Source organism: Hippocampus bargibanti, linkage group LG07 (genome assembly GCF_051943395.1).
Source record: "Hippocampus bargibanti isolate YZ-2025 linkage group LG07, ASM5194339v1, whole genome shotgun sequence".
Lineage (NCBI taxonomy): Eukaryota > Metazoa > Chordata > Actinopteri > Syngnathiformes > Syngnathidae > Hippocampus > Hippocampus bargibanti.
In genome coordinates this window covers 21,728,431-21,789,378 of record NC_142740.1, presented here as the reverse complement: position 1 = coordinate 21,789,378, position 60,948 = coordinate 21,728,431, and the positions used below count along the sequence as shown (strand labels likewise).

General features: G+C 42.5%; 2 protein-coding genes and 1 long non-coding RNA gene across 4 annotated transcripts; 1 reads left to right on the top strand and 2 right to left on the bottom strand.

The window, feature by feature from the left end:
* Positions 1 to 9,040: 9,040 nt before the first annotated feature.
* Positions 9,041 to 11,601, bottom strand: LOC148895800 (TSC22 domain family protein 3-like). Its single transcript, XM_089000810.1, has 2 exons — positions 10,592 to 11,601; positions 9,041 to 10,122 (listed from the first exon to the last, which is right to left on the bottom strand). The coding sequence occupies exons 1-2, from the start codon at positions 10,664 to 10,666 to the stop codon at positions 9,844 to 9,846; spliced, it is 354 nt and encodes a 117-aa protein (XP_088856936.1). The 5' UTR covers positions 10,667 to 11,601; the 3' UTR covers positions 9,041 to 9,843.
* Positions 11,602 to 13,331: 1,730 nt separating this feature from the next.
* On the top strand, positions 13,332 to 17,818 carry LOC148895799 (uncharacterized). Of its 2 annotated transcripts, XR_016115545.1 has the most exons (3): positions 13,342 to 13,549; positions 14,529 to 14,616; positions 17,602 to 17,818. It is a non-coding gene; the product is annotated as an uncharacterized LOC148895799 (long non-coding RNA). The 2 variants fall into 2 exon arrangements; XR_016115544.1 differs by having other exon boundaries at positions 13,332 to 14,616.
* On the bottom strand, positions 17,204 to 58,335 carry tsc22d2 (TSC22 domain family 2). Its single transcript, XM_089000806.1, has 3 exons — positions 56,027 to 58,335; positions 18,755 to 18,806; positions 17,204 to 18,285 (listed from the first exon to the last, which is right to left on the bottom strand). Exons 1-3 carry the CDS (start codon positions 57,472 to 57,474, stop codon positions 18,007 to 18,009), a joined length of 1,779 nt encoding a protein of 592 aa, XP_088856932.1. The 5' UTR covers positions 57,475 to 58,335; the 3' UTR covers positions 17,204 to 18,006.
* Positions 58,336 to 60,948: the final 2,613 nt, after the last annotated feature.

Sequence of the window (60,948 nt, the reverse complement as noted above, 5' to 3'; positions counted from 1 at the left end):
TCTAAGCGCCTTTCAAAATACATACATACTGGTTTATATAGGGCTTTAACAACAGCTGAAGCTGGAACAAAGCGCTTACATGGAAAAAAGGGAAATGCTGCTCCCTTGTGGAAATGAAAAAACATCGCCAGAAAACAAAACCCAAACAAATTCGAGAATGGCACTCTTCGTCATATTTTGAACTCCCGAATAAATTCGTGAATGGCAGTGAATGAGTTCAGGAAATTAACTTAGTTTTATTGTTTGGATAAAAATATTTGAGTGCCTAGATGTGGCTGTCGATCCAGTTTGTGTGGAACATAAGTAATTACGTCTTTTGTTACCTGCCAATTTCGGAAAATGTGTCTCTGACTGAGCCTTTCTGAACTTTCCCCACATTGTTATGCAATAGTGTGGCTAATTTACAGTGAAAATGCCTCCCACGCTAGGTTTCCATGCCTGACCCCAGCCCCGGCTGCTCAAAAAACGGAATCCTGTATGAAAAACTGTAAAGTAAAAATGTCTTCCATATTGACAAGTGTCAGCAAGCAGTCGGCCGAAGTAAGATTGACTATGAAGTCTCGCAAGTTGCAAAGCACGGGTTCCATCCCAGGTTGTCAAGGAACCCAAAATCAGACTCACGATTGGATCAAAATGATTGGCCCAACAGTATTTTGGTCGGGATTGTTGGCCTGCTCTACTTCTTCATCCTTCTAGTAGTTCACACAAGTAACCAATATCAGTGTTTGAAATAGCGTCTGCCCGGTGGTCCCAACTTTCAAAACGTCTCGGCCCGGATGGCCGACAACAAAGCGATTTTTTTTCAAATCAAACGTTTGTTTTATTAAATAAAGCAAAAGCTACAAACAAAACACTACGAGAAAGTGGAGTCCACGTAGCGTTGAACAGACAACACAACGCATATGCGGCATTGTACACCATGATGACAAATGGCAACTGGAGCAAAATCTTCAGCATGGTATATTTATCATAAATTAGGCAAGGGAGCATTTGTGGTTGGTACTTCCTTAATTAAAAAAAAAACCTTTAAACTTTGCAACAATGTTTTTTTTGGGCGATTAGACGCTTTTATGTGTTTTAAGTTGTGAAAAATCGGGCAGGCAACTTTATGGCCGGGCTGGCAACATTTCTGAGTTGTCGGCCCGGGTGTCCACTAACTTTTTGTCTTGAGTTTCAGACACTGCCAATATGTATCAAAACATCTGAGAAGTGTTTTTAAATTTAAAGACAATTCATGTCTTCTTCCGAGCAGCAGCTGACTGTCTGGGTTTGTTTATACTGTATTATGCAAGACTATTTGTTATATTCGGTGGCGGAAAAACAAAACTTATATGGCAAGTTGGCCACATGAATTCAATTAATTAGGAATAAACAGTCATCCAAATCCCATTAGAGGTTCCTTTGGGACAAACTGATCATGGATCAGATTACAGTAACTTGATTCACAAAGTGGATTGTATGTGCTTTTGATTTAGTTTTTACAAATGGTGAGTATAGTTTTTGCTTTTTTTGAATGTTGCTGTGCCGATTACCATTTTGTGTTTGGGAGCCTTTTACTGAGCGAATTGCTTGTTCTGTAGCCACAAAGGGACATATGTCTTCTTGTGCCGGTCCCAAGCCCAGATAATTACAGAGGGTTGTGTCAGGAAGGCCATCCGACGTAAAAGAATCAGAATCAGAATCAGAATCAGAATACCTTTATTCGTCCCGCAATGGGGAAATTTGCAGTCCACAGCAGCAATTGAAGAGGGATGGGGTTGGGGTGGGAGTGAAAGGATAGAAAACAAGATATTCTAAGCATAACAAAATAAAAATGTCAACTGTATACTGTGCAAATGTAGATGTGCAAAAACCGTTCTATAAACAAGACTGTACATAGTGCAGAATCAAGAAATGCATTTAGATACAGTAAAGTCTCGTTATATCGATATCGGATATATCGATAGTCCCAGTTATATCGATACTATTTCTATGCACGCACGGAGAAAATTACATGCAAACAGGGTCGGATATATCGATAGTCCCGGTTATATCGATATTTTTTCCGACTCCCTCGAATATCGATATAACGAGACTTTACTGTATATTGCAACAACCCATATTTACAAGTGTCCAGTTTTTTTTTTGTTTTTTTTTCACATGTGATCATTGGGAATTGTGAAGCCTGACAGCAGTCGGTAGGAACGAGCGGCGGTACCTCTCCTTCTTGCAGCGCGGGTGTAATAGTCTCTGGCTAAAGGAGCTACCCAGAGCTGTCAGGATGGGCAGGAGGGGGTGGGAGGGGCTGTCCGTCATAGCTTTTAGTTTAGCTAGCGTCCGTCTGTTGCCCACCTCCTCTAGAGAGTCCAGCGAGCAGCCCACGACAGAACTGGCCCGCTTGACAAAGCGCTCCAGTCTTTTTCTGTCCCGGGTGGTGATGCTGCCTGACCAGCAGACAATGCCATAGTGGATGGCTGATGCCACCACAGAGTCATAGAAGGTCTTTAGGAGTGACCCCTGAACTCCAAAAGACCTGTTTCCTGAGGAGGAAGAGGCGACTCTGTCCCTTTTTGATTAGGGCATCCGTGTTTGTTGTCCAGTCCACTTTATTGTTGAGAGTAACACCCAGGTACTTGTAGGAGGTCACCCTCTCAATGTCCGAACCCTGGATGTTCAATGGTGCAGGTGACGATTGTTTCCTGCAGAAGTCCACCACCAGCTCCTTGGTTTTGCCGGTGTTGATCTGGAGGTGATTCTGCTGGCACCAGTCCACAAAGTCCTTTGTCAGTCCCCTGTACTCCCTATCGTCTCCCTCTGTAATGAGGCCGACAATAGCTGAATCGTCAGAGAACTTCTGAAGGTGGCAGGTTGGGGTGTTGTAATTGAAGTCCGAGGTGTAGAGGGTGAAGAGGAATGGAGCCAGGACTGTTCCCTGCGGCGCTCCGGTGCTGCAGAGAAGCCTGCCCGACTCACAGTTCTTTACTCTCACGTACTGTGACCTGTTTGTGAGGTAATCTGTAATCCAGGATGTGAGGGGATGGTCGACTCCGGCATGCCGCAGCTTGTCCCCCAGTAGACTTGGCTGGATGGTGTTGAAGGCACTGGAGAAATCGAAGAATGTGATCCTCACCGTGCTCCCAGCATTCTCCAGGTGCAGCAACGCCGTATGGAGGAGGTAGATGATGGCATCCTCCACACCGATGCTGGGCTGGTAGGCAAACTGTAGCGGGTCCAGCGATGAGCTTGCCAGCGGTCGCAGGTGGGCGAGGACGAGTCTCTCCAGCGTCTTCATCAGGTGAGACGTCAGCGCCGCCGGTCTGTAGCTGTTGAGCTCTTTGGGGTTGGCAATCTTGGGCACTGGGACCAGGCATGACGTTTTCCACAGCTGTGGAACTCTGCCCAGCTTCAGGCTCAGGTTGAACAAGTGCTGGACAATGACACACAGCTGGTCGGAACAGGTCTTGAGGAGTCGGGAACTGATATCATCCGGACCTGCTGCCTTCCTCACCTGCATCCTCCTCAGTTGGTTCCTAACCTGCGCAGTTGTGACAGACAGGCAGGAACCAGGAGGCAGAGTGGCGGCTGAGGGTGTGGCAACGGTTGGGAGGGCAGATGTTGGTTGTGGAAAGCTGGTCGTGAGAGGGGGCAGGGAGGGTAAGGCCACAGTGAGAGTTGGTGCAGGTGCAGCTACAGGTGAAGTTGACGGTGGCCGGGGGCGGCTGGCGTCTTGTCAAACCGATTGAAAAAGCGGTTGAGTTCATCTGCCCAGTCCTTGTCTTTTTCGTTCAATGTCACTGGGCTTTTATGGCCTGAGATGTTTTTCAGGCCCTTCCAGACACCAGCGACATTGCTGGCTTGCAGCTGCTCCTCCATTTTCATCCTGTAGGCCTTCTTCCCCTCTCTGATCTTCCTCCTCAGTTGGATCTGCACGGCCTTCAGTTCCTCTCTGTTGCCCGACACAAAAGCCCTTTTCTTCTCCTTCAGGAGGACTTTTATGTCGGGATTAATCCATGGTTTGTTGTTGGCAAAAACCGCACAGTCCTGGTGGGTACGGTGTTTTGTTCACAAAAGTTAATGTAGTCTGTGATGGTGTTGGTGAGTGAGTCAATGTCCTCCCCATGAATCTCAGTAAAGAGCTCCCACCTGGTTGAATCAAAACAGTCCCGCAGAGCTTCTTCAGCTTCTGTGGACCATCTTTTGATCGTGCGGGTCACAGCAGATTGCCTCTGCACAAGGGGTTTGTACACAGGCTGGAGATAAACCATATTGTGGTCTGCTCTTCCGAGAGGGGTGAGGGGGGAGGGTTTGTATGCATCCTTGGCGTTTGAATAAAATAGGTCCAATATGTTATTGTCTCTGGTGGCACAAGTTACATACTGTGTGAATGTTGGGAGGGAGAATTTCAGGGAAATGTGATTGAAGTCCCCTGAGATGATAAACAATGCGTTGGGGGACTGGGTTTGCAGCTTGTTTACAACAGATATGGGGGCATCGGAGGCAGCGCCGCCATTTGCCGTAGGGGGAATGTACGTCGTCACGGCTATGACGTGTGAGAATTCCTGTGGCAGGTAATGAGGCCGGAGGCTAACGGCTAGCAGCAGCTCGATGTCCCGAGTGCAAATTTTTTCCTTCACCGTGATGTGCCCAGGATTGCACCATTTGTCATTCACAAATACATCAACCCCCCCCTCCTTTCTGCTTACCGCTGCCTTCATTTCTGTCCGCTCGTACGAGTTGGAAGCCCTCCAACTCTGCGTGGGCGTCCGGAGTGATTGCCGAAAGCCATGTCTCCGTGACGAGTAGCAAGCTGGCTTCCCGGTACTCCCTCTGGTGCCGCGTTAGCGCCGCCAGCTCGTCCATTTTATTCGGGAGCGATCTCACGTTCCCCATGATGACGGACGGGAGAACGTGTCGGTATTTCCTCGTTCTTTTGCGGCGATCTTTCCCGGCCCGACATCCTCGTTTCCTCCTCTTCAGTTCATCGGGGATGTCTGGTGCGGCGGCCGCTCGTCCGCTATTAGCCCGCCACGCTAGTAGCTGGTCTCGACTGTAAACAATGGGATTCCGCGTGCGCGTGGATTCCCCGTTCACAGGAGCGATGAAAAAGTAAAAAATAACGGCCAAAGCTTGGCCAAAACAAACATGCGGATCAAACCTCTAAAGATGGAGGACACTGATTTGCCGTGGCGACCCCTTGAAGGGAAAAGAAGACCAAGTGGATTCACATGAAAGTTCTTATCAATCCAGATTCATGGAAGCTGCTGTTTTTTGGGACACACTTTGACGTTCCCTTTTGAGAGTTGACATCAGGTGTAATGCTCCAAAACAATCTGAGGGGGAAGCTCGCTTTTCAACAGGTAACTTGGCTTTTGTCTCACTGAATGGAATTTTGGAGAAGGTTTTGAGTTTTACCGCAGACTCCCCACCCATAGGAAATGCGTCAGTCATTACCAGCAGTCAGCCACACCGTAGAGTGATGAAGATACTTTGTCACAATTTTTTTCTAAATAAAGATCTTCGAGATTATGTTATACTGTAGATTTTTTTATCTCTCCATTAATGTTTACATTTTTATAGACGTTTGTTTGGCAAATTGCATACTCGGCACGGCAGCCGATCAGCAGCCTGTTTCGTGCTTCCGACTATACCGTGACCGTAAAGTGTACTTGAGAGTATTGAAAGAGGAGTCCACATGGCTTGTAGCGGTTTGCGTGTAGCTTTTGCTTTATTGAATAAAACAAATGTTTGATTTGATTGTTTTTTTTTCTTGAAGAAGTTGTCGGCCACCCGGGCCGAGACATTTTGAAAGTTGTACGCCCAATGTAAAAGTTGTATGCCCCGGGCCTCTGGGCAGATGTTATTTCAAACACTGGGGTCCATTTTGAACACTTTTCTTGACATAAGTCAACACCATAAGTCACCCGATGGCTGTCACATTGAGTCAACAGGTAGCAATTGGGGATTGTTATTGACAGCAATCTGGCAGGCAGGTAAAAAAAAGATTAATTCCTTCGAGATTTTACACATACTTCTGTCACAGCTGTCTTTCCTTTGGATGGAAACATTCTGTGTACTCCTCCCCTGAAAATTCAGAGATGACAGATGAATGAGGTTAGTTATAAATAATAGTCTTTGTCTGTTTGAAATCCACCATTGTTAAGCACACACAGTGCTCACTAGAAAACCTTGCTAAGTAAACTTTTCACTTCTCAGTGATAAAAAAAACTCCCAGATCATGATCCATGATTGCATTTTTTGCATTTTCAAAATACCACGTCTGCCTATGATCAGCTCATCAGGAAGCAAGCTGGGTGATGAATCTAATCATTTGATCAGGTGTGTGGGGGCAAGGAGTCTTACAAAACATCCAGGAAACCGGCCCTTGAGAAACGGATCTTCTCATCACTGGTTTGAAGACCTTCTGGTGAGTGTTGAAAAATCATTCCACTTCCAGCACATTCTATCAAATTTCTTGGAATTGGAGGCCTACCACTACAGGGGGAATCATGATTTAATCAGATGTGTCCCAGTATTAGTAAGACTATTTGCAGTGTCGCGTTGTCAGTTGATGTTACTTTTTAATGAGAAAATCATCAACAGCTCTACAAGTGCTGACAGAACTTTTTTTTCTATGAAAAAAAAGTTATTTATTTTCTTTTCGACCTCCCCACTCTCACCCCTTTCAATCTTGCTGCTGTACATTGCAAATTTCCCTACTGTGCGACAATTTTGATTTCTGATTCCGAAAAGGTTCCTCGGTCAAATGAATACACTCAGTTCAAGATGAGGCCGAATTTGAGCATTTTACTGTTATTGTGTTCGAAGTCAGTCAAATATTTGTATATACTGCACATGCAGTAAGTAGCAGTAGATAAGCAATAATGCCTTTTTACAGTCAATTACACTATCCAACACTGGTTTTTGATAACTTGGTTCAATGAAATTAAAATGTCCTGAATAACTTATGGCTCATTATGACTGGTACGACTATGTAGCCTATCACTTACTGTGTTAAGATATGGCACAATATACAACTAGCCCTCTTTCTAAGATAGAGGAGCTATAAAGCAATATAAACCTAGCCAAGTATATACAGCTAATGCTCAGAAAATTGGAATATCGTAAAAAAGTTCATGAATTTAAGTAATTCAATTTAAAGTCTCAGAGGGCGGTACGGTAGTCGAGTGGTTAGCACGCCGGCTTCATGGTGCATGCATGGCAGGCAGATTGAACGCTCCAAATTTTCCCTTGGTCAGAGTGACTGTTGTTTGTCTTTGTGTGCCTTGCGATTGACTGGCAACCAATTCAGGGTGTCCCCCGTCCAGTGCCCAAAGACATCTGGGTTAGGCTCCAGCACCCCCTGCGACCCTAATGGGGAATAAGCGGTACGGAAAATGGATGCATTGCAAGATATTTCAAGCTTTTATTTGTTAGAAATATGATAATTATGGCTTAGAGCTTATTTTCTTTTCCTTTCGGCTTTTTCCTTCAGGGGTCACCACAGCGAATCAATGTCCTCCATCTAACCCGCTTTTGTGCATCCTCTTCTCTCACACCATCTACCTACATGTCCTCTTTGACAACATCCATAAACCTCCTCTTCGGTCTTCCTCTCGGTCTCCTGCCTGGCAGTTCAAGGCTCAGCATCCTTCTCCCGATATAGTCACTCTCTCTCCACTGGACATGTCCAAACCCCCTTAGTCTGGCCTCTCTGACTTTCTCTCCAAAGCCTCTAATATGAGTTGGCCCTCTGATACACTCATTCCTGATTCTATCCAACCTGGTCAAACCTCAACATCTTCAGCTCTGCTACCTCCAGCTCTGCTTCCCGTCTTTGGTGTAGGATGCCTCAATAGCGGCCTTCAACTCTTTTGCATTGCTCGATCTCATGTTTCTCATCTTCCTCTTGACGATAGCCCATACATTTTCGTTGGGGTTGAAGTCAGGTGAGTTTGCTGGCCAATCAAGCACATGATCATTGAACCAGGCTTTGGTACTTTTAGCCTCAGTTCCTTCCATACGTTTAATTTTTGTGTCATGTGCTGTTTTAGTCCTCGCAGGTACATCACAAAAAAGTAGCAGCACATACTTGCTGCTGTTTTTGCTCGTCATGTATGGCGTCTCACAAGCTGAAAAATGTGTTAGATGCTGATCTAATAATAACAATAAATAAATACATGCACACATTCTTAATAAAACAGTCATTTATTATTGTCTGAAAACTAAAATTGTCTGAACAGCACATTGCGAGGGTATCTGTAAGATATTTTTCAAAGGCTCAGTGATCACTTCCATACAGTACACTTGGCATGTACACGGCATCTCCTTCAAATGAAACTCAAGAAAAACAAATAGAGGAATAAACCCATTTGTACAAAAACAAACAAAAAAGTCAAAAGTCCATCCTGTAGCAAGATAACTCGTTGTACAATCACCAAGTATTTCGGTTTGATTCTAAGCCACGTAGACCACATTGGAATCACCTGACGGCAGCAGGTGACGCACAGGAGGCACAACTGACAAGACTCAACACAAACATCCCAATACGTAGACGGACTGGGTTCCAGCTTCAAGTTGAAAAATGCTTGCGGTCTGTATTTTGGAAACCATCGTGTACTTTTAAGGGTGCGTTGGAAAACTACAATCAAAATTTAAATGCTGACTTTGCTGAATACATTCTAATCTGTTATGTAACAAAAATGGCTCCTTTACTCACTTCTCCGTCACCTTCGCTGAATTTGTTCCCTTTCATCACAACTATAGCCACGGACAGATACAACGACGGAACACAAACCGAGTGTTGGATTAAAAGCATGACTTTAAGAAAGTGGTTTGAGTATAGGGCATGCAGGTCATGCAAAGAGCCAAAACAAATCATAAAAAATAAGGGACAATGTGTGTATTAAAAAAAATAAAGGAGTGAGAACAGAAAAAAGACTTACACAGCTTTGCGTCTTTGGTTATAAAGTAGGTCCAACAATTTCACAGCTTTTCATCCCCCAAAGACCCCCAATCTCTTTTTCTTTTGTTTACCCATTTAAACAAAGAACCACAAAAGAAATAATAGTTTGGCTTTATTAAAACCCCCAGCACATATTTCATAGCAGGTTCTTTCTTGTACTGTACATACCTTGTTCACTCTGAATACTATACAAAATATACATTCAACCGGGATTTCAATGCATGTAATTCTGCTTTAGTGTTTCCTTCCTACCGTCTGCTCTACTTATTGACACTTGCTTGATTGCGAGAGACTAGCGTAAAGACCTGACAGATTCTAAAAAGACAATACACTTTCTTTGTCTTTTGTGACATTGTGAAAATAGCAGCCCTGAAATAAATAAATGCAAATACTACACGTGAACGAAGAATGGAAATGTTACATGTCAAAAGGATGGAGGCTCTGAGCAAACGACAACCACTAACGTAAGCTTTTTGTTGCGGCCTATCACAAACGAGGCACTCGACTTGCTCCGCTGGACGCCTCTGCTGATGACGACACATCCCATGGTTGCTTTCGGCCCCTGTGAACGATGCGGCGTGTGGGTGCTGACGTTGCGGGATCTTCATTCGTCACTGTGGCTTTCCCACGTCTTGTACAGCCCTTTTGGCCCACTTGCTGCCACTCCGTGCCTGTGCTCCTGCTGCCGTGTCCCGCCATCTGCTTCAGCTCCAATAAGACGTTCCAAGGGATGGCGACGGCTCTCTTTTTGTGATAATGTCACAGCTTTCCTTAAGTGGAGCACTTTTAATGCAGTGCTGCGGGGACGATATGCGCATGTCTCTGCTCGCGAGCATTGTGGAATTGAGCGTGTGGACCGGTGGATGCGCTCGAGTGCAGGCTGAATCGGCCTCGGCGTGGTATCACGCCGAGGTGATGTTGGGCTGATGGGGAACGCTCTGAGTCCCTTCGTAGTGTGCCAAGGGAGCGCTGTTGTTTGTAATGGCTGGGTGTTGCTGCTGCTGGGGCGACGTGCTGCCGTGGCTGGAAAGGTGATTGAGTTGATCTGAGTTGGCCAACGACTTGAGAACAGCATTCTCTCGCTCTAGCATGGAGTTGCGCTCGTACAGCTCCTTAATCTGCTCCTTCAGCACCTCAACCTCCTCGCGGACGGCATACATCAGGTGACTCTTGACCAAATCCTGAAGAAACAAATTGTGGTGATCATCATCCACCACACTTTGGACAGGTAGAGGTGAAGAATATCAGGTAGTTTTGCCCCAATGTTGCTCCTTCCTCAGAAAACCACCACGGCTTTCAATCAGAAATGTTAAACCTGTTCAGTATTTAAAATCCTCTCCTAAGTCACCTGATAAACTAAATATGGCAGAGAGAGGCATGTGCAGTTATAATGTAGACAAGTCAGCAAAGCTTCTACTATTTAATTTTCTCTAATTAATGTATTCTTCATTTTCTTTGACAATGTGGATGCCTTGCGGCACCGTATTGCCTCTCACAGGTCACATTTGGTATTACAATTGACATCTGGTTTGGTGGAAGAGCGTTGCTACTGTCAGTGAATATATTCTTGTACTATCTAGACTAGCAAGGACACACGTGATGTGTTGAAAATCAAAATATATGTGACCCGTTTACACCGGGAAAACTCACCATGGCCTGTTCAATCTTGTTGTCAATGGCAACTACGCTGGCACCGGATACACTGTGGAGAGAAAAAATAAACATGAGAATTATACGTCTTAGCACATCATTTGATACTGCACACAATATTAATTCACAACAATTGTATGTTGCACCCTACGCTAACTAAAGAGTAATGAAGTCATGAATAAGGACAGTTCGTTATGTCGTACACAATTACTACTGCTTCTTAACAAATGAAGATATAAAAAAAGATCTGTCTTACAATAAAATTAGGAATTACATTTTGAAAAGAAATACAAAGATGCATGTTGATGGATTTTAATAGATGTTTTACCAAGATCAATGTGTGATTTTGAAGAACAATGAAGCAGCTGAATAATTAAATAATCAAGAAGAATTAAAGTCCTACTCCATGGCAGAAGGTAAAATTAAACTGCATATAAAATGTTGTTCATTCAAAGAACAGAACAAGTCAGAGCTTCTTGTCAATCTCTTCAACTAAAGACACACGCACTGGAATCATTTGTAAGTAAATTCAGATGAGCTTGTCAACATGCACACTCACACAAAACACTTTCTTAAAAACATTTTTGTTTGGTGTTGTGTCATAACATAATTATTTTGTCAAACATCAGTCTATGTTTTGACAGAAACATAGCTTGGCACACACTGGTTCTGAGTACCGATCCCCAAACAATGTGTGTGCAAATTTCACAGACTATGTATTTACTATGAATCTTAATTTAACCATATATGCCAGTGACATACTTTCAGGTAGAACAGTTAAAATACTCTTCTATTACAGTGGCATAAGATCCATAATTTACGTGTGCGCCCACATTTTGTGGCACTTGTATGAAGTGTATAGGACCATGTGGCTACAAAGGTTTGTTTAAGAAGATTGTGTGTGTTTAATTAAAACAGCAATGCAGCACATTAAAAGGAAAACAAATAACATTTCAACGCACGATTGTGAGCTATGTTCAACATCAACAACAAACGAGATGCTGCTGGAGGTCACGTACCACACACTCCACCTCCACCGCACATGACACACAGCTGGTCGGAACAGGTCTTGAGGAGTCGGGAACTGATATCATCCGGACCTGCTGCCTTCCTCACCTGCATCCTCCTCAGTTGGTTCCTAACCTGCGCAGTTGTGACAGACAGGCAGGAACCAGGAGGCAGAGTGGCGGCTGAGGGTGTGGCAACGGTTGGGAGGGCAGATGTTGGTTGTGGAAAGCTGGTCGTGAGAGGGGGCAGGGAGGGTAAGGCCACAGTGAGAGTTGGTGCAGGTGCAGCTACAGGTGAAGTTGACGGTGGCCGGGGGCGGCTGGCGTCTTGTCAAACCGATTGAAAAAGCGGTTGAGTTCATCTGCCCAGTCCTTGTCTTTTTCGTTCAATGTCACTGGGCTTTTATGGCCTGAGATGTTTTTCAGGCCCTTCCAGACACCAGCGACATTGCTGGCTTGCAGCTGCTCCTCCATTTTCATCCTGTAGGCCTTCTTCCCCTCTCTGATCTTCCTCCTCAGTTGGATCTGCACGGCCTTCAGTTCCTCTCTGTTGCCCGACACAAAAGCCCTTTTCTTCTCCTTCAGGAGGACTTTTATGTCGGGATTAATCCATGGTTTGTTGTTGGCAAAAACCGCACAGTCCTGGTGGGTACGGTGTTTTGTTCACAAAAGTTAATGTAGTCTGTGATGGTGTTGGTGAGTGAGTCAATGTCCTCCCCATGAATCTCAGGAAAGAGCTCCCACCTGGTTGAATCAAAACAGTCCCGCAGAGCTTCTTCAGCTTCTGTGGACCATCTTTTGATCGTGCGGGTCACAGCAGATTGCCTCTGCACAAGGGGTTTGTACACAGGCTGGAGATAAACCATATTGTGGTCTGCTCTTCCGAGAGGGGGGGGGGAGGGTTTGTATGCATCCTTGGCGTTTGAATAAAATAGGTCCAATATGTTATTGTCTCTGGTGGCACAAGTTACATACTGTGTGAATGTTGGGAGGGAGAATTTCAGGGAAATGTGATTGAAGTCCCCTGAGATGATAAACAATGCGTTGGGGGACTGGGTTTGCAGCTTGTTTACAACAGATATGAGGGCATCGGAGGCAGCGCCGCCATTTGCCGCAGGGGGAATGTACGTCGTCACGGCTATGACGTGTGAGAATTCCTGTGGCAGGTAATGCGGCCGGAGGCTAACGGCTAGCAGCTCGATGTCCCGAGTGCAAATTTTTTCCTTCACCGTGATGTGCCCAGGATTGCACCATTTGTCATTCACAAATACATCAATCCCCCCTCCTTTCTGCTTACCGCTGCCTTCATTTCTGTCCGCTCGTACGAGTTGGAAGCCCTCCAACTCTGCGTGGGCGTCCGGAGTGATTGCCGAAAGCCATGTCTCCGTGACGAGTAGCAAGCTGGCTTCCCGGTACTCCCTCTGGTGCCGCGTTAGCGCCGCCAGCTCGTCCATTTTATTCGGGAGCAATCTCACGTTCCCCATGATGACGGACGGGAGAACGTGTCGGTATTTCCTCGTTCTTTTGCGGCGATCTTTCCCGGCCCGACATCCTCGTTTCCTCCTCTTCAGTTCATCGGGGATGTCTGGTGCGGCGGCCGCTCGTCCGCTATTAGCCCGCCACGCTAGTAGCTGGTCTCGACTGTAAACAATGGGATTCCGCGTGCGCGTGGATTCCCCGTTCACAGGAGCGATGAAAAAGTAAAAAATAACGGCCAAAGCTTGGCCAAAACAAACATGCGGATCAAACCTCTAAAGATGGAGGACACTGATTTGCCGTGGCGACCCCTTGAAGGGAAAAGAAGACCAAGTGGATTCACATGAAAGTTCTTATCAATCCAGATTCATGGAAGCTGCTGTTTTTTGGGACACACTTTGACGTTCCCTTTTGAGAGTTGACATCAGGTGTAATGCTCCAAAACAATCTGAGGGGGAAGCTCGCTTTTCAACAGGTAACTTGGCTTTTGTCTCACTGAATGGAATTTTGGAGAAGGTTTTGAGTTTTACCGCAGACTCCCCACCCATAGGAAATGCGTCAGTCATTACCAGCAGTCAGCCACACCGTAGAGTGATGAAGATACTGTGTCACAATTTTTTTCTAAATAAAGATCTTCGAGATTATGTTATACTGTAGATTTTTTTATCTCTCCATTAATGTTTACATTTTTATAGACGTTTGTTTGGCAAATTGCATACTCGGCACGGCAGCCGATCAGCAGCCTGTTTCGTGCTTCCGACTATACCGTGACCGTAAAGTGTACTTGAGAGTATTGAAAGAGGAGTCCACATGGCTTGTAGCGGTTTGCGTGTAGCTTTTGCTTTATTGAATAAAACAAATGTTTGATTTGATTGTTTTTTTTTCTTGAAGAAGTTGTCGGCCACCCGGGCCGAGACATTTTGAAAGTTGTACGCCCAATGTAAAAGTTGTATGCCCCGGGCCTCTGGGCAGATGTTATTTCAAACACTGGGGTCCATTTTGAACACTTTTCTTGACATAAGTCAACACCATAAGTCACCCGATGGCTGTCACATTGAGTCAACAGGTAGCAATTGGGGATTGTTATTGACAGCAATCTGGCAGGCAGGTAAAAAAAAGATTAATTCCTTCGAGATTTTACACATACTTCTGTCACAGCTGTCTTTCCTTTGGATGGAAACATTCTGTGTACTCCTCCCCTGAAAATTCAGAGATGACAGATGAATGAGGTTAGTTATAAATAATAGTCTTTGTCTGTTTGAAATCCACCGTTGTTAAGCACACACAGTGCTCACTAGAAAACCTTGCTAAGTAAACTTTTCACTTCTCAGTGATAAAAAAAACTCCCAGATCATGATCCATGATTGCATTTTTTGCATTTTCAAAATACCACGTCTGCCTATGATCAGCTCATCAGGAAGCAAGCTGGGTGATGAATCTAATCATTTGATCAGGTGTGTGGGGGCAAGGAGTCTTACAAAACATCCAGGAAACCGGCCCTTGAGAAACGGATCTTCTCATCACTGGTTTGAAGACCTTCTGGTGAGTGTTGAAAAATCATTCCACTTCCAGCACATTCTATCAAATTTCTTGGAATTGGAGGCCTACCACTACAGGGGGAATCATGATTTAATCAGATGTGTCCCAGTATTAGTAAGACTATTTGCAGTGTCGCGTTGTCAGTTGATGTTACTTTTTAATGAGAAAATCATCAACAGCTCTACAAGTGCTGACAGAACTTTTTTTTCTATGAAAAAAAAGTTATTTATTTTCTTTTCGACCTCCCCACTCTCACCCCTTTCAATCTTGCTGCTGTACATTGCAAATTTCCCTACTGTGCGACAATTTTGATTTCTGATTCCGAAAAGGTTCCTCGGTCAAATGAATACACTCAGTTCAAGATGAGGCCGAATTTGAGCATTTTACTGTTATTGTGTTCGAAGTCAGTCAAATATTTGTATATACTGCACATGCAGTAAGTAGCAGTAGATAAGCAATAATGCCTTTTTACAGTCAATTACACTATCCAACACTGGTTTTTGATAACTTGGTTCAATGAAATTAAAATGTCCTGAATAACTTATGGCTCGTTATGACTGGTACGACTATGTAGCCTATCATTACTGTGTTAAGATATGGCACAATATACAACTAGCCCTCTTTCTAAGATAGAGGAGCTATAAAGCAATATAAACCTAGCCAAGTATATACAGCTAATGCTCAGAAAATTGGAATATCGTAAAAAAGTTCATGAATTTATTTAATTCAATTTAAAGTCTCAGAGGGCGGTACGGTAGTCGAGTGGTTAGCACGCCGGCTTCATGGTGCATGCATGGCAGGCAGATTGAACGCTCCAAATTTTCCCTTGGTCAGAATGACTGTTGTTTGTCTTTGTGTGCCTTGCGATTGACTGCCAACCAATTCAGGGTGTCCCCCGTCTAGTGCCCAAAGACATCTGGGTTAGGCTCCAGCACCCCCTGCGACCCTAATGGGGAATAAGCGGTACGGAAAATGGATGCATTGCAAGATATTTCAAGCTTTTATTTGTTAGAAATATGATAATTATGGCTTAGAGCTTATTTTCTTTTCCTTTCGGCTTTTTCCTTCAGGGGTCACCACAGCGAATCAATGTCCTCCATCTAACCCGCTTTTGTACATCCTCTTCTCTCACACCATCTACCTACATGTCCTCTTTGACAACATCCATAAACCTCCTCTTCGGTCTTCCTCTCGGTCTCCTGCCTGGCAGTTCAAGGCTCAGCATCCTTCTCCCGATATAGTCACTCTCTCTCCACTGGACATGTCCAAACCCCCTTAGTCTGGCCTCTCTGACTTTCTCTCCAAAGCCTCTAATATGAGTTGGCCCTCTGATATACTCATTCCTGATTCTATCCAACCTGGTCAAACCTCAACATCTTCAGCTCTGCTACCTCCAGCTCTGCTTCCCGTCTTTGGTGTAGGATGCCTCAATAGCGGCCTTCAACTCTTTTGCATTGCTCGATCTCATGTTTCTCATCTTCCTCTTGACGATAGCCCATACATTTTCGTTGGGGTTGAAGTCAGGTGAGTTTGCTGGCCAATCAAGCACATGATCATTGAACCAGGCTTTGGTACTTTTAGCCTCAGTTCCTTCCATACGTTTAATTTTTGTGCACATACTTGCTGCTGTTTTTGCTCGTCATGTATGGCGTCTCACAAGCTGAAAAATGTGTTAGATGCTGATCTAATAATAACAATAAATAAATACATGCACACATTCTTAATAAAACAGTCATTTATTATTGTCTGAAAACTAAAATTGTCTGAACAGCACATTGCGAGGGTATCTGTAAGATATTTTTCAAAGGCTCAGTGATCACTTCCATACAGTACACTTGGCATGTACACGGCATCTCCTTCAAATGAAACTCAAGAAAAACAAATAGAGGAATAAACCCATTTGTAAAAAAACAAACAAAAAAGTCAAAAGTCCATCCTGTAGCAAGATAACTCGTACAATCACCAAGTATTTCGGTGTGATTCTAAGCCACGTAGACCACATTGGAATCACCTGACGGCAGCAGGTGACGCACAGGAGGCACAACTGACAAGACTCAACACAAACATCCCAATACGTAGACGGACTGGGTTCCAGCTTCAAGTTGAAAAATGCTTGCGGTCTGTATTTTGGAAACCATTGTGTACTTTTTAAGGGTGCGTTGGAAAACTACAATCAAAATTTAAATGCTGACTTTGCTGAATACATTCTAATCTGTTATGTAACAAAAATGGCTCCTTTACTCACTTCTCCGTCACCTTCGCTGAATTTGTTCCCTTTCATCACAACTATAGCCACGGACAGATACAACGACGGAACACAAACCGAGTGTTGGATTAAAAGCATGACTTTAAGAAAGTGGTTTGAGTATAGGGCATGCAGGTCATGCAAAGAGCCAAAACAAATCATAAAAAATAAGGGACAATGTGTGTATTAAAAAAAATAAAGGAGTGAGAACAGAAAAAAGACTTACACAGCTTTGCGTCTTTGGTTATAAAGTAGGTCCAACAATTTCACAGCTTTTCATCCCCCAAAGACCCCCAATCTCTTTTTCTTTTGTTTACCCATTTAAACAAAGAACCACAAAAGAAATAATAGTTTGGCTTTATTAAAACCCCCAGCACATATTTCATAGCAGGTTCTTTCTTGTACTGTACATACCTTGTTCACTCTGAATACTATACAAAATATACATTCAACCGGGATTTCAATGCATGTAATTCTGCTTTAGTGTTTCCTTCCTACCGTCTGCTCTACTTATTGACACTTGCTTGATTGCGAGAGACTAGCGTAAAGACCTGACAGATTCTAAAAAGACAATACACTTTCTTTGTCTTTTGTGACATTGTGAAAATAGCAGCCCTGAAATAAATAAATGCAAATACTACACGTGAACGAAGAATGGAAATGTTACATGTCAAAAGGATGGAGGCTCTGAGCAAACGACAACCACTAACGTAAGCTTTTTGTTGCGGCCTATCACAAACGAGGCACTCGACTTGCTCCGCTGGACGCCTCTGCTGATGACGACACATCCCATGGTTGCTTTCGGCCCCTGTGAACGATGCGGCGTGTGGGTGCTGACGTTGCGGGATCTTCATTCGTCACTGTGGCTTTCCCACGTCTTGTACAGCCCTTTTGGCCCACTTGCTGCCACCCCATGCCTGTGCTCCTGCTGCCATGTCCCGCCATCTGCTTCAGCTCCAATAAGACGTTCCAAGGGATGGCGACGGCTCTCTTTTTGTGATAATGTCACAGCTTTCCTTAAGTGGAGCACTTTTAATGCAGTGCTGCGGGGACGATATGCGCATGTCTCTGCTCGCGAGCATTGTGGAATTGAGCGTGTGGACCGGTGGATGCGCTCGAGTGCAGGCTGAATCGGCCTCGGCGTGGTATCACGCCGAGGTGATGTTGGGCTGATGGGGAACGCTCTGAGTCCCTTCGTAGTGTGCCAAGGGAGCGCTGCTGTTTGTAATGGCTGGGTGTTGCTGCTGCTGGGGCGACGTGCTGCCGTGGCTGGAAAGGTGATTGAGTTGATCTGAGTTGGCCAACGACTTGAGAACAGCATTCTCTCGCTCTAGCATGGAGTTGCGCTCGTACAGCTCCTTAATCTGCTCCTTCAGCACCTCAACCTCCTCGCGGACGGCATACATCAGGTGACTCTTGACCAAATCCTGAAGAAACAAATTGTGGTGATCATCATCCACCACACTTTGGACAGGTAGAGGTGAAGAATATCAGGTAGTTTTGCCCCAATGTTGCTCCTTCCTCAGAAAACCACCACGGCTTTCAATCAGAAATGTTAAACCTGTTCAGTATTTAAAATCCTCTCCTAAGTCACCTGATAAACTAAATATGGCAGAGAGAGGCATGTGCAGTTATAATGTAGACAAGTCAGCAAAGCTTCTACTATTTAATTTTCTCTAATTAATGTATTCTTCATTTTCTTTGACAATGTGGATGCCTTGCGGCACCGTATTGCCTCTCACAGGTCACATTTGGTATTACAATTGACATCTGGTTTGGTGGAAGAGCGTTGCTACTGTCAGTGAATATATTCTTGTACTATCTAGACTAGCAAGGACACACGTGATGTGTTGAAAATCAAAATATATGTGACCCGTTTACACCGGGAAAACTCACCATGGCCTGTTCAATCTTGTTGTCAATGGCAACTACGCTGGCACCGGATACACTGTGGAGAGAAAAAATAAACATGAGAATTATACGTCTTAGCACATCATTTGATACTGCACACAATATTAATTCACAACAATTGTATGTTGCACCCTACGCTAACTAAAGAGTAATGAAGTCATGAATAAGGACAGTTCGTTATGTCGTACACAATTACTACTGCTTCTTAACAAATGAAGATATAAAAAAAGATCTGTCTTACAATAAAATTAGGAATTACATTTTGAAAAGAAATACAAAGATGCATGTTGATGGATTTTAATAGATGTTTTACCAAGATCAATGTGTGATTTTGAAGAACAATGAAGCAGCTGAATAATTAAATAATCAAGAAGAATTAAAGTCCTACTCCATGGCAGAAGGTAAAATTAAACTGCATATAAAATGTTGTTCATTCAAAGAACAGAACAAGTCAGAGCTTCTTGTCAATCTCTTCAACTAAAGACACACGCACTGGAATCATTTGTAAGTAAATTCAGATGAGCTTGTCAACATGCACACTCACACAAAACACTTTCTTAAAAACATTTTTGTTTGGTGTTGTGTCATAACATAATTATTTTGTCAAACATCAGTCTATGTTTTGACAGAAACATAGCTTGGCACACACTGGTTCTGAGTACCGATCCCCAAACAATGTGTGTGCAAATTTCACAGACTATGTATTTACTATGAATCTTAATTTAACCATATATGCCAGTGACATACTTTCAGGTAGAACAGTTAAAATACTCTTCTATTACAGTGGCATAAGATCCATAATTTACGTGTGCGCCCACATTTTGTGGCACTTGTATGAAGTGTATAGGACCATGTGGCTACAAAGGTTTGTTTAAGAAGATTGTGTGTGTTTAATTAAAACAGCAATGCAGCACATTAAAAGGAAAACAAATAACATTTCAACGCACGATTGTGAGCTATGTTCAACATCAACAACAAACGAGATGCTGCTGGAGGTCACGTACCACACACTCCACCTCCACCGCACGTAACGCGCGTCGATTCTCTTTCAAACACACGTGCACGAAGAATTTCGGTGACATGCGCGCGGCACACACTCGGAATAAGAAAGTTAAACGTCTCAAAAGTATTTCAATTTACCTGCCGCATCTCGGTCGATAAGGAATCAAACGTCCCGAATAAGTGGGAGAAGACCTCGGCGAACACGACAGACTGTAGCTCATTGTGCAGCGCATCGTAGCAGCTCCCTCAACCAGTAAAAAAAACCTGTCAAGTTCCCAAAACGTTTTTAGCTATGACTCGAAACAACTTAGCAGTCCGGTCGCTGCGTAACCAACAGCAGTACACACGACGAGCGCAGTGTTAAAAAGCAGCTCGCGCGGTCACATAGCAAGTCAACACCAGGGAGGAGCTCACCAAGCAACACGCCTACTTGTCCTCGGAAATAGAGTTCCCTGAAACATGAAATATTTTTATTCAGCAGACTGACGAAAATAGTTCACTGTGACTCAAGATGGTGAATTATCACTCTTTGATGTAATGCCCTACGTTCTTTCCATGCAAAACGACGGCTTTATTTTGGACAAAGTTATTTGACGGGCATTTACGAAATACGGTGAGGTGTATTCATTTTCCCCATCAAAACGTACACTCATGTTATAAATCAAACACATTTGTAATGGACAATTCGATGTCATATTGAAAAGATGTAATATAAATAATGTGATAAAGCCCACAGGAGCATTTCTTTAGATTGGAATTTGCAGATGTACTGAATTCAAAATACAACATGAATGAAAACATTACACGTGCAGTATGTACTTTTTCCCCCTAAAGTCAATTCCACCAAAGCCGTAACGAGATCAATTACAAGACGCAGATTAAGCTCCTCCACCACCTTTAGCTTGTACATTTCATAATTCATCTGATACATTCATCACAATTACTGCCAAAAATTAAGTCCACGGGCCCTATAAAGACAACTAAAACATTGCAAAAAAAAAAAAAAAAAACAACCCGAAAATATCTTCCCAAAGAGCAATAGCTGCCAAACAAAGTACCTGGCATAAAGTACACAAAGCAAAAACAAAACAAGAATGACTCTCGCTATCTGCAGTTTACTGGCTGGGATATTTTGTCTGTCATATTAATCACAAACTCAGACAGGCTTCGATGTACAAAGAAAATAATTGTCACCAGGTAAGCACATCGGCTCCATCTCTGAAGAGTAGGCGCTGCCCAAAATAATAATAATAAAAATAACATTCAGCACTGAAAAACGCAGTCACCAAACACAGTAATGACAGAGATACAGACCAATTAAACGTTCCGAGAAAAAAAAAAGTTTTTGGACAGTATGAGTCTATATATATAGCCTGTTGTGTTTTTTTTTTTTTTTTTTCGGTAAATGTACACTACATGAAAAAAAAATGGAAAGATGACAGCGGGTTCACTTTTGATTAACTGTACTAGTAATAGTAAGTGCACCCTAATAATTGTAATTGATGAGCTCCTTTTACACTGCCTGTAAAACGTGCCATTAGTCAGAGTTGCTGTTTTGTATAAACAACACCAACAGAGAACAGTTGGGACATTGTCGACAAGAAATTTGAACACTTAACACCTGCATGTCCTCTGAGAAGATTTTCTCTCTTCAAATGAGAACCAAAACACACCCTTTTGGACCACTCAACGTTTATGAAGCATTTGTCTGTCTACCAAACGTCACTGACATACAAACAACTCATTGAAAATAACAAATGTTCGACTGAATTCTTATATTTTCATGAAGGAAATCGAGATCAAATAATAAAATGGAAAACCAGAGGCATGTTTCCTCTCACCTGAGGGTTCTTTGTTTGTTTAAACAGGCCATGAATATCAATAAACCATTTCAATGAATGGCATTCCACGGTCGCTGTGTGATTGGGGGAGGGGTGTGCTGATAATGAAGATGAACACATTCCACACTAAGAAGAGCATTTTCACAATGGTGTCAATGGGAGATAACACACACGTCCAAAAAACATTTTGCACCCAATTTTGAAACAACACAGAGACAATGTTGGTTGGATTCAAAATTATTGGAGTGACTGAGATTTGTCTTGCCTGGAGGCAGAAAAGTCCCCCACCCCACCCTTTAATTTGTTGCCATTTCGTGTCCAACAAAAACAAAGCACCCAGTACATTTTATTCAAGGGGGAAGACATGTGGTGGTTTATATAAGGACCTCTTGCAGTGCTAAACTCCACATACACACACCCGCTAACGGGACCTTCAGCACATTCTAACCGTGGACACCTGCGGCCTCTAGGCCAGTTCCTCCAAAGCCAGACATCTGTGTCAGAGCCAACATCTTGCAGTGACATGATTAGAGGGTGAGAACCAGAGTGTCCAGGCAATTTGTTTCTTCAAGCTTTAGTATCTGTACAAACTTATCTGGGGAATGTCTTATCACGGGCTTGACCTGCAGGCACACTACAAGTTCATCAATGTTAATGGACGTCACTCAAAGATGGCAGGAGAGAATAGGCACATGTCACAAAATCACGTGACTACCAATGGCATCACATAAATCAATGAGCTCTCCACTAGGACACAGATGTACAGGCACACGTCCCTGTCCAAAAGCATACAAGTACTCTCAGTGGGGGGCAGACAGCTGGACAAACGAGAACTTTTTAAGCGATAACAACCCCCACAATGAATTGATTTCAAAACAATTGTGGAAGACGGGGACTAAAACAACAGTGGAAGCACAGCACTGATGACTCACTGTTGCTGTTCAAGGTGCACTTTGGAAACACCACCAGATGATGTCAGCAAAGTGTCTCTCCGAAGTGTTAAAAAAATGTCTGAACATGCTTGATTTTTCGCTGAAGTTGGGATGCTGGGTTAAACAAAGAGAATACAATTTGCAAATCATGTTCAACCTAGGGCGACCCAGTAAACGAGGGTGGGTTTTCTCCAGGTCCTCCCACATTCCAAAACCAACCATGGCAGGCTGATTGAACACTCCTGTGTTCCAAGTGGTGAGTGTGAAAGAGGGTAGTTGTTTGTCTCTGTGTTCCCTGCCATTGGCTGGCAAACAATTCAGAGTGACCCCCGCCGACTGCCCGAAGATGGCTGGGATAGGCTCCAGCATCCCCCGTGAAGATAAAACGGTTCAGAATATTAATGTTCAACCTATACTGTATTTTATTTTATTTAACAAACTCAAAATACAAGATATTTAGGGTTCAAACTAAGAATCTTTGTTGGTAGCAAGTAATAATTACCCTGAGTGACAGATCTTGGTGGGAATAATAAATAAATAGCTATTATGATTCTTCGTCTTTTCCTTTCGGCTTTTCCCTTCAAGGGGTCGCCACAGCGAATCAGTAACCTCCATCTTCAGAGGTATGATACGCATGTTTGTTTTGGCCCAGCTTTTACGTCGGATGCCCTTCCTGACACAACCCTCTGTATTTATCCGGGCTTGGGACCGGCACAAGAAGACTTATGTCCCTTTGTGGCTACAGAACAAGCAACTCTATTACAGAGAAGTTTTCACTACTTTCTTGTTATCGCAAACATCATATCTATAATAATAATAATAATAATAATGAAAATGAAAAAGTGCTGACAACCTGACAAATGGCAAAATATTTTATAATTAGCTTTTTACTATCAGACTTGTTATCTATCTATCTATCTATACACACATGTATATAAACACATATACAGTAAAGTCTCGTTATATCGATATCGGATATATCGATAGTCCCGGTTATATCGATACTATTTCTATGCACGCACGGAGAAAATTACATGCAAACAGGGTCGGATATATCGATAGTCCCGGTTATATCGATATTTTTTCGGACTCCCTTGAATATCGATATAACGAGACTTTACTGTATATACACACACATATACATAAACACACATATATACACACACACACACATATACACACACACACACACACACACACACACATATATATATACACACACACACACACACACACACACACACACACACACACACACACACACATATATATATATATATATACATATATATATATATACATATATAGATATATATATATATATATATATATATACACACACATTATGATTATGATTATGATAATTTTTTATTATTATGTGAGGAGGTGTTGCATCCTGGAACATACAGGTAACATCCGATTTACGACCGGCGCGAGTTTACGTCCATCCGTACTTACGACCACCAGACTTTTTTTTCTACGGCTGCCACCGCGACAGCTAGCAACGCGACAAAGACAGAGGTCCGTGCAGGATGATTTAAGCTACAACACAAAGCGCTGGTCCCCAAAAGAGGACCAGGGGAATATTCAAAAATAAAGAATACCAAACACAACGAGTGGGTGGGGGGGCAATGGGAAACCCGACAATGGCGAGAAGCAACTCGCACACTGTGGTGCAGAAACGGGATAATAATAAATAATAATAATAATAATAATACATTTAATTTATAAGCACCTTTCAAAATTGGGGGGAGGCTCGGACGAAGATATAGAAAGTCTAGGGTAATACAAAGTACAAATACAAGTTGACAGCGTCCCGTTTTCGTAAACGCTGTCCTGAAGAAGGAAGTGGTGGAAGCAGGGAGGCGTCCCCAGCTGTCAATCCGAACGTGACAATCTGGGGGTGTCCACCGACGCGGCGTAGGTGGGATCGCTGGGACGCAAACGCCGCGTCGGGCTCACGGTCGGCGCCGCCGTCTCTTTGAGACAGGTGACCTCTTCTGGCTTCTCCGTTAGCAGAGATTTTTGGAAAGCTCTCATGCGTGGGAAGCCGTGCGGGGTAGCAGAAAGCGTGTACGCCGACACAGTAATAAAGATCGATAATACAAAATATGAAATGATTAAAATGACACTAAAAGTTATAAGATTTATAAATGAACTGTCAACATTTTGGTATATAATAGTATTCAAAAGAAAACGTTGCTTAAAAACAACAGATTGACATCGTATACTATCCTGTCATATAGGAGATGTCAGCGTGTCATTTGTTATGATCACGTGATCCTTGCGCCAGCCATTTTGAATACTTTTCGATTTACGACCGTTTGATTGACGACCGTTTTGTCGAAACGGTACCCGGTCGTAACTCAGATGTTACCTGTACTTAACTCATTCACTGCCAGACGATGTGAAAAATGTGTCCAATCCAGTGCCATGGTTTTTGTTATTTTCACTCAAATTGCAAGACCCACAGAATATTGAGTTTTAGGACTTCAAAAACATTTAATGCAGCATAAGAAACCTTAGACTATTTTCTTTCATCAGAAAAAATAGTTAATTCCCAAATTATACGGTCTGGACTTAGATGACCTTGAAATGGGGGTGGCTGTCTAAAAGGCAAATGCTGCCACCTCGTTGGAGGGAAGACATTGCCAGCGGTCTGAGCAGCTCTTTATCGGGACCTCTCCGCAAGAAAATAAACACAATTTGAATAAATTCGGGAATGGCGCTCCACGCCAGGCTTTTCAATTCCAAAATAAATTAGGGAATAGCAGTGAATGAGTTAAATCCCAGTGACAAAATATAAAATTAACAACTGAGACGAGATATCCTTTAACTCACATTGGAGAAATTCCTAATTCACAGCAGACCAGTGACGTGCGGTGAGGTTCATGGCTGGTGAGGCACTGACGTCATCACAGTCAGATTTACAAACATATAAACTCTACAGAGTAGCTTATTCACCATTTGATTGGCAACAGTTAACGTGTTTTGTTTAAAATGTCATGTCAGCATTCTTTATATAAACTGTAGCATAGAAACAAAGAATAAAAAAAAAAACGTGATCGTGTTACCTTTACTTATAAATGAAGTCCATGCGCCGCTCCATCTGAAGAAAGGCAACGATAACTTCTTTGTAGAAACCTTCCTTATCTTTCTTCAGTTTTAAAAGTCTCTCTATTTCTTTCAATTTAGATATGTAATCCTCCATTCTGAAAATAAGGCCAAGCAACACGAAAAAATGACTGGATGGTTGCACTTAACTTGCTAACTGTTTACTGTAGCTTGCTCTCACTAATTCTATTATTCTGCAACTGAGGAGCGCCCCCTGTCATGAGGCAGGAGGACTGTATGCTTCCCCTATGCACAAAGTTTTGAAAAAAATAAAATAAAAAACACTATAGTACAGTGTTTATAATGTAAAGTGACTCTACATTTATACACCAGCTAAACTGTAGAAATTTAGTTCATATACTAAGTGTTTGAACACTTTAACAGCGATATGCAAAGGGACAGCAATGCAGTCTCACTGCAGAGCAAGCCAGCACAGTTAGCATAGTCATTGCGCAATCCATGGTGAGGCTCAGCCGGCTGCTGCCTCACCGCTCGTCTCTACTTAGTATTTGAACGGTAAATATGAAAATTCAGCGATTTTGAAAAAAAAATCAAAAAATGGTGAAGTTAAATGGAAAAGAACTTTAAAGTACAAATCGCTTAATAAATATAACTGTTTAATTTATTTTCTCATTTGATATTTTTATGATGACAGGTGAGGCATGGCCTCACCTGCCTCCCCTGACTGCACGTCACTGCAGCAGACAGATGTAACTCTAACCAGACTGATCCAAATTGTTCATGTGACATGTTCGCAAGGCCAATTCCAGCAAGTTTTGATTTTCTTCCGATAGAAGATGGTTAATTGTGGATCGTTTTTTACATCAACTATGGTTTAGAAAACTATTAGAATCAAAATCAGAAAACCTTTATTTGTCCCACAATGGGGAAATTTGCAAATGAACTGTGACGAGAAAACTAATGTAAACAATATATTAAGTTTGTTTTTAATCAATCATAAAATGGCTTCTTATGGGTTTACAAACATGTAAATTAAAAGACCATCGGCAGAAAATAGCTAATTAAATCAGTGAGACAAGTTTCATTTAATTTTATTTGGCATCCGCTATAAAATATCCCACGCTGATCATATATCTGAGACTTAAATTAAAAAAAAGTTTAAATTGATTTCAAACATTTGTTAAATAAATAACATCGATAAACGGCTCATGTCCTCGTTGTAACATGAAGTTGGTTAGCAATGACAATTACCGGATGCTGGAATTATGATTCATTGGTGCCAATGCACAGAAGGATTGTTGGACGTGTCGTCCATCAAAGGGGTGGGGGAGTATAGACAATGGAGACTAAACTAAGTCTGACTTGGATGAGGGACGCCTTGTCTGTTGATGGAAATTTTATTTTCATAGCACAAAACAGGAGGCATTGTACAGCCCCCAAAGCTTCCTCAAAAACATGGAGAATGCACGTTCCCGCAAGCTCCCATGCTCCTTACATAATCCCCAGACGAGTACATAAACAACAACTCAGTGTTGCATCTGTCTCATAGGCCAGTGAACCTCCCAAAGGATACGAGGAACGAATTACGGGGGGCATGAGAAGGAATCCAAGCCCTGTAGTAGTCAATGAGATTGATTAAAAAAAGTTTTTAATGCAACATATTTTTTTAACATGAATGATCTTGAGCCACCATGTTGGTTGACTTATGAAAGGTCTTGTTGTTTCAAACGCCTTGCATTGGCACAGGAATGTTTGCAGTTCGCACTCCACCACTTGACTCCTGACAACATGTGTGAGGTGTTGTGTGACCAAGCTCAATTTGCAAACACAGCAGGGGTCCATATTTATGGTTGCTCCGTCTAACACAGCCGGGGACCATGTTTACTGTTGCTCAGTCTAAAGTCCTCAGTGTCCACATGGCATACAACTAAAATCAGCTCTTCATGTGATTCCTTGCATCACTTTCCCCAAATTGAGGTGATTTGGATATGTCCAAATTATTTCTGTAATTTGATTAATACTAGACTGGAATGCACTGGATGATTCACCAAATGGTATATTGCCGAATTTCAGGGTTTTACGCAAAAGGAGCATTCAGATATAAAAGCATCACAAGATTGAGGAGGTATCTTTGGGTATCCTCACTGAAGAAGCTATGTGTCAATCATTAGACAGAGCTCCTGAAAAAATATATACTACTAAGCTGTTAGCTGGAATAATGCTCAATAGGTCACGTTTTGAAATGGAAATTGTTTTGCGGCCAAATGTTTGCTGAAAAATCTACAGATTTGGAAAAATCGTTGTAAATATCCAGATGCCCAGACTGTAAGTTTGCTTAAAAAAACTGTCCTTGTAATACGGATTTCCCAACAAAAGCAAGCTTTTGAACTAATCACGTGTGAGGCAATAGGACTGTTCTGGAGACGTGTGTGCTCAGTAAACGCCCATTGTATAAATACAGGTCAAGTGTCATCCACGTTTCCAAAGATAAAGTTGACAAGATGCAAATGTTACTTGCAAAACAGTAGCAACCTTAAGGCCCATGGTCAGTTAAAAAAGATCATTGCGGGCAGATGGTTAAGATATTAGCCAACCATTTCCTCACTGCAAACTTGTTAGATTTAAAATCAAAGTTGGGCACAATATACAAAGGGGTGTAACTGAAGCCCAAGAATTCTTTCAAAATTATGTACTCAAAGTATTTGGAGAACGATTCAATTGAATTGGGTTGGGTACTTAAGTATGCCCCGCAGCCTGCGAGCAAATGTGTTTTTAATTTTTAGACAAGAATGACATTCTAATTAAGTCGAACCAAAAAATGCTCAATAGTGTTTTATGTAAATTGTGGATAACTCCCTTCATCAGCCAACATTTAAAAATCACAAATTCAATTTGAGAGATGTTAAGTTAATTTCTGAAATAAACCACTCTTTTTAAATTGTTTCCAAAACGTAAAAAGTGGTGGCTGGGAACAATATAGATTTTCAGGAATGCTCTTTTTTGCCTTCAAATTATTCAATTGCATCCCTCGCATGTCTAACCTTGCAAGTCCAACCTTGCAGATGACTTATCTCTAGACAAAAGGAGATTCGTGGAAGCAACACCCTTTACCCGCAATTAGATGAAAGCCTTGAATAAGGTTCAACTTAGTCAGGAAGCCCACAGGCAACAAGGAGCTGTATAGGGGAAATAAATGCTAAAATGTCACTCAATAATCATGCTGAGTCCCACAACTAGACATCAGATTGGACTTGACCAAGCAGAAACATGAACATGAGACCAAAGATCAGTAGTCCAACTTTAATTTCAAAGTGTCGACATACGGGTAGAATGTGTGAACCAACTCAGCAGAGAGCATCTTTTGTTGGAAGCCACCCACTTTTCAAGCAAGTAAAAGTATTGGAATTGAGACTATTTTCGGTAAATTAATTTGATAGACCTGCCAAATTTAAAACCTTCCACTTTTTCCCATTGGGTTTTGGATTATTGTTTGGTTGCATGCTGAAGCATTTCGTGATTAGTTTGGAGGAGGTAGACATGCAATGGTTGTGTTTATTATTTTCCTTTTTTTAAAAGACGATTTTGTTTTATTTTACTGTAAAAGTCAAGTAAAAAATAGAGACAACGAGAAGCTAAATAGGTCAGTCTGATAATTGTAAAGAGGACAGACTTGGTGACCAAAGTTTGGCTTTGTCATTGAAAATTAAGACATACTTGATGAACATTTCGTACATCAGTTGATAGGTCTGTGTAAACTCTCGGTCGTACAGGAGTAGTCCATCGATGAAAAGGCTTCTTCAGCCGTCATCTGTACTTTTTTGAAGGTGTCGGACGTTTCACTTCTTATCCAAGACACTTCGTCAGCAAACTAAAGTCTTACTGGTAGTTCAGGCCCTATATACATATCCCTACTGTCCAGACATGGCGGTGCTGGACGCTATGATAGGTCCCTGCTCTCAGGTTGGGGGAGCAGAGGACTACTCCCTGCAGCTGCTCCACTGATAGTTCCTGTCGTTCTGACTAACGACTGGCCTGATTGCCCCACTTCGACCGGTATCACCTCATCAGTATTACTAATCCTATGTTGCCTAAGCAGGCTAACATAGGATATGTTGCCTAAGCAGGCTACCAGTAACTAACAGTAAGTTTCTTGGATAAGAAGCGAAACGTCTGACACCTTCAAAGAAATACAGATGACGGCTGAAGAAACCTTTTCATCAGTTGATAGGGTCGTGTTTCTGAAGTGCCAAAGTGAACATTAGTCAATACTTACAATTTCACTGGGGATGTCACAATGTGTTTCAAGCTTCCAGGAAGCATCTCTCCATTCTTGTCCTTGTTCAACATGTACCATGTTTATTTGTGAAGGCGGAAATGCCCAAACAGAAAGTCAATCACAGCAATGGCATGGATATGTAAACATCAATGAATGGCAGCAGTTCAGAAGTCAACTGGTCTGTCTTTTCTTATCAACACAGCACAAGCATTTGACGTATCTCTCATTCGTAACACAACCTGAGAGCATACAACGCCAAATACAAAGCACACTGCCCCTCCAACGCCTCATAGTGAGGAACAGGCTATTTGTATGACGTGAGAACCACAATTATATGTACAAAGTTGGCTGACTCAACAGGTCAAGAATGCAGCACGAGTTCTAATCAGCTTCTCATCTGAGAATATAAATGAAGGACTTCAGGGGGAAATACATCATCCTCCATATCCTTTTACGTGTCTATTGCAGCGCTAAAACATTGTAAATCTCCACAAGCCCAGTCACCAGTGCCCTGTGAGTGACAGACATTTTTTTATCATTGATGGCATACAAGCTGCCAGCAGTGTCCCCATAAGAATTGACATTTACAGGAGTGGCGTCCTATTAATCTCTATATCTTAGACCCATTCAGTGACTGAAATGCCCGCGAAGACAAGTCATTTGATGTCACAATCACACCCTCAATATCAGGGAAAGTCTATTAATGTAGTGAATAATTGTCTATGAATCCTATTTACAACTATTACTATTATTAATTTACAACTATTGACACAATGCTGCATATTTGACAATGGCCAATCATCAATAAATATATTATATAGTCAAGCTAAGATCAGAAAACCTTTTCAGTCTCACAATGGAGAAATTCCTAATTCACAGCAGCAAAGTTATAAAGAAGTAGAACAAAATATAGGAGCTGCTGTAAAGGCAGCCACTCACGCGGCACCAACTTGAAGTCAAAATTACAAATTAATGCAACACAATTAATAAAATATAGATCTTAGATCTGTGCCATATTATTATCTGTTCTCACATCATCAAATAAACTGAAACACATGTTAGTAAATTACACCTTAGGATCACATAAATGTCAAAGTAATAAAACAGTACAGCCAAACTTATTTTAGCAAGTTGCTTAAGTGCACTGATTGGGTACAGAGGGTCATTGCAGGCCACACAAACAAACATGTAAACACACCCAAGCTCTTACTCATTATTGACAGGCTTTGAGCCTTGTAACGTACCAGGTCGAATAACCTGATAGAAGGTAGTCGATGGGTTCCCTGCATTTTTTAAGGAACTGAAAAAATAGGAGAAAAGGGAGTGAAGGAAAATATTATTTGATTGGGAAGGCACGAAATCCAATGAGAGAGGGTGCCAGGAGATGACAATGCGCAACAGAACAGAGGAAACTGATGGAGTGGAGGCAGAGTTTGAAAGGGGAAATATTAACATTTTTGAAGTGCAGGGTAATTTCTATTTAACTTTCCAGTTTACAACTAATGCAAGCGCTACCAATTTAATTGTACCTTGGCAAGCTTTAGAAGTTTTTCTTGATGCAGTGGTGAGTTATGTCAATGCTGCAAATTTTAAGACCGTACTAACCGCATACTTCAACACAACAGCTGTGAGCTGAGCCCATTTAACGAGCCAAATACCTGGTTTTATAGGTACAGTGAGGAAAGTGTGTAGCGCATTGAGCACATTGACTTCAGATGGCAATGAGATGGGTCCATAAATCATAGGTGCCGAATGAAAAGGTTTAATATTCAGTCAAGGGTAGAAGTGAGGTTGTGTCTTCTCACGAAAAGCAAAAGATTATATAATTCAGTTTGAAATGAAGCCTTGATCCAACTATTCATTTGGAAACTTGACAGCCCATCCATGACATAATGAGAGCCAAGCATTTGAAATACTTGTCGTGTAGTAGCTCGTTAATCATGACAACCTGTAAATGTCTGGCTAGGTTTGACAGCCTTTGTGTAGGATTATGCTACCAAGGCATTAGTTTTGGATATATACAGTATACATTTATGTTATAGTTACAATATCAATAGAAGACAATAAGGTGATCTTGAATTGAATTAATGACAAGCATCTTATTACATTACATCTAAAGAATGCATGATCCATTTCCCAAGACTACTTATAAAAGAAAAACACAGTCTTAAAGAACAACTGACACCATTTTTTGTTTCCTAACTGACATCAGAAAAACGTTTTTTAGCATCAAAAATACCCAAAACACGCAGGCTGATATTTTTAGTCAAATGCGTAACACCAAGTGTCCCAAAACTGCCACAAAATGAGCTCGGAACTGGGCAGATTCAGCAAGTCCCGCCCCCTTGTTCGTGACGTGACTATTGGTCACACACTGCTTTTCTCCAGAATCAAAACAATGGCTTCAGAGAGTTCAGATTCAGAGAAGATGCTTTCTTGTTACTCATCAAGTTATGAATATGATTCAAATAGTTCTGAAGAGGAAAGCATAAATGTTTGCAATCGATTAAAGAAGTCCTTACGTATCAATTCTAGCCGTCTGGACTCCAATGTAGCGCCCAGAAAATACACCAGATGGCGCACAAGCTCCGTTGGAAATGGGCTGATTTGTCCGCTGGGAATTTGTGTAAACTTATACCTTTATGCGTGTTACCGCAATTGGCTGCGACACACGATTCATTCCTGTTATTTATGTAGTTTTCCTTCTAATTTCGCCTTCAACACGGATCAACACAATGTCTTAAGACCAAACAAAGTATCCAAAGTGCATTGTGTGTCGCTTTCCCGGTCACGGGCGTTCCCTCCGTGATGTCACTTAGGTGATCGTCATCAACTCGAAAACAAGACTTTCTGAATATTCAGCGAGAGTCTTAAAACGTAAAATATAGCTATAAGCGTGGGGATCTTTGTAAAATGCGCTCAGTAGAAGTCATTTGAAGTGAATTTACAAATTATGTCTTTTAAATATAAACTACAGTGATACCACGGTTTGCCGGCTGCAGAATTTGCCCTCTATTGCGATTTGGGATGTAATGGGTGTTGCGCTCTCCACTATAGTAAGGGAGATACGGTGTTGTGGGATCCAGAAAAAAACCACAAGACAAGCAATGTGATACGTCTTGACTCAACAGTGGTTTACTTGGAATGCCCCGATCTAATGCAAACGTATGTGCACAACAATTTCCGGTCCAACGATCTAAATCGGTCCGACACGAAACACTAACCGAAGCAGGCGTTCCATGTTTAAATAAACATTTTCGATATATATCATTTGTAAACCAATAGAACTACGCGAATGTAACCAAAATAGGAAATACGATAATTTACAACCTGTCACATACTCCCCCTCAAAATAGATGTTGTCCCCAACATATGTACTAGTAAATACCTAAATGCGCTGGACGACGTGCCCAAAACAATGACGCACGGTATTATGAACTGCATCCAAATATGAACTATAATAATGAACAGTTTACAGACTGGAACTCTTTTCATACATTCTGTTTACACTATAACAATCAACAATTCACAGACTGGAACTCTTTTCATACATTCCGTTTTACTTATACAGGGCTCATCGGGGTCTTCTTGTTTCCATCTCACTGTTCTATTAAACCGAAGTGTCGATTAACCATTTCTGTAGTATTTCGTGGCATAATAGGGGTGTGCGCCATACATCCAAGGCATTGTCTGTTCACCATGATATGGTACTGTCCCTACATTGTAACAAGATGGCGAACCAAGGCGATCATACGTGAATACCTTGGGTCTCCTGTGTTCTCGTCGTGGCCGTTGATTTCCCCCAATATCAGGATTACTGGGGGTTGGCTGGGGAAAAGGAGGACACACCGTCACAGGTGAATCATTTTCCGGACCAATGTTGCCCTCCTGAGGTTGGTCAACTTCCGCAGCTCCCGGCTCTGTCCCCGGCAGTTCATTCCCCAGTTGATTGTCATCATGGTGGGTTGTCTCCACGAAGCTCACGTTCCGCGGTTCTGGTGAGTCTGGTCGGGTGCTCTGGCGATGCAACACTGGATAATACTCATCCCCCTCATCATCCTCTTCCGGATCCATTTCCGGCATCTTGTTCGGTCGTTGCCGAGTGGACTTTTTCTTGGAATGGGACTGTAGTGAAGTCTCTAATGGCAAATGATCACATGGCAGCAAGAGATTGCGGTGGAGTATCCTAGATCTGCCCTTCCCCCTCTCAGGTTTCAGCTCATAAACTGGAATGTCTTGGCTGACTTGACGAACCACTGTATGAACAACATCCTCCCAGTGGTTTCTCAGTTTGCCTGAACCTCCGCGTGGGGTTAAGTTTCGAACCAGAATACGATCACCGGGCAACAGGGTAGAATACTTCAGTTTACTGTCATATAGTCTCTTACTCCTGGCAGCAGCTTTGTTGTTATTTTCTTGCGTGATCGCATACGCTTCCTCCATGCCCTGTTTCCACTTCTTCACATAGTCCTTCTAGTTGGTTTCACCCTGGTTAGAGTCTGGATTCAAACTAAACAACATATCAACTGGCAAACGTGGTGAACGTCCATAAAGTAAGTAAAAAGGTGAGAACCCTGTCACCTCACTTTTGGTACAGTTGTAAGCAAAAACGAGTTTGTTTAGTGAGTCTTTCCAGTTACTCTTGTTTCTCTGTCAGTGTCTTTAACATCTGGATCAGTGTTCGATTAAATCGTTCAACCTGTCCATTTCCCTGTGGATGGTAGAGGGTTGTCCTTGAACCCGCAACCCCACAATATTCCTTCAGTTGAGCAAAAAGTTGATTTTCAAATTCACCACCCTGATCATGGTGAATTCGAAGGGGGAACCCAAACTTTAAAGCATAGTCATTAAAGATTTTGTTTGCCGCTGTTTTGCCAGATTTGGACGTTGTAGCATAAACTTGAGCGAAACGTGTAAAATGGTCTACTAGCTCAAGCACGTATTCATAACCACCCTTACATTTGTCAAGATGCAAAAAGTCAACGGAGACAAGTTCAAAAGGCTGAGTAGTCACAATATTAGTGAGAGGGGCTCTGGTCTCACGGTTGGGCTTTTTGTGTTTTAGGCACACACACTCTCTCAGTACATAGTCCTCTATTTCTTTTTGCATATAGGGCCAGTAAAAACGATCCCTTACAAGGGAAAGAGTCCTTTCTACACCATGGTGGCCCATTTCATCATGCAGCTCTTTTAACACTGTCACCTTGTGTTTTTCAGGAAGCAGTAGTTGGGTTCTGTTTGCCGTTTTTCTGTACAAAACACCTCTGTCATTAAAGTGTAGCTTGTCCCATTCCCTCACAAGACAAACAACTTGAGGACAATGCTTTCTTAGTTCAGTACCTAGTGGTTTCGTCTCCGCCAATTTGTATCTAATAATATGTCCTATAATGGGGTCAGTCTCTTGATCTAGCTTGATCTGTCCAACAGTCAATGGGGCTATCGGTGTGTTTAGTGACACCTCGGCACACGTAGCTGAGATTCCCATAGACCAAGCTGCACTAGACTCGTTCTGTTGGTCAACCGCTTGTACGGCAGCACTCACAGCATCATATGACATTTCTTTTGTACATCCTTCCATATATGTTACCATATCAAGGGGCATCCTAGATAAACTGTCTGCATCAACATTTTCCTTACCGGGACGATATTTAACAGTAAAATTAAAATCAGAAAGTTCTGCGACCCACCTGCACCCAGTTGCATTTAACTTAGCAGTCGACAGTACATACGTGAGTGGATTATTGTCACTATACACAGTGAAGAATGGTGCATAGTACAAATAATCACGAAACTTGTCTGTGATCGCCCACTTAAGCGCCAAAAATTCCAACTTGCCCGAGTGTAAGTTATAATTCTTCTCAGCTGCAGTTAATGTCCGAGAGCCATAGGCTATCACGCGAAGTTTGCCATTTTGTCTTTGGTACAACACAGCACCTAAACCCCGGTTAGAGGCATCTGTATGCAAAATGAAAGGATGCGCGAAGTCAGGAAAACCTAAAACTGGTGGTTGAACTAAACAGTCTATTAGCTGCTCTAACACTGACTGATGCTCATCACTCCACTCAATACGTGTGTTGGAAGACACACTGTTATGTCTCACTTTCCATTTTTGGCTTTGATGCTGCTGAGTCTCAACATTCAGAGGGGCTTTAAGCAAAGCATACAAGGGACTAGCGATACAAGAGAAATCTTTGATGTATTGCCTATAATAGCTTAATAGACCCAAAATGGCTCGAAGCTCACCGACAGTGCCTGGCTGCTTGTTTTTCAGAGCACGCACTGCTGCACTGCTGCTGTATCTGCCGGGTCCATTTTCCCTGAGACGTCGCAACACTCGTCTAACGTCCTCAACGTGGTTGTCAAATGTCCCGCTGAAAACAAGAATGTCATCAAGATAGGGGACACATATTTCGTCCCGTAACCCCTCCAGACATTGTTCCATACACCGCTGGAACGCTGCTGGTGCATTCATGAGTCCAAACGGAATTCGAATCCATTCATAAAGGCCCCAAGGCGTCACGAAGGCAGTCAGGTGTCGGCTCCCTTTGGACATGAACCCCTGGTGGTATGCTTTGCCTTGGTCCAGCAGCGAGAAGATGGTGTTACCCCCAAGGCTATCCACCACGTCCTGTACCCGTGGGATGGGGTGCCGGTCAGGGTGTGTTTTCCGGTTCAGCTCTCTGTAATCAATACATAAGCGCAGTGTACCATCTTTTTTCCTGACACAGACGACAGGGGATGAGTAGGAGGAAGTGGACTTTTCCACCCACCCCTGCGCTATCAAGTCCTGTAAATAATCTTTCACCTCTCTGTACATTGGCTTTGGGACAGACATATATGTCTTTGAAACGGGCTCAGTGTCTTTCAACAAAATGTCCATTTGTAGGTTTTCCACACACCCTATGTCGTCGTCCGATTTTGAAAATGATGCCGATTCCTCTCTCAACATCTGCTGAACGGTCTTTCTTTTATCTTCGTCCAAATGAGAAAGGTCAATTGGGGGGTCCCACTGCTCACTGAGAGCGATGGTGGTATTCTGGACATGGACCTCATTGACAACCGCTGAAGGAAGGTCCCTTTTAAATATGTTAGCTGGGTAGACAGACCCTACTGACTGCACTGTACCAATAATAGCCTTTACTGGAAACCTAATATCATGATTGGTAGGGTTCTGGACACTAACAACTATCCTAGGGATAGAACCTGCCTTTACTGAGACCAACGAGTCACAAAGCTCGAGGCCATCTGGCCACTGTGGGTTTTCACTTGGCTCAAAAACCAATGTAACATCTTCCTTAAAGGGCTTAGCCTGTACTTTGCATGGAATAATAAGTGAGCTATGCCTGGCTATAGTGAATCTCTCATTTGTTGTTTTTACACGGTACTCATGTGCTTGTCCCAGACTAACTGCTTTTATGAAAGTGGCAGCTTTATTGCGCTTAAGGTGGGGAAAAGCTAGTCTAACCGATTTCAAGAGCTTTTCTGTATCCCCTGTTTGTGACTCATTAGAGAGGCTATCTAACACAAGACGCTCAATGACATTAAACCCTATGATAGGACACTGTTGCTGGTCACCTTTTAGTACTAACACTGGTACAAGTAGCCCTGGATCATTAGCACCAAGTTTAAATGGTATCTCAAGCCATCCTACATAAGGCATATCCGTTCCATTAGCTGCCACAATATTGAGAGTGTTATCAGGGTCAATAAGTTCATTCACATTTTTCAATGACACGTCAGGTAAGTTTGTTTGTTTCCATAACTCAACTACAGCACACACCTGGGACCCCGAGTCCCAGAGTGCTTCAACCCTTTTGTTACCCAAAAAGCACCGAATAAGACATTTCTTTCCCACTAACTCCCTGACCGAAGGTAATTTGCCACACTGTTTCTTATCTGTACGCTCGACAAATGACTGCTTATGTCTCTTCTGAACGGGGCCACATGTGTGGGGCTTACATTCCATTTTCATAGCACCACTGTAATACTGGGACCTATCTGTCTCTGTGGTCACACCATGTCCCACTGGGGTAACCCTTTCTAGTTTAAAGCATGGTTCCTAGCTGAGTTCTGTGCTTTGCAGCCTGCTCTGAAATGTTCACTACTTCCACATTTAAAACAGTGCTGACAATATTCTTCACCTGTCTGAATACAAGAATAACACCTGGGCTGAGGGCGACGGGGCATGTAGTACTGCTGAGGGGCGAACCGCTGCTGGAACTGTGCTGCCCCCCTCATCGGCCTGGGGCCTGGTGCTGGGTGGTACTGCTGAAGAGCTGATGGGGAGTGCTGGGTGTAGTAGTGCCTGGCTGGTGGATCTACCTGATATTGTGAAGGTGGAATGAAGGCGACCTGTTCAGGGTAGTGGTCAGGCAGGCGTTCAGGTCCTCCGCTGGTGGGCTGAGAAGTGGCTGTTGGTTTCTGAATAGTCTCTTTGATCTGGGACACTTCTGCACGCAGCTCTTTTAACAGCATCATCTCTGACCTCATCTCTTTGATCTCTGAAAGGAGTTCATTCGGCACAGTAAAAGTATTCTGCTTTAAGACTGTCTTCTTCCCAATCGGGACTGGTGTGTCATCTAACTGGACAGTGTTCAGCGTTGTCACCCGTGCAGCAGCATTTTTCTTTTTTTTCCTGTCGCTCTTTTTCATTTGCACATGCCATGTTTAATTTTTCTAACAGTACTTCATCTGATGTGGTGGTTAGCAGGAGGAAAGGTTGCATGTCACTCTTTACATTGTCACTCTGTAACCCCGTCAGAACTGTGTGCAGGAATAAACTCTGGACCAACGTGGGATCATACTTCACCCCTGATTCGGCTTCTTGAGATGCAAAAAGAATCCTTTGACGAAGATCCATTGCACGCAGTAGAAATTTCTGTGGGGACTCCTTATTTGTCTGCACTTCCGATGAGAGCTGCTTGTACAACTCAGTGGCTCCTCTCTCTTGATAGTGAGATCGGAGAATCCTTCGTAAAGAAGTTAGGGTAAGATTTTCTTTCCCTTCGAGGTAGCTTCTCAACTGCAGACCTGGTGTTATGGCACGAACCACTGCATCGATGATCTCATCCCCCTGGTAGCCTTTACTGAGCCCACTTTCTATCTGTCTGACCAAATTAGGAAATGTGAGTTTATCTTTTTGTCCGAGTTCCCCTATTTGTCCAGATATTTTGAAATCTTTGCGCCAGGGGGCAGTGTCTGGGGGCACTATGCTTCTCTTTCGCACTGCATCCCGACCTTTTTCACTTGGTTTGGCTATTCCTAGTTCAAAATCTTTTATACTTTCAATCAAGTCCTTTACACGTAGCAAATCTGACATTCCTCCATCTTCTAGCTCTAATTCAGCTCTTTCAATGTAGGTTGACACAATATTAATTAGTTGGCCTCGAGTCTTTCCTGTAAGTTGCTCTCTTTCCAGTCCAGATATTTGGATTTCAGCACATAACTCTGACAACTGTTGAAAATTCAGTCCAAATAACTTGCCTTTGATGTCCAACTGTAATTCCTCTAACGCCATTTTCGAGAGGGTAGACGCAGTTCAGCTGGCCGGATTCACTTCAAAGTCTTCCAGTGCCCTCTAGTGGTGGCTGTACGCACAGAGATGCAACTAGAGCACATGTAGAAACAAACCAGTAAACGGCGACGCCACTCCGACTGGGTTGATTGGGGATATTCGGTGCGAGCTTCTACCCACGGCGAGTAGGCAACACTCGAACGCAAATATCCCAGCGGTGCCTCCAAAATGTTGCGCTCTCCACTATAGTAAGGGAGATACGGTGTTGTGGGATCCAGAAAAAAACCACAAGACAAGCAATGTGATACGTCTTGACTCAACAGTGGTTTACTTCGAATGCCCCGATCAAATGCAAACGTATGTGCACAACAATTTCCGGTCCAACGATCTAAATCGGTCCGACACGAAACACTAACCGAAGCAGGCGTTCCATGTTTAAATAAACATTTTCGATATATATCATTTGTAAACCAATAGAACTACGCGAATGTAACCAAAATAGGAAATACGATAATTTACAACCTGTCACAATGGGCAGCAAGAATTCCTATATACTTCAGGCTGTTTATTGTACATCAACAGCCTGAAGTATCAAGGAATAGTTTGCTGACAAAGTTTCTTGGATAAGAAGCGAAACGTCCGACACCTTCAAAGAAGTACAGATGACAGCTGAAGAAACCTTTTAATCGACATTTCAGTTATGGTTCGGTAGTACATCCCGTGTAGGGGCTTTTCCTCCCATGATTGTCCCTCTTCCAGCACCTCATCCTCTGTTCCCCATTGTCTGAGACATTCTCTGAGTACATCATCCGTTGGAGCCTTCTCTTTGATGTATTCATTGAGCTTGGATGTTTCATCATGGACAGTGGCTTTCACACTCACTAGTCCCCGGCCTCCTTCCTTACGGCTTGTGTACAGTCTCAGGGTGCTGGACATGGGATGGAACCCTCCATGCAGGGTGAGAAGTTTTTGGGTCTTAACAACCGTGGCCCGAATCTCTTCCTTTGGCCACCTTATTATTCCTGCAGGGTATCTGATCACTGGCAGGGCATAGCTGTTTATTGCCCGGGTCTTGTTCTTGCCATTGAGCTGGCTTCTGAAGACTTGCCTCGCCCGCTGGAGGTATTTGGTCGTAGCCGCTTTCAGAACCGCCTTGATCTTAGCCTCCAACCGTCTTTTCTATGGTGGGTAACGAATCTCGTGGCTCTCACGGTTGGTCTTGTAGCCAAGCATCTCTAGGATCACTGATGCTGAAGCGTATATAAGCTCATTGGTTTCCGTGATCGTTCCGGTCGGGATCGCTGTCAGTGCTGCATTCACAGTTTCCATGAGACTTTCAGGTGGTACTTCACATAGCCTTTGTAATCGGTTTCTTGGTTGCCCAGTTTTCATTCTTGCCATGATCTTATCTCTCAAGTCCGTTGCTGCTTCGCTAAGCATTTCTTCATTGGGGCTTGCCTCCCAATCTCTGGTCTAACCTCTTCCTCTGATGGGGCCCTTCACCTCAGAACTTGTGTTGTACAGTGAGACCTCAGCTTACGAACACCTTATCTTACGAACTTTTCTCGTCATGTTTATGAAAATTTAACCTTGAAATACGCACCATTTTCATGATACACACCCACCATAGCTGGCGGAGTAATCTTCGGCGGAAGAACACCAAAGCACACGACCTTTGGATCTGGCGGAGTGATCTTCGACGGAAGCACACGACCGAACAGCGCTCCAGCCGGCACTACTTTCCACACCCCCTCTCATTGAATGCACACGTCGATCGCCTCCTTGGAGCTTTTTGCTGATAATTTTACTCTTATGGGACCAAAAAAAAACCACCACAGGCTGGTCTTCAGCCTAAGAAGACACAAACTAAAATCACGTCGCTGAGAAGAAGGAGATAATTGAAAAACACGAACGAGGTGTGCGTTTGTGTGATTTAGTGGCCGAGCACGGCTATGCTAAGTCAACCATTGCTACCATTTTCCGGAACAGAGAATCCATCAAAGGTGCGTCTGTTGCAAAAGGTGTTTCTGTGCTCTCAAAGCGACGGTCTCGGGCAATCGAAGTTGAAAAACGTCTGTTAATTTGGATTAACGAAAAGCCGGCGACAGCGTGAGTAAAGCTATTTTATGCGAGAAACCACGGCTAATTCACGGCGATATCACCATGCGCCAACCTGGAAGTTTGCCGCTTATTGAGGATTTTAAAGCCATGGTTCGAGAACATCTGAGGGAGAGGAGGAGGAGATGGCTACAGCATCAAGTGAGCTCATAAAGCCAATGTTGGCAAAGTGGAATGATGTGCAGGCTTTTACCGAACAGTTCCATCCACAAAAGACTGTGGCTATGACAATCATCAACATGATGAACGATAACTTGTAAGACCTTACATGTCAGAAAGCAACAGGTGTCAATTAAGAGGTTTTTAATCAGCAAAAATGATGAGTCTCCAAAGAAGCAAAGAAGAGAAGCCACACCAGAGGTTAAGTTACCAACAGTCCTTATGGAAGGTGACTCTCCTTCCATAAGCCATCAACGACCATCAAAAAGGTAAATAAAACTTTATTTTACAGCACAGTTTATTTCTTTAATTACAGTCCTCATGTAATGTGCCTCTCTTTCCAAACAGCAATCCCCTCTGACCTTCGACCTCCAACGCCATTCCATCAAGCCATCAATGACCATCACAAATGTAAATAAAGTGACTTTATTATACAGTGCAGTGTATTTATTTCATTACAATACAATAGCACACTTATTAGACATAGAATAAGGTATGTTGTGTGTAGTTTTAAGGCTTATTTAGTTGAAAAGTATATTTTATGGACACCCGGGAACGGATTATTCCCATTTTAATGGTTTCCTATGGGATTTTTTTTGTGATACACACTCTTTGGCTTACACACTCTGTCTGGGAACCAATTAAGTTCGTAAGATGAGGTCTCACTGTACCTCATCAATCTCAAGTTGTGATAGCAATTGCCGTTTGTGGATATTGGAACACTGACCTACGAGTTGTTTCGTGGTCAACCGTGACTGTGGGTTTCGAAGTAACCATTCAGCCCCCATTCTCACCATGTAACCCCTCTGACTAGGGTTGCTTGAGTAGTAGCATTCCAACAGAGCCATGTTATCGCATCTCGTCTATCTCCGCTTTGTTCCAGTAGCCCATTTTTCATCAAGGTGCTCTGGTTCTCCAGCACCTGACGCAGACCTTGTTTGGCCGGGTGACGTCTGAGCCGGCATGTCATTTGATTTATTGACTCTCATCATTGCATGAGGTAGGCATTAGCGTGAAGGGTCTTGCCCATGGACCCACACTGATGGCATTGTGCTGTATCAGTACAGGGTTAGACAGAATGTTATGTAATTGACATGATATCAAAACAGTCTTGAATAGTTGTGTTTATATCACTCAAATGTTATTTATACAACACTTTCCACACAGAAAACCTCAAATCAAAATGCCATGCAATTATAACTTCTAAATTACAATTTCGAGGACCCCTAGGACACCCCCAAAATACAAATTTCCCCACAAGCACCTTGATATGCACATAAACACACACATTGGCACATGCACGCACTGATCTACTTGATTCAAAAAGACAAGACATGGTACAGGGAAACCCTTTGCGGGAAAGAGCACCCAAAGGGAGCTAATCCATGCTAACAGAAATAATAATAATACATTTGATTTATAAGCGCCTTTCACAACTCTCAAGGATACTTTACAGTCACAGAATGACAGCTGCCACACCTTCAAGTGGGGGTGCCCTCCCTGAGAAAATACATGTGCTATAAGAAACAAATTTGGCTTGAAAAATGGCTTGAATTAAAGTGATTGTTATTTAAAAGCCAAGCAGAAAAGATGAGCTTGAAGTCTTCTTTTAAAAACATCAAGACTCTCTGCGGACTTGATGTCTGACCATGTATTTTGGTCCTCACCCAAGGAATAATTGAGAGGCCATTGGTTGATAAATAAGATAGCGCGAGACTGTTAAGGCATATAAAATCCAATCAAAGTACCTTAAAATCAATCAAATCAAATCAATGGAGCAATTTTAAAATTGATGTCATGTTTTCCCGCCTGATGGTCCCTGTCGGGTCTTGTGCGGCTGAGATCTAGAGTAGGTGTAAACTAAAGTGGTGTAAAATAATCCTTAGAGGAAGATCAGAGAGTGTGACATTGCAATAATCAAAGCAGCAGGAAATTGTAGCAAATATGAGCCTGTAAGTGTTGGAAGGGCTGAGAAAGAAACAGGTGGGCTTTGGCTATATTCTTGGGTATATATCCTGGGTATAATTCTAATATGAGGAATAGGACTGGAGGCCCAGTGATCCAATAATTAGCGTGTTGGCCTCACAGCGCAGTGGTCGTGGGTTCGATCCCGTCTAGAGACTTCCTGTATGGGGTTTGCATGTTCTTCCCGTTCCTGTTTGAGTACTACGGTTTCCTCCCACATTCCAAAAAACATGTATGCTCCGGAGGAACACATATCCAAAATTTTAAAGAAACATCTGTATGTGAGATAGAAATACACAGGACACAGATGCACACAACACGAGAGATGGTCACCAGTTTTAAAGGGTGTTTGAAAAAAATGCGATGATCCACTGCATTAAAAGAGGCACTGAAACCCAGATATGCCTTATAAACACTAATATATTTTTAAGACCAAAAACTGGATAACTGGATAACCAAAAACTGTTTCTTTTTTTACAAGCTTCAAACCATTTAAATGTGAAGCAATTTGTGATTTTTTTAATGAGGTTCAAGCCATCAATACTGTAGATTTACCATTGTCTCGTCACACTCGACCAACGTAACAGTCTGTGCTCAACCTTAGTGTTTTTACACAGAAAAGTATCAGCAAGCCCATAATAAAACCAAACAAAAACAAAAGACGGACATGACCCTCTCCATGGGTCCAAACTTGCAGCCGGTACCTGATTAAATCTCAATCCTTGCTATTTAGCTCAAGACTGAAAACTCAATCCCTCCCATGCGCCAAGATTGTGGAATGACCTTTTTTATGCTTTATGCTTAATTAGATTCTCTGTAGTTTTATCTCTTGTTCTTATTTATAATTTTATCTGTGGTTTTATGTCCCTGTTTGGTGATTGTAAAGTGTCCTTGAGAGCTTTGAAAGGTGCTTATAAATAAAAAGTATTATTATTTATTAAATGCCTTTGTAATGTACGTAATCTTTAAAGAATTAAATAAAAAAAGAAAAGAACAAGTTTGACAATTGGTGACGACTAACATAATGCAAATTACTGGCCCGAAATTATTTTATGAACTGTTCGGCCTTTTAAATTGAAAGACTACATCAAATTAATTTACAGCTCAGGATGACAGGAAAAAAATATTGAAAAACAGACAATGTCAAACTAATCTGAGCACTGTCACATGAGGAAAAACGTTTTTCACCATCACGTGACTGATGATGAGTCGGTGCATTATCATCATGGGTGGATCATTCAGCAGGATGCCAGCTAATAAAGTCATCGGCCTGAGGCAGTAAAGTCAGCCAGTATGCTTAAATTTGCTGAACTTCTGAAGTTCATCCATTTATTCAATGATGGTGAAATCTGTCATGTCTGCGTTTTTGGGTCTTCAACTGCTCATTGAAGGCAAATAAATAGTACAATCACAATTTCACCTCAGCAGAATTGCATTAGGACAACCTTTTTAGGCCTTAGGCCCATTAGATTAAGAATTTGTTGACCCTTGGTCATTATTATGAAATTTCATTTGGAACTACAATTTCGTGTAATGTTATACCAGCAGTTTCTTGCCAATTATAGCGGCACCATTTATTCATTTAGACTATTTATCATTCCATAAGAGCAATTGCTGATGTTTTGTTGCTTCTTTGAACTTCATTATCATAAACACTTTGAGTTTGGGAGACCCTTCAGATGTATAAACGTTTTCTTTTTTAAATGTACAATTATACTAGCTCTAGAGCAGTGGTTCTTAAACTGGGTTCGATCGAACCCCAGGGGTTCGGTGAGTCAGTCTCAGGGTTCGGTGGATCCTCTGCCGCCGAGGTCCACCCCTCGGCCTATTCTGGGCACAGTCATTGAAAGAAGGGTTTGGTGAATGAGCATATAAAACTGGTGGGGTTCGGTGCCTCCAACAAGATTAAGAACCACTGCTCGAGAGTGACGATTCGCTTATGCAGGTAATGTCGCATTGACAGTACCGAAAAGCTAATAAATATTTTTAAATGCCTACTTTCCACATGAAACATATTGCATCTCACGTTCTACAACTAAGCTGTACTGTATAAGGCCAATTTTAATCAGTCCAAACCGAAGCCATTTAATGTGTTATACTTTAAAATGTATTGTGCTTGAATTGGATTGGATTGGATTGGATATGCCTTTAATTGTATTGCACCTCAAATGTTCTTTTCTTCGACAGATTCACACCCCTATCAAACAGCCTCAAAATGTTTGTTTATATATCAGTTTCAAATATGAATTCTCACTATAAATGCAATTAGTGTTTCAGAATTGTTAGCCGTGTTTCGGTAAATGTAGGAATGATTGTTTTTACTTTGAACTAAGACTCAAATTGTAAGAAGATACTGCTGCGGTACCACTTCTATTGAGTCAGTTGTCATCTTTTAAAATTTGGTGTGACTGTATAAACATTGTATTTGGTTGTCGTTTATAATTTGCTAAAAGTGCATACAGTTCTCGAGTGTATATTTTTGTTTTTGTAATAAAAGGCACAATCCCTGTACAGCATGCCTTATTTTTTGTTTATCTTTATGTTATGGGTATTGTGATTATACATTTGTTTTATTTCTGCTGAATACGCTTTCTAACAGTCACAAAAAAAGCCATAATTCCCAACTTGTAATGTCGAGACAACACCATACCTTGATCTGGCCTTGACTGGCCTTGATCCAGTGTCTCCTAGCCGGGCTGTTGTCTTACTCATGGCCTGGGCATTCATACTTCAGGTCATGTCAATGACTAGCAGGTCCATGTGACAAATCACAGACAACTTCTTTGACATACCGTACTATGGAAGTGTCATATGAACATTGCGTTAATGTCCCAAAGTTAGCTTTGATTAAAATAAAGCTGATACGTTTTCTTCTTTGGCAACACCTCAAGGCCATTAATTAAACTAAATAGTAATAATATTGGAAACACATTTTTGTTGTAGTACAGATACCCGCCAATAGATCATCTTTCTTGCCTTCAGAATCTTTGATAAAATGTCATCTTTGACACGCGAGACGTCCGAGGTTGAGTATGTCAATATCAGTGGTAAAATGATAAAATGCACTTTCAAAGACTTGACTTCAGCAGAGACCACAATGCATCAACAAAAATTGCAAATAATGGTGGCTGAGAAGTTAGAAATAAACAGATGGTCTGATGTGGAAAGAAGGCAATGTACCATCTATCTGAGGTCGCCTCTTTAGATGTGACTTAACCGAGGAGGTTGAGTAGTTCATCCAACCATAATGAGTCACATCCAATGACTCAAATTACGTTCTAAGAACTAAAAAGGAGCAGAAGTATCAATGAAAATGTAAAACCTTGATAACTGGAGATAGTCTGGAAAAAAATGAAGAGGTTACTGTAACAATGGATGGCTGAAAATGTGAAATATTCAAGATTAATTTGAATATTAGTGTATTTCAAAGCAAAATAGAATGCCTTTGCAGAGGTTGCAACATGTTGAAACTGATGGAAAAAGTTTTTGGGGTAAATCACCACATGATTGTGCACAATAGGCAAAGAGTAAGAAGCACCAGTGAATCAGATCAGTCGATGACACTCTGAAAGTAAGAGAGTACAGAGAGAAGAATGGGTGACTAAACTGCAGCTGGCTGACGTGCTTTCTTCACATCCTAATTAGTAACAATTCAGACATCTCTGGCTCCAGGGGCTGCAGGCAACTGAAAGATTCTTGTTCGAGTCTTGGGTCCGACTCTTCGAGAGCAAATGGCTACAAAAACAGAATATTTCACAGAGAAATTCCTTCACTACATTCTTTCCAAGCAAGTGAAGCCAAAGATCAGATCCTGTGCGCATCCTTTAAAAGCCTTCAAACCACCAACAAAAAGTACAACAGCTGTCATTATAGATTCCAGCGTATTACAAAGTACTGGAAATCATCTTTTTTACACAACTTTAGTATCTAGTTTACTATTGTCCGATTCCACGTCTCACGATTCTGCATTCAGTTCACACCTCAGCACGAAAATATTGCCTCTTGTTAAGAAAGAAATTTCAAGATATGAAAGGTAAAAATAGTGTTGGCTGTGACTCGTCGCTCCAAATTTCCTGAATGGAAAATACTGCTCTGCCATTGACTGTTACCGTACGTCATTGTGACATCCCATTGGCTAAGAGCGACCTCTATCATATGTGTCTATAGGTGTAGCAGGATCAAAAGATATCAATGCAACATCTTTTTGAGGTGTTCCGATCGTTTGACATAAATCACCCAGAAAAAGGTGTTCACCAGCCCTCGATCACTCGCTATGCTGACGTTTGCGTTGAACATTTTTGAAGAATTGTTCAAAGCAAATGTCCCTGGATCGGTTACTTACAAAACACCAGGCAAAAACCACTTCTGGGAGAGACGATGAACTAATGTGGGCAAAAAAATGATTAAAATGACCATATTTTGTATTTCTTGTTTTTTTTCATATACAGTGATCCCTCGCTACTTCGCGGTTCACTTATCACGGCTTTAGTGCATCACAGAATTTTTTTCAGGGGATTTTTTTTTTGTTTGTTAATGGCATGCAAACGTGCAAACAAAGTAAAAGAAACAACACTGCAAACAAAGCAGAATAAAATCAAACACACTGGCTTTGAACAGCTCATGGAGCATTCTGCTCCATGAGCTGTTCTCTATTCTCAAAAAAATGAAAGAGTGCCAACAACTACCGATAACAATGTTCTTCTCTCGGAGAAAGACTCATTCAGTAGAAAAAGACGCTACAGCGCAGCGGAGTCAGGACGAATATGTGCAGCAGCAAAATAATGTTTTACAACACTATTAAAAAAGAGGTTTTATTTTTTGTTTCATTCTGCAATATGTACAGTTTTGCATTGGTAAAAAAAGCTCACTACATTGTACTTCGCGGATTTCACCTATCTCGGGCTATTTTTGGAACGTATCTCCCGCGAGGGTTCACTGTAATGCATGCACATTTGTATGTGTATAAAGTATACAAAATGTTTTGTGCAATAATCTAATTATAATGCATATGTTACATATTTTGATGCATTTTCATGCTTTACAAACCAATGTCTTAATGGAACAGACTACGACATTTCCATGGAAAAGGCGCCTCTACTAAGATAATTTTCTAGTTAAGAAGTTTTTTTTATCCAGAACCAATTAATTACATAAGTGGGGGTCCCACTGTCCAATAATATTATCCTTACCATTTGACAAATGTCAGGATGAGATTGTATCAAAGTTGCCCTCACGATGACGGGTGATTACCAATTGATTGTGAACATTACGGAGGTGTCACACACACACTGGAACACCACACATGGCTCAACATAGCTACATGTACAGTATTTAGCAAGTACAGGCTGGTAACAAGCAGCTGTCAACAGTTTTTTTCTTCTTCTTTGGTCTGAGGACTCCCTTAGAAATGAGCTGAGCATAGCGAACATACTTTAATCACTCAAAAGAGGGGTCAAACCAGTTCTGGCTTCAGAGTATTTGGAAAAGCCAATAAACACCAGCGGTTTTCACGCACGTCTTATTCCCGGAACAGAATGCAGCAGAGAATTAGTAACAGTGGGCTTTTCATTGTGAACTCAATTTGACTGATCATACCTCACTGGATGTAAACCCAGAGAGTTTGGCGATGTGATCAAGTGAGTGCTGTAATCATAACTCCTCCAAACACTACACTGTATGGAGCTTTATCATACTGTATGTGGTGTACAACTGAAGGCGGCAAATTTTATTAGCTCGGATCTCCACTAAGGACCAGAAAAGGCATATCGATTGATTGTGCCCACCCCATTTGACCGAGACTATGGCAGACAAGACAAAACAAATAAACACATTCATTCATATTGCTTCAACGTCTCCCACGATTGGTGAGTGGAACTGGTATTTTGAGGTATACAGTATAGTTGTGTCAAATGGTGAGTGGACTTCCCTCACCTCCAATTTTTTTTTTTTTTGGGTTGTTCTTTTGACTTCAAGACGGCGCCGCGAGAGTGGCTGCCTTTCCAGCAGCTCCTGTGTTTTGCTTTTCTACTTTCATTTCTTTCATAACTTTGCTGCTGTGAAATGTAAATTTCTCCACTGCGAGACTAATAAAGGCAAATCCAATCCAATTATTGATGATATGTTCCGTCTTTAACTACCGGTAGTTGAGGCTAAATCAACAGTGTGAAGCAATCCATTTTACCTCAAGACAAGTGGCATGGTGAGCGACTAATTAATTCGATTCCGACTGTTATCTGTCATTAGTTTGATAGAAATTCTATATACAGTAAATGTCAGAAGTATGAACGGTGTCAGTTACAAATGTCTTCATTGTGGGATAAATAAAGCTTTTCTTATTGTTGTGTTTATTTTACTTTATCTAAAATGTTTTATGAAGTGCTTTGTTACTTCTTCAGCTGTTATGAAAGCACTATATAAATCAGTGTATCTTACTTGGTATCGTTGAGTACTCAAGAATTGAGTACTCATTCTAGTATTGGTCTGAAAAGAAAGTGGTACCAAACATCCCTCATAAATATCATACTGAGGATCAGCTGGAGTGAAGTAGGGATGGGTTGTATTCGAATTAGCCACACTCAGCCGGTGGGCACAGGGATCCAAAATCAAGCTGGCAGACTGCCACATGCTCAAGTTGACAGAATCCAATCCATTCAGGGCTCCAGGAATTTGTCTCTTGGAAGTTAAGGCAGCCCCGCTATTAGTGGAAAATAAGCTATTCCCTTATGGCCATGCCATGGCAGCAACCCATTTACCACCCATAAGTCATGTTCCTTTTCCGGGTTTGAATCTCAAATGCACACCATCCACACACACTCCCCCTTAAGAGCGAGAATGGAAGGATGGGCAAACACGACAGTATAAATACATAACGTGCACATTCAGACATCTCACCACTGTGGAAGCCATTTAGTCTGATAAAATAGAGAAAAATAATTTCTGGAGTCTATTTGGAGCCTTTAGTGTTTCTAGCTGTATTCTACGTCACCATCATAAAAACAGACAAGCGGATTACAACTGCATACACTTTGAATATACTGTACATTGTAAAACAATGCCAGTGTATGTCAAATGATTTGCTGTATTTTCGCAATCATACGGCACACCGGCATTGTGTCAGTTATGTATGCTATTTCCCTGGTCAACACATAAACAAGATGCATTGTGTGATAAGATGCAGGCATGGTAAAACATTGGACATCTTAAAAAATACTGTAGCATGCATCCACGTTAGCATATTTTTAATCAGGCAAAACTGAATTTGGTTGTACTATATTGGAGTAGTAAATAATTTACTCACGCATTATATAATAATAATAACTATATAGTGTGAAAGTGGATCATTGAGGCCATCAAAAGGTGGAAGCTGCCTTAAATCCAGCCAGAATAAAAGATCCCCATGTTGTAAACTACAAATTCACCTGGCAATAAATATCTCACAATGATGAAACACTTATTTCTTCTATATTTTGCAGTTTGACATTTAAAAACACTCCTTATTCAAATGTAATGTCACCCGACATTCAGGTACTGAGCATGTGCAAGGTTTAAGGATGACAGCATACGTCAGCTATTATATATTTCTTGGGCCAAATTCATTGCCTTGTTTGCGGAGATCGTAGATTGTGAACCTAATCTCAATTATGTTAATGTAGTAATTGTACCGGTGGTAAACTCCACCCCACCCTGTATGAAAAGGGAAAATCTTTACACTCACATATTGTTAGCCTTTGACAGTAAACTGTTGACCTGAACAAGGGCTGCGGCACTCAAGTTTGATTGATGGTTTGTGAGCAAAATATATGCAAGGTGTTTTTTCTGGACTGTGCAATTAATCTATAAATCTCTGGCTCAGGGATTGGCAATCTAATGCTCCAGAGCTGCAAGTCCTTCAACTGTGGGTCTGCGTGGCTTTGTAAAACAAATCATAAATCTCATCTCATCTCATTTTCCGTACTGCTTATTCCTCATTAGGGTCGCGGGGATTGCTGGAGCCTATCTCAGCTGTCTTCGGGCACGAGGCGGGGGACACCCCGAATTGGTTGCCAGCCAATCGCAGGGCACACAAAGACGTACAACAGTCACTCTCACACTCACACCTAGGGACAATTTGGAGTGGTCAATCTGCCTGCCATGCATGTTTTTTGAGTGTGGGAGGAAACCGGAGGACCCGGAGAAAACCCACGCGGGTCCGGGGAGAACATGCAAACTCCACACAGGGAGGCCGAACCGGGACGCGAACCGGGGACCTCTGCACTGTGAAGCCGTTGTGCTAACCACTCGACTACCGGGCCTGTCATGATCTGGTTGGCGACCAACGGGGGGCGCTGTCGGCCCCGCCTGCACCTGCACAGGTGCTGGTCGTCCCGATCAGATTGGCGACCAGCGGGTAGCGACGTCAGCCCTGCCGGCAGCCTCGCAGGTGCTGGTCGTCATAATCAATAACACTTAAAAGGACACCTGGCACGATCATCCGGTGCCGATTCATTGTTTGTTTGCTGCTTGTTTGCAGCATGCATTGTGTACGTGTTTGTTTAACCTTGGCGGACTTTTACACTTGGTTTTCTTTTGCTACTTTGTATTTTTTCCATTCAGATCATTTTGATGTTTTACATTTTGTTCCTGCTGACTTTATTTTAATACTATTTGTCAAACTACCTCCTGCTCCCTCCTGCCTGCTTTTTGGGATCCGAACCCGCCATCACCACCTCGCAAAACCGTGACAGAATGAATCGGCCAACCATCGGATCCCGCAGGTACATCGGACCCGTCTCATTTCCATCCTGTGCCTGGCAATGCTACGTCCACGTTAGCGCAAGCCTCGTCGAGTTTGAATTGCGTCACTCGACGAGCCGCAACGTCCACGTAAACGTCCGGCCGAGACCTCCTTCCAGGTGGCCGTCCAGGGTGACACTGGGTGACTGGCATTGCACGCCCACGTCCAGCCACGCTGTCGTCGTGCATGACGAATTGAGTCTCATCCACGACGAGCCGTGCAACGTCCGCGTCAACGCCAGTCCGAGACCCCACTCACCGCTGGATCCCGGAGCGGCTCTGGACTGGTCTCGTTCCACCGGAGCCGGGCAGTTCACGCCCACGTCGGCCTCCGGCCGAGACCTGTTCCCATACGGCCGTACGGGGTGCCATTCTGCGCCTGGCAGTTCGACGTCCACGCAGAGCCATGCGCCGTCGCGTGAACGTGCGAGAGGGATCGCACTCACGCCCACGACGATCCGTGCCGCGTCTTCGTCCACCCCAGGCCGAGTCCCGTTCCCATCAGGCCGCCGCCCGTCGTGTGCTGGAGAGGCAGCGGTTGACCTCTCCACCGACCGTTCCCTGGCGAGTGGACCTTTTTGGGAGACTGTTGGGACTTCTGGAAGCAGCCCCTTGAAGGGGGGGTACTGTCATGATCTGGTTGGCGACCAACGGGGGGCGCTGTCGGCCCCGCCTGCACCTGCACAGGTGCTGGTCGTCCCGATCAGATTGGCGACCAGCGGGTAGAGACGTCAGCCCTGCCGGCAGCCTCGCAGGTGCTGGTCGTTATAATCAATAACACTTAAAAGGGCACCTGGCACGATCATCCGGGGCCGATTCATTGTTTGTTTGCTGCTTTGTTGGCTGCATGCATTGTGTACGTGTTTGTTTAATCTTGGCGGACTTTTACATTTGGTCTTCTTTTGCTACTTTGTATTTTTTCCATTCAGATCATTTTGATGTTTTACATTTTGTTTCTGCTGACTTTATTTTAATACAATTTGTCAAACAACCTCCTGCTCCCTCCTGCCTGCTTTTTCGGATCCGAACCCGCCATCACCACCTCGCAAAACCGTGATAGGCCCGCCCAAATCATAAATATTTAATTTATTTAAGTTTACACCATTTCCAAATGTGACGATCAATTTGAATATGCTGATCTTGTAACACCAAAATAAAACTTTTTTTTGTCTCTCAATATATGCTTACATGTTATAATAATAATAATCATAATAATAATACATTTAATTTCAAGCGTCTTTCAAAACACCCAAGGACACTTTACAATAAAAACAAAGCACACAACAATAAAACCATAAGTAAAATGATAAATAATAAAATAGCAGATTAAACTAGACATTGAAAGCAATTTTAAACAGAGGGGTTTTGAGGTGGGACTTGAAAATAGGGAGGGAGTCAATATTACGGATGTTGGTTGTTGGATTTTAAACTGTTATACTCCGTTAAGTGTTTTCCTTTGTCCTGGTTGAAGTTAGATTTAATTAAACATTGCTACATTTTACAATATTTTTATTTCAACGTTCTAATGTAGCACCTTAAATGTAATTTTGGTCCAAAATTAAACGTATTTATTCATTTCTGAACAAAGGCATAGTAACATATACTGTTTCATTATTTTGTTAATTATATTTAACAGATTCTTTAATGTTACCGTACTTCCTTCAAGAAGTTTTGTGATGCGAGTATGCATTTAGTTAGAAAAAAATTGAGTTATGTGTTAAAAAACATGGAAAGTATTAAATGTTTTATTTTTATATCTACAATGAATATAAAAATATAGTACCTAATTTCACTTGACAATGTTTTGTCAAATGCCAACAAATACTGCAATTGTCCAGGTAATTTCTTGATAAACCATTAAAAATACAAACTATTTGAGAATATTTAACAGGACGAGTGATTGTGACAAAACGGAAGACTGAAAGTACAGTGGTTAAACAATCTAGCAAAGAACAAATAAACCTGAGTCAAGAAACAAATCAACACCTAGCTATGCTGATGTGTCAACAATGACACTGAAGACTTGATTTCGAGCAACAGACCGAACATCATCAGCCTTGTCATTCTACTCATGCTCACGCACATGCACGCACCTGCACACACACACACACACACACACACACACACACACACACACACACACACACACACACACACACACACACACACACACACACACACACACACACACACACACACACACACACACACACACACACACACACACACACACACAGACACTAACCTTAAATTTGCACTGTGATCTTCAAGGTGTGTGCATGTGTGTGAGAGTAATGTAGAAATGACCTCCCCCTCGCCTCACCAATTAAATGTCCCATCCGGCTGCCAACGTCGTCATAGCTACACATGCGTGCAGTGATGAGAGTCCACTTTTCATCACTCCAGCTTCTATCTTCCCAACTAAGAAATGATTACCGGCTTATTCCTTTCATTATTATCTGCAAGTCCTGCCTTGTGCACATTTATCAAGCCAGCTGCAGTATTGTGAAGGGGCATCATAAGCAAGTAAATTTTAAATTCATGTAGTTTTGATGCTAAAAGGGCATAATGGTGTATTTCATGGTCAGATTAGGGAATAAAAATCATCTCTTACATCTTTTGCTGCTGTTTAGGTTGTTTGTTAACACATCCCTAAAACCCACCCTCTTATGGCTGGAAAGAGTTTTGCATGACAATTATTAAAAAAGAATGCAAGCCATCTGAGGCTTTAAAACATATTTCATGACAGCGTGAAAATCTCCTGTTTCTACCAGTAACACTGGCACATCAACCAATTGTGATCTTCTTCCTTACAACAGTGAAAAATGCACATTTTGTTAATTGGCTCTTTTGACAAAAAAACCAAATATGCTACTTTAGGGGTGCCTAATTGTAGTTGTGGTGAGAAGAAATGCATGTAAGGCCATGTGGGCCCACACTTCTGTTGAAAGAAATGACAGCATCTCATCTCATTTTCCGTACCGCTTATTCCTCATTAGGGTCGCGGGGGTTGCTGGAGCCTATCTCAGCTGTCTTCGGGCACGAGGCGGGGGACACCCTGAATTGGTTGCCAGCCAATCGCAGGGCACACAAAGACATACAACAGTCACTCTCACACCTAGGGACAATTTGGAGTGGTCAATCTGCCTGCCATGCATGTTTTTGGAGTGTGGGAGGAAACCGGAGGACCCGCAGAAAACCCACGCGGGTACGGAGAGAACATGCAAACTCCACACAGGGAGGCCGGACCGGGATGCGAACCGGCGACCTCTGCACTGTGAAGCTGGTGTGCTAACCACTCGACTACCGGGCCGCCCATGACAGCATTTAAATTGAAAAAAAATCTCAAATATATACACATAGATATATATTTAAAAATAAATACAACTCTCAAAATAATATATCCATAAATATTGTCGAACGGGAAAAGCCGAAAGGAAAACAACAACTTCTGTTCAGAGCTGCTTGGAACAAAAGTTGAGTCAAACTTTGGCAGTAATCCCAATCGTAGGGCGACCATTCAGACCATAACTGAACCCATGCTGCCTGAATAGCAAAACAATCCTTCTTTGTTATAGTACAGAGTAGAAAATACTTTCTTACCTGTCCTCATCACCATCCATGGTTAAATGGATGCCGAAGAAGCTGTTGACAGCAGGACTGGAAAGGCCTAGACCTTCTGTGATGAAAGGCTTCATACTGTCTTTCCCTGGCACCACACTGGCACTGGGATGAGGTAGGACTTCAGATTTGGGCCGGCCATCTTCTGCCTGCTTACTGAATCCAGCGAGAAGACCTGGGGTGATTCCCCCATTGCCAGGCGCCTGACTCGCCCCACCTGAAGGCGTACTAGGGGTAGTGGGCACTGTGACGGGCACATTCAAGACACCTAAGGCGAGAGCGGGCGTGGGAGCAAGGCCTAAACCTCCCAATGGCTGTGAAGGGTTGACCAACTGCTGCTGATTACTTCCTGGTGCCATGTGTAGTAGGAGGCCCTGGGCTGTGGGTGCATCAACACCGAGGCCTTGGGCTACTGAACTAGCTGGAACGATAAGAGATGCCGAGTGAGGAGTGGTGGCAGGAGTACTTGAACCCAAGTGCTGCTGCCGGTAATCTGGCTGGCCTGCAGGATGGTTTGAATGAGGAAAGTGCTGGATTTGTGTAGAAGGTGGCATGATGGGAGACTTCTGCTGCAGGGAACCTTGGTGCACACCCTGGAGGTTATTTGTGAGGAAGGTTTGTGGAGCAGCAGGTTGCATAGTGACCTGAGCATTTTGCATTTGTTTTGATGTCATCGCTGTTGAGTACCCTGTGGGCTGGAAGGCACTTGCCCCGCTCCCAATCTGGGGGACCAGGCCAAGGCCTTGCTGCACAGCCTCTGAGTGAGAATGAGTGGGATGTGTAGCCGTGTGGCCGTTATCCACGGCATTCTCCAAAGCCTGTGAGGAGGAAGCACTGGTAGAGACTACAGTGTTACTGGTGGTCCCAAGTCCACTGTCCCGTTCTATACTGTGTTCGAGGGTTACATTTGGTTTGATGCTATCCACAGCCCGGTTTCCGTTCGAATCAGAGTCTCTGTCATGGAACTCAGTGCAAGTCCATCTCCCTCTTCTGAAGGGCTCACCGGTACCATGGTCTAGTTTAATGACCCTGAAGCGAGAGGTGCATGTATTCGCAGGAACGACAGTGGTAGAGACAGCAACAGGGGCTGAAATACTGGGCACACTTGTTCCGGAATGCTGTGGAGTCACACGACAGCCGCATGCATTTTTATTATTGGTGAGACCCCCGTTGACAGGAGCTGTCAAAGGGGCCTGACCCTCCTGGGTGTCTCCCACATTGTTTAAGGTTTCATCAGACGAACTCCTGTCACACACAGCAAGGTCAGATCGTGAAACATCGAATATTTCTGAAGACACGTCCTCCGTTCGGCACTCGTCCGGGTCGTCTAGACTCTCTGTGTCATCTCCGGTGTTGTTGGCTGCCACCTGAGCCTGCGTAACACTAGTGATCTGAAAACAACTCTTCTTTTTCGCTGGCATTTTTGACATGTTGGCTAGCTTTGTCGAGTCAGTCTATTCCCACATGAAACGAAGCCCCTTTACGTCTTCCTGATGAATTCACTGAAGGAGGACAACAGAAAGAGACGGACCGCCACAGCACTTTTCCATACCGTATTGCTCTCGCTCAGTCCACCAGGAGAAAAGTCACAGGCACGGTCCAACACTATCCGAAGCTCCCGAGACGCTTCCCCGGCCTCTCTCTGACACCCGGTCAGCCGTCCTTGTGTCTGACGGAGCCCGCAACAAGCAGGCACTCGTGCGAGCAGTTCGGCGACTGTCCCCGGGATTTAACTCGGAGGGAGGCCCGGGTTTGAGTCCACTTCTCTCACTCTTTTTGGAAATGCCGACTAGCCGAGTTAGCTCAAGTGAGCTAGTTTCTCCTGCCCCAGGACCAACAACAGGTGTGGAATCATAATGTAAACATTCCAGTGGGCGGCTTCGAATAGAAAGTATAGTCCAGCGGTGTAGGGGAAAAATACGTCAGAAGTCGTTGAAGTTTGGCCTCCGGGTGTCGTAAGTTACTTGTGACTGTTAGCTGACAGATAGCCACAAGAGCACCGCAGCTGGAAGCTCACGGTTGCTGGGTGCCTCCTAGCTACTCTTGCTGCTAGCTACTCCTGCTGCTACCGCCTTCCTGCCTGCTTGGCTGTGGCGCTTCGCATCAACCAGACAAGATGGCAAGAGCCTATTGCATCCTGGGTAGAAAGGGCAGACACATGTTCCTGCAAGCGAAAAATACATTTTTTAAATAATCGAAGTAAAAAAAAAATATTGGTTTTTGGCCGCAAAACTTCCTCAACTGCAATTTCTACGACAACAAAAAAAAATCACCATTACGAATATGTAAAAGTCGTTCCGAAGTGACGTAACGTCCGGTTTGTTTCTCTAGTCTTCACCGACATATAGTACAGGGAAAACTTCATATTTCCAAGACGACATTGCGTGAAAAGGTTATAAATCGAATGTGCTTTAAAATTGGGTTATTTTAGTCCTAGTTACTTCTTCCGTCAAATCATTTAAGATCTTACATAAAATAAACAAAATGCCTGTCGTGACAGCATCGTATCATTTTTGGTCCTAATTTTGCATGATCACAAAAATAAGATTAGAAAACCTTTTTTTCGTCTCACAATGGAGAAATTCCCTATTTACAGCAGCAAAATTTTGAAAGTGAGAAGTAGAAGTACAGAAAGTATAAAAATAAGTTATAAAATATAAATTTAAGCATACTAAAAATGGCTGAGTGCGTGGCCTTGAATCCAGGTGTTCAGGTACCTCTATTCAATGGCTTGGGTCGTCAGGAATGAGCAGTATCTGGCTGAAGGAGCTGCCCGGTGCTGTGAGGGTGGCCTAAAGGGGATAAGGGTCTCATCACCATAGCTTTTAGCTTGGCTACCATCCTCCTGTTGCCGCCAGGACAGAGCTGGCCCTTCTGAATATTCCTCGGTGCAGGTGAAGAGAGCTTCCTGAAGAAATCTACAACCAATCCTTAGTTTTCCTGGGGTCGATCTGGAAATGGTTTTGTTGGCACCACTCCACTCCTCTGTTAGTCCCTTGGAATGTCTGCAAAATGTCATATTTATTTGCAATAAAATTGCTCGCGCGTCACATGTATTATTTCCGAGACCAGACCCATTTAATGATGTAAATAAATAGAAACGCACTGTCATTGTTCCATCCATCAAGTTTAAACATCATTTATCACTCAGGTCAAGGGTGAGCTGGATCCTATCTCAGCTCATTTCGTGACGACAGACACCTGCGCAAATTCTTGCACAATTTAGTGCAGCAGTGGGTACCTCATTTTACAAAGAGGCTGACATGAAAATACTTTGTACAGTATTACTGTATTCACAGTTATGTATCGAGATACAGTTCTAAGTTATAATACGTACAGTATAATATATGAAACCATGGATGCTGTTTACGGCATGTCGAACTACTGTTGTAAACTCCAGGGCATGTAGTCCCTCTATGACAGGGATTATAGAATAAATGTTCAACGTCTGTTTTTTCAAGGATTTACTTGTTTTTATTGGGCTGGGGGGAATTAATCAAAGGGCTACTCAAAGTCTGAGCCGTTGGTCGCAGCCAGTTATTGAATATTAAATTTTTCATCAATATTTGTCTATGTTTTTATGATGTTGCTAATTTTCTTCAATATTTTCTTCAATATAAAAATGGATATGCATTGTTGTGAATTTTCTTCCAAATGTTTGTTTTTGAGCCCCACCAATATCGGTCCAAGTGTGACCGTGATGTTACTGTATTTCGGTATGGTTTCAACATGATTCTCGCCATAAGAAATATTCTTTTTAATAGAGGAGCTTTGCAATTTCCTTTTTTTAGTATGAGCAACTGACCATTGACTGCTGCTAGCTATTGTGCAACACTTAACTGTAGAAAATGTTGTCACAAGATGGGGACATGACATTTTCTTCTTAGTGATGGTTGTTTGATGGTATCAAAGAATTTTTTGTTTATCTCCACCACAAAGTTCGTGTTTTCAATCCCTCCATCTCTTGTTTCAGAGTTCTGATCAATTTTGTGATATGATTTGCTTAATTAATGTACGTAAACATCTTTATGTATTTAAATGTTTTTTCATGAATTGCAAAATAGCATTTCATAACTGTTAATAAATATTTTGGGACTATAATTTGGTTGTGGGGTTTAAATTTCACCCACGTCCTTCCTGTATGGAGTTTGCATGATCTTCACCGTGCTTGTGTGGGTTTTCTCCAGCTGCTCTGGTTTCCTTTCAATTCCTCAAAATATGATTGGATTATGCTGGATTGTACTAATCTGGACATTGGTGACTGTGAATATTTACGTATCTTGATATGCCCTACAAATGACTGGCAACCAGTTGATGAGATTAAGCGCGATACAAAATGAATAGACAGATGATTTTCTTGAAAGAAAAGATTGTGTCAAATTCTTCAAATATTCAGTGCAAAGTGATCAAGAGTTCAAAGGATGTTCATATAAATATAAATGTGATGTACTTCCAATCAGCGCTTCACGATTCAGGAAGGCTTTGTCATTAATTTAGTCAAGAAAGTTTCTAAACTGTGGTTGTTTATGTGCCACCTTCTAACGTTGAACGCCTGCCGCTCTCAAGAGCTCTGCAGACTCCTACTCAAATCTATCATTTATTCTGTCAGTACTGTATTGTAAAAGATGTGGACAGACATCCTGTAGTCGGGGGGAAACATTGTTATGCCATACATATTATTTGCCCGACATGACTCACTAATCTTGAATTTGCACGGTTACATAATGTCCGGCTGCCAACTCATGAGGCCTGTCTGTAAAAAATAAATAAATAAATACATAAATAAATAAATAAATAATTGGAAAGCACCTCAATAAATATCCTTAAATCCTAAAATATTCAATGAAACGCTTTGATCCTCTCCTCTTTCATCTAGAACTGCTTCAGTCATCACAAAGGGGGTA

Coding starts and splice junctions, on each gene's coding strand:
- LOC148895800 (XM_089000810.1), bottom strand. CDS start 10,666: ATGTTTATTTTTTCTCTCCACAGTGTATCCGGTGCCAGCGTAGTTGCC. Junction 10,123..10,591: donor ACAAGATTGAACAGGCCATG/GTGAGTTTTCCC, acceptor TTGTTTCTTCAG/GATTTGGTCAAGAGTCACCT.
- tsc22d2 (XM_089000806.1), bottom strand. CDS start 57,474: ATGTCAAAAATGCCAGCGAAAAAGAAGAGTTGTTTTCAGATCACTAGT. Junction 18,807..56,026: donor ATGGATGGTGATGAGGACAG/GTAAGAAAGTAT, acceptor TTCTCTCCACAG/TGTATCCGGTGCCAGCGTAG. Junction 18,286..18,754: donor ACAAGATTGAACAGGCCATG/GTGAGTTTTCCC, acceptor TTGTTTCTTCAG/GATTTGGTCAAGAGTCACCT.